The sequence below is a fragment of the Bidens hawaiensis genome, unplaced genomic scaffold (genome assembly GCF_021521415.1).
Source record: "Bidens hawaiensis isolate Kalapana, Puna unplaced genomic scaffold, B.hawaiensis_p1.1 tig00012956_1, whole genome shotgun sequence".
In the NCBI taxonomy this organism is placed as follows: Eukaryota; Viridiplantae; Streptophyta; class Magnoliopsida; order Asterales; family Asteraceae; genus Bidens; species Bidens hawaiensis.
This window is the reverse complement of record NW_027492084.1, coordinates 538,752-610,840: the sequence shown is the minus strand read 5'-3', so window position 1 is coordinate 610,840 and position 72,089 is coordinate 538,752. Positions and strand designations below refer to the sequence as shown.

General features: G+C 37.3%; 1 non-coding gene and 3 pseudogenes across 3 annotated transcripts; 2 read left to right on the top strand and 2 right to left on the bottom strand.

Moving 5' to 3' along the window:
- Nucleotides 1-21,011: 21,011 nt before the first annotated feature.
- LOC143542767 (seipin-2-like) lies at nt 21,012-23,745 on the top strand (annotated as a pseudogene). Its single transcript, XR_013136949.1, has 2 exons — nt 21,012-22,166; nt 23,103-23,745. The product of XR_013136949.1 is annotated as a seipin-2-like (transcript).
- Nucleotides 23,746-39,958: 16,213 nt separating this feature from the next.
- On the bottom strand, nt 39,959-46,326 carry LOC143542766 (aquaporin NIP1-1-like; annotated as a pseudogene).
- A 1,297-nt stretch (nt 46,327-47,623) lies between these two features.
- Nucleotides 47,624-47,697, top strand: TRNAI-AAU (transfer RNA isoleucine (anticodon AAU)). The gene has a single exon. It is a non-coding gene; the product is annotated as a tRNA-Ile (tRNA).
- Nucleotides 47,698-48,617: 920 nt separating this feature from the next.
- LOC143542765 (BES1/BZR1 homolog protein 4-like) lies at nt 48,618-51,995 on the bottom strand (annotated as a pseudogene). Its single transcript, XR_013136948.1, has 4 exons — nt 51,975-51,995; nt 51,592-51,736; nt 49,570-50,253; nt 48,618-48,803 (listed from the first exon to the last, which is right to left on the bottom strand). The product of XR_013136948.1 is annotated as a BES1/BZR1 homolog protein 4-like (transcript).
- Nucleotides 51,996-72,089: the final 20,094 nt, after the last annotated feature.

Below are 72,089 nucleotides of genomic sequence, written 5' to 3'. Positions count from 1 at the left end.
AAAGTGTGCCGACTTAGTCAACCGGTCAACGATCACCCAGATGGTATCGCATCACGTCGGTGTCTTAGGTAAACCCGTGATAAAATCCATTGAGATGTGTTCCCATTTCCACATTGGAAGTTCCGGTTGCTGTAGCAGGCCAGACGGCTTCTGATATTCTATTTTGACTCTGGCACAAGTCAAGCATTTGCTCACGTAGGTGGCAATGTCGGCTTTCATATTTGGCCACCAGTAGAGTGCCTTTAAGTCATGATACATTTTATCTGAGCCAGGGTGGATAGAATATCGGGACTTGTGTGCTTCGTCCATCACCAGAGTTCTCAACTCTCCGTACCGTGGAATCCAAATCCGGTTCTCAAAATATCGGACCCCGTCCGATTTGGTTTCAAGTTGCTTGTTCATGCCCCGCATGAGTTCCGATGGAAGATTATCATCTTTCAAAGCTTCGAGTTGGGCAACGCGAATCTGGTCAGGTAAGTTGGTATGAATCGTGAGTTGCATTGCTCGCACTCGTCTGGGTTTATCTGTTTCTTTTCTGCTGAGAGCGTCGGCCACTACATTGGCCTTGCCAGGGTGGTACTTGATGGCACAATCATAATCCTTAAGCAGCTTGACCCAACGACGCTGTCGCATGTTCAGCTCCTTCTGATCGTAGATATGTTGGAGACTCTTGTGGTCGCTGTAAATGGTAAACTTGGTACCGTACAAGTAATGCCTCCATATCTTAAGGGCAAACACCACAGCTCCGAGTTCCAAATCATGGGTCGTGTAGTTCTTCTCGTGAACCCGTAGTTGTCGAGAGGCATAAGCTATAACCTTCTCGAGTTGCATCAGCACACAACCGAGACCTTGTATCGATGCGTCACAATGCACCTCGAAATTCTCTGTTCCCTCGGGGAGGGCTAAAATAGGGGCGCTACAGAGTTTGGTTTTCAATAGTTGAAAAGCGGATTCTTGCGCGTCTCCCCAATTGTACTTCTTACCCTTGTGAGTCAAAGCGGTGAGGGGTTGGGCAATCTTTGAAAATCCTTCGATGAAACGCCGGTAGTAGCCGGCTAGCCCTAGGAATTGCCGCACCTCAGTCGGAGTCTTAGGTGCTTCCCAGTTTTTGATGGCCTCTACCTTACCGGGGTCGACATGGATACCATTCTCGTTGATCACATGTCCTAAAAAGTGAACCTCGCGAAGCCAAAATTCGCATTTCGAGAGTTTAGCGTACAGTTGTTCCTTCTTTAATAATTCTAGAATTATCCTCAAGTGTTCTTCATGGTCTGCCTTGTCCTTGGAATAGACCAGGATATCGTCCATAAACACAATCACAAACTTGTCGAGGTACGCCTTGCATACTCGATTCATGAGATCCATGAATACGGCTAGTGCGTTGGTTAAGCCAAAAGGCATAACCGAAAACTCGTAGTGATCATACCGTGTTCTGAAAGCCGTCTTTGAAATATCTTCTTCCCGCACTCTTAGTTGATGGTAACCAGATCACAGATCGATCTTCGAGTAGTAACTCGATCCTTGAAGCTGATCAAACAGATCGTCAATTCGGGGTAAAGGATAACGGTTCTTGACCGTCACCTTGTTCAACTCCCGGTAGTCGATGCACATGCGGAAAGTCCCGTCCTTCTTTCTGACAAATAAGACAGGGGCTCCCCATGGCGATGAGCTAGGTCGGATAAAACCCTTATCCAACAAATCTTGCAACTGGGTGGACAACTCCTGAAGTTCCGCCGGTGCGAGCCGATACGGGGCTCGGGCTATGGGTGCTGCACCGGGGGTCAATTCGATTTGGAATTTGACTTGTCGTATAAGAGGGAGTCCAGGCAAATCCTCCGGGAAAACTTCCGGAAAATCTCGCACAATCGGTATATCTTCGATTCGTTTCTCCTCCGCTGGTTTCTCGACAATATGCGCTAAAATTGCCGGATGACCCTTTCGTAGATACTTCTGCGCCTTCATGAGGGTGATAACGCTGGTGGTCATGCCGCTTCTCTCGCCCTGAATCGAAATGATCTCGCCGGAAGGGGTAGTAATGTGGACTATCTTGTCGTGACAAATAATCTCCGCTCGGTTCTCGGATAACCAGTCCATGCCGACAACGACATCGAAACTACTAAGCGTAAAAGAAATAAGGTCAATATCAAAAACATGACCTGACAGTTTTAACTTACATTCCGCAAGTACATGAGTCGTTACTATAGTCTTACCGTCAGCTAATTCAACAGGAAATTTAGCATCTAACGGGGTTGGAGTTAGGTCTAAGAGTTGACTAAAGGCTTTCGACACAAAACTCTTATCAGCTCCAGTGTCAAACAATACAGAAGCAAAACAATCGTTCACAGGGAACTTACCAGTCACCACGTACGGATCATTGCGGGCTTGACCCGACCCAATAACAAAAGCTCTTCCTTTACCATTGTTTCCACCACCACTGCCACTTCCATTACCTCCATTGTTGTCGTTCTGTTTCAGCTTAGGGCAGTCTTTCTTATAATGGCCCTCTTGACCACACTCAATACATCCCTTAGTCGTCATAGGTGGTTTAGGAGCACCCTTTGCCGCAAGGTCTCCTCTACATTCCTTTGCCTGGTGACCCATCTTTCCGCATCTCTGACACTTGACACGGTCACACGGCCCAGCATGATGATAGTTGTACCTGTTGCACTTCGGATATTTCCCAGCATAGCCGCTCGAACCCTGCCCGCTGCCGTTGTTATTGTTGTTGTGACCCTGATTGTTGAAGCTCCAGGTGAATTCGGGCTTTCGGTAGTGTTGTTGCTGTGGGGGGGTTCGAGGATGAGGATCTGGTATTCTCAAACTTTCTCTTTCCGCTGCTCGGGTTGTTGTTGCTGTTGTTGTCAGTGCTCGGGTTGTCACAGGCTTTGATGGTTGAACCCCTAGGTGGTAGCGCACCTTGGGTCACTGCTTGATCCGTTAGTTTGTGAGCTAACCGAATCGCTTGTTGAATCGTGGCTGATCTGGAAGACGTCACCATGCCCTGAATTTGCGGTGCTAACCCATCAATATACATTTCAATCCTCTTACTCGGTGGGTCTACCATCCGTGGACACATCACGGCCAACTCGTGAGAACGGGTAATGTAGGCCTCGATTTCTGAACACACCATCTTCAATGACCAAAACTCTGACTCCAACTTTGCAATCTCCTCTCTCGGACAGTACTCTTCTCGCATCATGTTCATGAACTCCTCCCAGTTCATCGCGTTAGCCAGTTCCAATCCAAGAATTTGTACGTTCGAATTCCACCAAGTGAGAGCAGAATCTTCAAGTGTTCCAGCAGCAAATTTGACTCTACTGGCAGGGGGACAATTACACATTTCAAATGCCGATTCGGCCTTCTCAGCCCAACGCAGGAAGCCTATAGCTCCCTCGGTGCCCTTAAACGAACTGGGCTTGCAGTCAAGGTAATTCTTGAAGGTACACGTTCCTATTGGACCTCCAGCTTGGTTCTGGACATGTGCGGCTAGAGCGGCCGCCGCGTGGTCATTCAGCAGAGTTTGGAGTTGATGTTACCACGTCCGTGTCCCGCGTTTCTTCCTGCCATTTCCTAGAATCACAGCATAAAATGTTAAACATGAATTTTTCTTTCATATGAAACACACCATACATGTAATAAAAGATAGGTAAGAAAGAAATAAGAAACAAACATCACACCACAACCATATATTAATCCAAATAATAATTCATGATTAAAACCATTTTATTCGCTACAAAGTATTTAAAACCAATCATTAAAATCATAGAAAATAATAGTTTAGATGGAGACAACCCCTCCATCTAGGTGTTATCATCACTGGATGTCATCATCTGAGGACACCTCTGAGTGTGCCTCCTCCTCAGCCGGTTCTTCCTCCGGTTCTTCTTCAGGTTCCTCCTCGGGATCTTCCTCGGGATCCTCCTCAGGCTCCTCTTCGGGATCTTCTTCGGGTTCCTCTTCAGGCTCTGCCTCAGGTTCTGCCTCAGGCTCTGCCTCAGGTTCGGCTGCGTTCTGAGCAATTTGCATTTGTAAGACATCGCAACGCTCTACAGCTATCTCGGTTCGAGTCCTTGCTACTTGGAGTTGCTCTTGAAAGTCTATCATCTCGGCTTGCATCTTTCTCATAATCTTCATCTGTTGATCACTAGCCTCTTGCATTTCCTTCATGGCCGCTGTCATGCGGGCAATTTCCTCCTTAGTCTCGGTTCCATCTTTTAACAGTCCGGAAACGTTCGCTCTCGTATAGCGCATGTAACCAACATCACGCTCTAAGCAAGAAACAACAGCTGCAAGCACACGCTCTACAGGTTCGGTTATGGGTGGTAGGGTGTTGGGGTAAGCAGGATGGTTCGGGTGAGGTAGCGGGGAAACTTGTTCACGGTAGACCATACGTCTGATCATATTAGGGTACCAATCCCAGCTAACTTCGTTTTCGTACATGCCTCCGGATAAGCGATACCTCTTCGGCGCAGGATCTTCGAGTTCCGGGACTACACGGGGTGGCGATGAGGTAGGTAACTGCGGTTCCTTCCCATGCGCATGAGTCATCGGATCAGATGATGATGATGGTGGCGTCGACATCCCTACAGTTAAGCCGTGTATGCGCGCGGATGAGTGAAAGAGGTAAAGAGATAAGATAACAAAGACTACACAAACATATGACGTGCGTATCATTATAACTAATGGGTCGTCGTGGTTATAGTCTAGTATGCATGCAATTTCTAGTTCGCTATAACCAATGGCTCTGATACCAATCTGTCGCACACTCAAAATCCACTAACGGAGTTTTACCGTCAGAGGGTGTGAACTAACAAGATCGGAATCATTAGTTATAATCAAACCATAAAAACGTTTAAATGAAAATAAGTGCGGAAGCGTAAAAAAAACCAAAAGATAAAAGTTGCGTCACGCAGGACGACTCAAAACCCCATAATAACAGTTTAAAATCAGGTTGCATAAACAAAAGCATTTCAAACAATGCATGATCCTATACCGCGCGCCCGCCTCGGCTACCTGAGAATAACATACTAAAAGTGTCAACACGAGGTTGGTGAGTTCACAAGTTTATATAAAATAAAGCGTTTAGCGTTTGCGTTCAGCGTTTTGTGTTCAGCGTTTTGCGTTACCAGATAGTGTTATGTCAATTATATATCTATAGGTAGCTAGCCTATAAAACAAGTATTACTAAATGTTCGACACCGAAGCGGACTGTTTATCATTTGCCTTGCCACCAGGTCTATCCTGACCATGGTATGTGTTTAGCCAAGATTACACCCACTCGACCTCCAGTCGAGTTTAGCGTTGGGTGTGGTTTGTCAAACCCAGTAGTACTACTCAACAATGACTCGCTATTATCCAATACTAAACGGTTCGATGTGAATGAAGGACTTTAGTTATTGCGTTTGCCACATAGTCTTTACAATTGATATATAATTTATATTAACAAAATCTTAAATGCGTTTTCGGAGCAAGTTATCTCCCCAAGTGAAAAGCGTTTGAAAATAGTTTAGAGGGGTAAGTGAACTCACTGTTTGCGAAGAATTCCCAAAATAAATCACCAAAGGATGCGCGTCACAGAAAAACTCTCTCTAGCGTTCTAAAACAACAAAGAGATTTTTCTAAGTGTCGTAACTATTATCGAGTCTCTAGACTCGGCACATAATACCTATGCACACAATATGTTTCGTGTTTCGTTTGTGAATCGTGTGTGACATTAACAGGTACATTTGTGATACATTACATGTGTGAGCAATTATTTACGTGTCATGTATTAATAATGTACATCACTAGCAATTACTCCCCGCAAGAGCAATTTGGTCAAAACACGACAATTAATTAGCAATTACCATGTTTCATGCAACTTTTACAAAATTCAGCAACTAGTTTCTTAATGACAGAATTCTACTTGTAAAACTAGTCTATTCCACCAATCATAGCATCTCAATTAATTTACCAAAAATCATCACAAAAGCATACATGTATTAGGTTTCCAGAACATATTTTATTTTATTTTTATTCCACATATGTTTCTCACAATGATCAAAACATTACAGCAAACTCATAACAGTCAAATTCATGCGCAACAGAATGTTATTTGAAATTCCCGTTAAACGAAAAATCCAACAAATGCAAGACCACTTGGGTTAGGTTCCTAACTCAACAAGTCAACTTCCAGAAGTGGAACCAACCCAATTGGTCTCGTAGTTCATGAGATATAACATTTACAATACAACCTAACAGCAGGTCTAACAACTCAGCTTTGCACAACGTTTTTGTAAAATCATAAAGGTTAACTTTTACACGTCCAAAAATTGCAAATTTACATTCTTTAGAAACTAGACTCATCCTAGTTTACTTTAGTATTAATAATCTCAACCAATTTTTACATTTACACCCCGTTACAGTCAATTGAACATCAGCAACACAATCTGTCCAGAAACTGTTTGCATCCAAACTCAATATATTAACCCTCTATAGACCACAATTCATTCATATGACATTATAGACACCATAATCACTATCCATGCACATCAATTACACATTACATACTTGATTAGGGTTTTACTTGAACTCAAAATCAAGAAACAAACGATTAACATGCAATAACACCAATACTAGCTATCAATTCAACAATCAATACATCTTTCAATCAAAACAAGACACATGAACACAATCACCTATAAAAATCGGACCTAGGGTTTATAATTAACCCATTAAAAATCGAAATTAAGCATAGAGAATACATAGGATAGTTGTTTATACCTTCCTAGCACCTTAATCTTCAATCAAACTTGAACAATCTTGATTGTATGTGTGTGTATGAGGGCCGATCGCAAGAGGGGGGGGGGGGCTCTAGAGGCTGCCGTCGGGTTTGGGAGGAAGAGAGGAGAGAGTTTAGGGTTTAGGTTAATATTAATAATAATAATATAATACACTTTGGTCCCTTAACTTTCAAATGTTACTTTTCTAGCTTAATTAACTAGTTCTAGCACATTGAGTTAACGTTTATAACAATGTTATCACATAACACTTAAGTCTGACACATAATTATCACATAATTATTGTTTTGACGTTTTTCGTTTATTCACCAATTGTTTGCGTCAACTCGTTTGCGTTTCGTTGCAAATTCCCGAAAATACTACACATGTAGTAATTGTCAAGCGCCATTTAAACCCTGGTTTAAATGTAATGAGGTGTGCGTTATAGATTCAATGATCTTAAGTTTGAACTGACGGAGTTGAGTTAACGAAGTTAACCTTAAATTGACGATTGTCACATTAAGTGTCAAGTATTAACATCGTTCATACTAGAAAATATCCCCCACAAGGGCAATTTAGTCAAAACATTGCAAACATCGATCAGTTATGCACTTTTCATGATAATTCAAGTAATTCAGTAGCTAAATTGTCCAGGCAGATTTTCACTCGACAAGATTACTCTATTTAATAAATACTAACATGTCAAATAAATCACCAAAAATCATCACAGAAGTACACGTGAGTTAGGTTTCTAGAAATAATTTTATTATATTTTTATCGTATACGATTTTATCACAATGATCAAAACATCACAGCAAACACACAGCAATCATTATCATGCGCAATAAAATGTTATTTGTTATTCCCGTTAAATGATAAATCCAATTAATGCAAGACCAATTGGGTTAGATTCCTAACTCAAAATATTAACTTCCAGAAGTGGAACCAACCCTATTGGTCTTGTCGTTTATGAGATATCTTAATCTCAAAACAGCCTAACAGCAGGTCTCCCGAATCAGCCTTACACAACAGTTTTGTAAAATAATAAAAACAAACTTTTACACGTCCAAAATTTAAAAACTCGGACTTTTCAGAAACTAGACTCGACCTTGTATATTATAGAATCAACAATCACTCCAAAACATGTAATTAACATCGAGTTACAGTCATCTAAACACGAATTCAATAATCTGTCCAGCATCAGTTTTCATCAAAACTCAACAAACTATCAATCTATGAACAATTAACCATGCAAGCAACCCTCTAGATTCATAATTTATCAACAATCAATGATTTTTAACATCTAGGGTTTATGTATATTAAGCTAATTCATGAAATTAAATCAATAACTAGAGTAGAGAGAGTGTAAACTACCTAGCTAGCACCTTCAATTCTTCACCACAAGCTTGAAAATTATTTTGTATGTGTGTGTGTGTGGGTTTACGATCGCCAAAGGGAGAGAGGGGAGGGAGAGCAGCCGTGAGAGGGGGGGGGGGAATTAGGGTTAGGATAATTAACTTGTTTAAGTATTTGATATGTTACACTTTACCCCTTGCACTTCTAGTTACTCAATTTCTAGCACAATTTAGCTAATACCATTCATGATTTATTTTATACACGTAAAATTCCAAGTAACACATAATTATCAAATACTTGTTCATGATATTTATTGTTTGTTTGTTCACCAACGGTTTGAGTCGACTCGTGTGTGTTTCGGTGAAATTCTGAAAGACTACTTGTGTAGTGATTGTCATGCGTCATCTAAACCCTAGTTTAAATGTAATGAGATATGCGTTATAGTTCGTGTGATCTTAAGTCTGAATTAACGGAGTTCGGATTAACGGAGTTAACCTGAAATTGACGAGTGTCACATCATTCCCATGTTGAAAGAATTTTCGTCCCGAAAATTTGAGTCAAGTTGCGATGGTTGTCTGAAAAAGGCAAAAATTTTTAGTTTGTCATATCATCCCCTAGTAGAAAGAAATTTCGTCCCGAAATTTAATTCATAACTCTGGTGATTTCTGACGGTTTGTCGGCTTTCGCGGTTTTCGGTGCTTGGTTGGCTCTTCAAAAAGGTGAGGATACTTCTCCATCATTTGATCCTCGCGTTCCCACATGAACTCTGGTCCACGTCTCGAGTTCCAATGAACTTTAACGATTGGAATTTTGCTGTGCTTGAGTGGTTTGATTTCCCAATCCAAAACTTCGACTGGTTCTTCGATGAAGCGTAACTGTTCATCAACTTGCAACTCGCCCAAAGGAACTGCTTGGGTTTCGTCAGAAAGGCATTTCTTCAAGTTGGATACATGGAAAACGTTATGTACGCCACTGAGTTCTGTTGGTAAATCCAATCGGTATGCTACCGGACCAACATGTTCCATTATCCGGTATGGGCCAACGTATCGTGGGTTGAGTTTGTTTCGCTTTCCAAATCGGACTACACCTTTCCAAGGTGAGACTTTGAGTAAAACTTGGTCGTTCATTTGGAATTCCAGAAGTTTTTCGGCGCTTGTTGGCGTAACTCTTTTGGCGATCCGTGCTGCTGTCATGCGATTTTCTGAGGTTTCGAGCACTAGTTCGGGACCAGTGATTTGGCTATCACCCACTTCTGCCCAGCAAAGAGGTGATCGACACTTTCGTCCGTACAACGCTTCAAACGACGCTGCTTTAATGCCTGCGTGGTAGCTGTTATGATACGAGAACTCTACCAAAGGCAAGTGAGGTTCCCAACTTTTTTCGAAATCCAACACGCATGCACGCAACATGTCTTCCAAGGTCTGAATGGTGTGTTCACTTCGCCCATCCGTTGAGGATGGTATGCTGTACTCATATTATTATTAAACTAGCATCAATAGTATTATTATTAAACTAATCTTTCATTTGTTTGTTTGGATTTTCTTATGGTGTTGTAGTTTAGCAAACGGTAATTTTGCAATAAGTGCTTCACCTCATGAAGGTTCTGTTGAACTCTTAATCATGCACCCAAATTGGTCAATTTATTGATGGCTATAAGGGAAGGTCTATTGATAAAACATAATGTGGAAAATAATAAATTAGGTGCAGGCTAGATATTAACCCAGTTTCTAATGTGGATGGCCCTGCTATTAAAGAAGTAGAAGGTCTTAAAAAATTAGCTGTTGATTCTATCTTTAGTAATGGTCAAAATGACCGCGCAGCGTTTGGTTGAGCGCTTTTTTACTCTACTTAAAATCAATATTAAATTTTTTTTCTTTGTTATTGTTGTAAATTTTATGTTCTTTTATTTAAACAGAAAGGATGGAAGTAAAGGATATAAATGTAAGGCAGGCAAAATTAGAGCTAACAAATCTAATGGAAAATTGAATTGTTGTGATACCATTGCTTCTTGACTAGGATTGACTTTGATGGAGAAGATGTTGATTTTTTGGTCCAGTTTGTCCAAAAACGCAAGTAAAAAAAAAAGCTAAATACAATATCATGATAATGGTTTTGAGTTATATATTTTTTAAGCATCCCGTGTGACACACGGGTTTTAAAGCTAGTTATATAATAGTGGTTTCGATCTACAAGATAACTGAAACATAACTAGTTTTATACCCGTCCAGTGGACCGGTAATTTAATATCTTAATGGTAAACTGATTTTCTATGAAGTCTATTCGAAAACAGTAATTATTTAAATTAAAAGTACAACTCGGTCGTTTCACTTATGAGCAAAAGGAAGACCGGCTTGTTATAATATTAATAATAATAATAATAATAGTAATAATTTATCTTAATAGTTCCCAAAACTCGGTTTACTAAGCTTTGACTCGAAACCAAGGCTTGTCTGAAGCCAAAATTTAGATTTAGGGGTATAGTGTATGTTAACAATATGTTGGCTTTGACTTTGTTTGATGAACTTCTGCTGTGAGCTAGGGGGTTTTTCAAAAGAGCTAGGGGGTTTTCAAGTGTTCGGGAAGACGACGATTATGAACATGGATGTAGCTAGGGGGGACATATATATCTAAAGTTCCAAAGGTAGCTAGTTGGAGACATATATCTGAAGTTTCGATAGTATTTGGTGAACCCATAAATCTAAAGTTCCAAACTTCCAATATAGAATTTGGTGGACCCATAGATCTAAAATTAATATAAATTTGGTGGACCCATAAATCTAAAGTTCCGATACAGAATGTTGGTAATTTACCCTAAATATTGGTATCAATTTAGGGTACTCGTTCTTGAATTGATTATAATAAAACGTGAGTTTACCCTAAATATTGTGTACTCGTTTGTGTACACGTTTCGTACCGACCGAGGTGGTCAGTTTACCTCACATGAGTTCAACCAGTTTTCTAACATGGAAGGCATTCAAAGACATCTAACGGCACCATGCACACCTCAACAAAACGGGGTGGTTGAAAGACGGAACCGAACCTTATTGGAGATGACACGGAGTATGTTAAAAGCAATGGGTGTTCCGAATTACTTATGGGGTGAGGCAATCCGACATGCAACGTACATTGAGAATCGGATTCCTACTCGTGCCCTAAAAGAGAAAACGCCATACGGGATGTTAAAAGAAAATAAACCGAATATTGTTCATCTAAGAGTATTCGGTAGTGTGGCGTATGCAAAGATAGTGGGCACTCACTTGAAAAACTCGATGATCGTTCGAGGATTTTAGTGCATATCGGAGTCGAGACCGGGTCCAAAGCTTACCGGTTGTTCGATCCGAAGACCTAGAAGGTTGTGATAGCTCGTGATGTGGTTTTTGACGAGAAAAAGACGTGGGTTTGGTCTAATTCGGGTCAAACCAATGAAGAAACAGAGCTAGCACCGGGTTTATTTTGGGTTGATTGGAATGGGGTTATTGATACCGGAGTTGGGCAAGTTGTAACTAAGCCTATTGGAAGCAACAACATTAGCGACGACTATTCAGCTTTGTCGCTAAATTCAGCAACAGCATCAGCGACAGCTTCTGTCGCTAATTCAGACAGCCCCTCAGCACCTTTAGCGACAGATTATGACAATCTGGTCGCTAATTCCAACAACTCAGCATCCAGTTTAGCGACACCAGCAGCAAATGGTATAGCGACAGCATCACATAATGAACCAGAAAGTAACCTGAGAAGATCTACACGTGTTCCGATCGCACCGGTTAAGTTCAATGATTATGTCCTATGTTCGGAAATGGAGGACATTGAACTTATTTTGTTAGAAGAAGGTGAACCGAGGAATTTTGGTGAAGCAAAATCCAAACCGGAATGGATAAAGGCTATGCAAGCGGAACTCGAATCCATTAAACGAAATGACACATGGAAGTTGACTGAGTTACCGAGAGGGGCTAAAGCTATCGGATTGAAGTGGGTTTTCAAAGTGAAAAGAAATACAAATGGTTCGATTAATAAATATAAAGCAAGACTCGTGGCAAAGGGTTATGTGCAACAACCCGGAGTTGATTTTGACGAGGTCTTTGCTCCGGTGGCGAGACTTGAAACCGTACGTATGCTCATTGCCATTGCAGCTACTGAAGGATGGCAATTACATCATTTGGATGTAAAGTCGGCATTTTTACATGGGGAGCTACAAGAAGGGGTCTTTGTTTCTCAACTAGATGGGTTTATTAAACCTGGGGAGGAAAACAAGGTCTACAAGCTAACCAAGGCTTTATACGGTTTGAGGCAAGCACCTCGGGCGTGGAATACCAAGCTTGACGGTATTCTCATGGGTTTGAAATTTGTGAGGTGTTCGAACGAACAACCGGTGTATCGGAGATTGATTGGAACCGATATTATTATTGTCGGCGTGTATGTCGATGATTTGGTTGTTACGGGTTCGAACAACGATCACATTAATCAGTTCTAACTTGCGATGTCCAAGAAGTTTGAAATGTCTGATTTGGGAATGCTCACTTACTATCTCGGAATCGAAGTCTTACAGTTGGAGAATGAGATTCAAATCCATCAAAGTGCTTATGCTCGAAGGTTATTGAAAGAAGCCGGGATGGAGGATTGTTATCCTATAAGTGTACCCATGGATCCTAATGTTAAATTGTCTAAAGCCGAGGATGATGTTGATGCAGATGCAACGGAGTACCGATAGTTGGTTGGGTGTCTTCGTTACTTGTTAAACACTCGACCTGATTTGGCATTTTCGGTTGGCATGGTTAGTAGATATATGCAAACTCCAAAGAAGTATCACTTGGCGGTAATTAACAAATTCTTCAGTTTATTTAAGCTACGAGTTGAAATATCTTAAACATAACTTTTACCTTAAAATGAGTATGATGCTTAAGGACGAGCGTGCAGTACTTCAACTATACGTAAGGTGTCGGGGTATAGAACATCGAAACTCTAGAGTGGCGTCAGGACTCCAACTCGATGGCACGAACTTCGAGAAAGTGGAAGTGATTAGGTGTTCGGGATGCCAAAAATGAAGAACCCATGCCCGCAATTTATAGCCATCCCCGGTCGGACCGTCAATCACCACCATTCGCCACATGTCACTCTTATGATGAGTTGTGCTTTATGGTGTTGACATGTGGCATGATAACCTGATTAGTCACTAGCCACATGTCACTTCAAGATGATACATGACATTAGATGTTGACATGTGTCCTTCCGTGTCGCCACCATGTGACATGTGTCGTTTCATAGCGATAAGTCATCAGACAGGTGTCGCTCCCATATTTCTTTAGCTAAATGACTAACTAGTCCCTTAACTTCCTAAATTGTCCAAATTGGTATGGAAATTTGTAGGATGTTACAACTTAGGGCATCAAGCCTTGAGAGGGAGAGAACAAAAATAAAGAAAAAAGATGTTAACCTTACCACCCTACACTAGCCTTACTTACATGATACATCCGCCTCTGCCACAAGCCCAACTCAGGTAAGATTACTTATTATAAGGCCCAACCGATTCTTTGATTTTTGTAATTATGCAAACTCGTAATTTAGAATTTTAGATGGGCACTCCGGAATCACGACCACGATTAAAAGGTTGAGCAGTTTTCTTCTCTTGGTCAAACATAGGGTGGGATGTCACGGAGTTTGTTTTCGAGCGCCACATATGTCAATAGACCAAGTACTCAATCGTATGCATTATTGCAGCCTTTACAAATGTTGACACGTTTAGTAGGAAATCTCACTTGCCAAAATCTGTTAATCTCAATAACCGATTTTGGTTTCTTACCGGTTTTGAAGAGAATTGCTGTAACTGATTAGGTTGTTAACCAAGCCGGTTAACCTATAATTGTAACAAAAAATAATTTAATAATTACAAAAATGAAAGTAGTAAAATGTAAAATAAACTCTATTAACTAACATATAATGGGAATTAGACGACCTACATTATTAATGTTAACATTAACAACCGATTTCCAATGGTTATATAGTCGTTGGAAAACAATCAAAAAGTTAATTTTAATGTTAACAACCGGTTAGCAACATGCTAAAGAAAACCGGTTTATAATCACTGCCTTAAAAATTCCAAACTGGTTTGTAACTAACACATGATTATTGTAAGGGAAATTGAATTTTATTAAAATTAACTTTCACACTTTACCAGTAATAATCTCAACTTAAAAAATTGCCTCTAATAGCTCCAACTTGTAAACTATTTTCCTTCACCAATCATTATCTAATTGGGGTCTAATGGCGTTAGTTTTTAGTGACATGGCAGATAATGTGGATGCCTACGTGTAAAATAACTATAAGTTACATTATATATAAAATTACAATTGAATAAAATGTAAAAAAAGTAATTAAGAAATAGTAAAATAGCTTGATTATAAGATTGATTTTATTTGAGATGACGGAGACAAGAAAAAAAAAACGAATATTATATCTTAAACATCATTCAAATTGTGTGGATGACAATATAGATTTTGTTTGAGATATTGGATGCGAGAAAACAAAAATTACATTGTAATAATATGATTCAACTTCAAAAGCAAATCGTGTTGATAACTTGTTGTAAAACAACTATAGCATGTTAGCAATATGGAGAGAATGGGGAAATAATTTCTTATTAGTATTTTAATATGAAGTACAAGCCTCTATTTATAAGCTCAATACATTAATCACATAAGGTTGGCCGGTATACACCCCTCACACGAGTGATGGGTCCAACTTGGAAGGTGAGGTGGCAACCCTCGCGCGAGGGGTCACGCGGGAACACTACCCCCCCCCCCCTAAATTGGTCACGCGTCACCGGAGGCCACTGACCACACTCAGTCGAGTCACGCAACCATTGTTGATCCTTTTCTTTTCATTTTTGTAAAGTTTTTAAGGTTGAATATTGGGTTTTAGGTTGGATATAGGTTGATTATCTAAGGAATTTGAAGTGAAGGAGGTGGGTTGAAAACTTAGGGTTTTGGAGATGTGATTTGGGGATTTTGAACTTGGAGAAGATGACGTGCATGTGGGTTTTAGGTTGGATATACTTTTTTTTTCTTTTATTAATAAAATCGTTAGGTTTAATTATATATATATATATATAACAATTGTAAATGTCGGCATGCATTGGCTATTGTACTCTTTGCTTTCTCTTCGGTACCCTTATCCTTTCATTTCATATTGTTGTCTGCTACTCACCTCACCCAGTCACTAACCTTGCCACGTTTGCTAACCACGCGTACTTCCCATCGTCATCTTTTATTCCATGATTTCCGTCACCAACCTGGATATCTCTTCTATTTCCTTCATTTGATTTCAAGTTCATCAAGCTACACATTTTTGTCCCAACAGTAATACAAAACATGGTAGGCTTATCAAGAGACAACATTGTGACATTCGTCATTTTCGGTTTAATTCGTATTTGTATTTGTATCGAAAACCCGACCGTTTTGGTCTTTCGGATCCTTCGTTATTAATAAAATATTGGGTTTTATGTTCATTTATGTTACACAATTGTTGGATCAAGAAATCACCCTTTTCATTTTTTATGAGTTCTATGGCACCTTAAAACACCCTTTTATGGCTAAAAACGACTTAAAACAAACTTCAGGAACCTAAATCATTTTTTGTTTGTTTTGCACCTTGTTTGACCATTTAAACCAATAAAATGCATCCATAACTCATTTGGGTAACCTTTTCTTTTTCCACTATAAAACAAGTCCAATGCACCCATTTTGGTTTGCTCTTTCTCCTCAAAACTCTCCCAATCTAGATCTAAGTATTCATCTTTCAGACTCTTGATAGTTTGACTTCTCAAGGTTAAACTAATGCTAATATTTGTTTCTAACTAATTCTTGTTAATTAAAGCTTGTTATTATAGCTTGTTAAAAACATACTTCCCTTGTTTCCTTGGCTTTCCCTTCTCCGGCCATGGTCGGTTTAGGTGTATTGCTAGGCAATGCTTCATGGAGGACTATTATAGTCCTTGTTAACACTTTAAATTATGTTTAAGCTTACTATTATTGTTTAGTTCCTAGTTATTTTAGTTTCCAAATCATTTTTATAGTTCAATGGTATTTGAGTATGTAGCAACCATCCTCAGTTTAATTCCGAGCCAAGGACTATACCAAAAACGAAACTTTTGTTTAAATACTTTACTATTAACATGTTGTATGTAAAACTTGAGTATTATCATTTCTACGTTTATTTTTATGAGTTCTATGGTATTGTGTATGTGGTAACCACCCTCGGTCTTATTCCGAGTCAAGGACCGAACCAAGACCGAACTAAACAGAGTTCACTCGCTTAAGACACACTAGGTGTGTTTTGGGCCACCGAATCTCATATTTTCTTTAAAACTATATTATAAACTAATTTTAATTGTTTTCTCAAAATATTTGGTATGTCGGATCCAACTTGATCTTATAACAAGTTTGGACTGACAAAGCCAGACACCCGCTTAATGGACGTCGAGGTTCTTCTTAATAGAACTACACACTTTGTTAAGTTTCTTTTGATTTCATTGAGTTATCTCATAACATTTATCACCTTGGAATCTCAGCTTCGGTCTTGACAAATTATCAAGACTCGAACCGACAAATCCGAACACTCGTAAAATCTCGTCTTAGTATCTATTTAACAAAGGAATTTGCAATACCATAATTATACCCAAATATTTACTTAACAAATGTTAAGTAAAACTAATGAATAAAATATCGAGACCCGATTTCGAGTAAACTTACTTTTCAAAAACCATTACTTTAATTTCTTATGTATTTACACTTTAACTCCCAAACTTTAATTATTTATCTTACTTGACATGTTATTTTACTTTAAAGCTTTTAAGATCATCTACTAACTCAAGACCCTTTTAAATCTAGGTCTTGCTTGTTGAACTTACCTTTCCATTTATTCGCAAACTAATCCTTCAAGTTACTTATTTCATGTGAGTACATTTCATCCCCCGTTTTCCTTTTTATACTCTGGGGTAACATGCATACTTAATAAAAACAAGAATGATTTATAATACTCGATCATCAAACCACAAACTCTAGGGGATATGATACTTAGAATACTTGCTCTATTATGTGTTATATGTTTCATATGCTTTACGTGCACGAGTGTTTATTTTGATGTTGTTGTTGAGCCTCAATAAGTATGATCATACGCACCCCTAACTATCTTAGCCTTGTGCTAGTAGAATAGGGCCTCATTATCCGAGTATGTCGGTTGTTACCGATTAGAAAGGATCCTCATTTATTTATGATTTATATACTACAATTGTTGCTTTTTTTTATAGTTTCATATACGAGTTGTGGATTTTGTCACATATTATATATACTCAAAACTATGAAATTGCTCACCAACATTCGTGTTGACAAATTATATTTTATGCATTGTTACAGGTTTGATTATTGATTGATTGGAGTTTGAAGACGCTATTTTATTTGAGACCATTTAGGTAATTAGAAGAATGAACAATTTAAATTCTTGCATTGGTGTTATTTTGTATGAACGATGTTGTGTTACTTTTGATGATTAAATGAAGTGAATGAGTTGTTTAAATATTGTCACTTAAATAGTGTCTTGTGTTCTTGGGCAATCCGTTGCACCCCAGTATGTTCTGCCGCCTTTGGTCGGGGCGTGACAAACATGAATGGTGGCAGTGTTTCATCTTTTCATATGTAAATCGGCGACGACAACCCCTTTGCCATCCCACTGATGAGGGTTGTCACAACTACTTCAGTGGTGGTATCGGTGTTTATTAAAATAATCAGCGGAATATTTTATCAGGACCGTAGTTAGGAAAAATGATCAGAGTTATAAAAGGATCATGATTCTTATTTCATAAACTAGGAATAAAACCCATTTTTATACAAACATAATTTTTATAGGGATAAACCCTAATTTACAAAACAAATTTCTTGATTCTGATGACAAGCCACTTATTTAAGTTGGAAGCCCGCATGGATCTAAGGGTGTTCAGTATTTGAATCGGACTCGAATAATTCGAAATTCGATTCGACTCGCATTCGAATTCGATTTTCAACCCTCTTGATTTTCCTCCAAAAAGCATTAAAGTTGAAAGAAAAAAAATAGATGAAAGGTTTTCTGGCTTCTGCTAATGGCGGCACAGAAGGAAATCCGACGACTTTTATATTTTATTGGTAGTTGCAGTGTAAAATGGAGAAGACAAAGAGTACGATCAGTTATAAATTATGTTCAGTGGTTTAAATAAATGTATTATCTTGTGGGCATTTTAACAAAAGAGAGCTTGGCCCACTATCTAAATTAAAAACCTAGATTTTTATAGGTTGCGTAATACTTGAAAAAAAAAACTCTGAAACCTTCATCAGAAAGTCTTTGCCAAACCCTCAAAAAGTATGAAGTTTATTAATTTTCTTTTGCCCTTCACTAGTCTAGTAATTATTATTTTAACTAATATGCACATATTATGATGTTAATTTGATAGTGTATGATTTTATACCCAACATTCAATTAGATTTTCATATAGATTATTATTGTAAGTAATTTAGTTTCTCGTATTTTATATAATAATAATGTGTATAAATGCATGGATACACAAATATTTTGGCAAAGAAACTAAGATGAGTATCAAGAATTCATTGTTTTGCTAGCATATTCATTGTTGTTTTATATGGAAGGTTTTGTTTTTATTTTTTAAATCTGTTGTGTTAAGTTAAGAAGATGTTTTTTCAAGTGTTGAAATGAAGCCGCTTTACAATGGTTTCAAGCTATGGAGCCTCGTAGATTACAATTACCAGTTTTTAAATCGATGGGTAAAAAAGTGATTAATATATTTTAATGAAAATATAAACATTTCTGTTACGACCCCTGACTAAAATGTTCTGGCTCCGTCACTGAACATAACCCTATTATGAATAATAAATGGAAATCGATCAAGCATTTAACCATGTTACGGTTTCTCCTACACAGCTTAATGAGACTAAGGGTAGTGGGGCGCAGCAGGCCGGGCATGGATGACGTGGCCGCCGCGCACACCACTACATCCTTGCCGTGGATGGGGGCACAGACGACCGCCATGGAGCTGACCGCGGGAGTGAATAGAGCCGTTGGGCTGTGTGGATTGGTCAAAAGAGCCGTTGGGCCGGTGGGTTTTAAATTTTTTTTAAGGCGATTAAAAATTTTTAAGGCAATCGGAATAACGTAAAGTGTGAGTTTGATGTGGATGATACGGAGGTATAGAGAGTGATGTACCTTTCACGGTGAACGAAATTGATCGGCGTATGGATGGTTGAGAGACGTTGGCGGTGGTCCGGTGATCGTTGGCGGTGGTGTGATCGGTGGTTGGTCGTCGTAGGGGAACCACGGCGGAGGGCCGTGGTGGGTTTGTAAGAGGAGTATATTATTATTAGACAAAATAGCAAAAGACGTCCTTTACGTTTGCACGATTTTTCAATATACATCCTTTAACAAACTTAATGACAGATTACATCCTTTATATTTGAAAACTCTATCACGTTTTGTCCTTTGATCATAACCCAGTTAAGTATTTTCGTTAAATTAGGTCATTATCAATGCACTTGAGGGTAGTATTGTAAATTCACATGTTTATTTATTAATTAAAACTAAAAGAAACAAAAAATATATATAATATTATAACCCACCCTCTCTCTTTCTTCCTTCTTCAATCTCAACCATCTTCTCTCACCTACCACCACCATCACCAATCAAACAACCATCGCCATCACCAAATCGGAATTTAAAGAACTCCGGCGACCGCACCTTCAACTGCCGACGCCATATTTTCCGTCGTTTGCTCCGGCGCCATTTGTAACTCTTCAAGACCTCCGGCGACCGCACCATCGCCATATTTTCCATCATCTACTTAAAAATAGTCAAATCCTAACCAGCCTCTTTCTTGGTAGAAAACCCAATTAAAATTAGGGTTTGTTTTCTTAATAGTTCCTGAAGCAAAATCGAAACAAATCGGAGATGCTAGCATATTGGCTGTATAAATCAGAACCAAAACGACTGACTACTGGAAAAGCCCTATGCTTTTGTTAGTTTTCATTTTTTTTTTCCGGCAAGAACCCGAACGGCACACAGGAAGTCGTTGGTGTGGTTGCTGATGTATATGGTTTTGGGTTTTCAAGTTGTGGTTGCTGTCATATATAGTTTTGGGTGGTCTTTGGTGGTCGTTGGTTCCGAGATGTTTGCCGGAATTGATGATCGTTATGGTGGTGAAGTGGTATTTGGGGATATGATGAAAGTAAGCCAGTGAGAGAGAAGAGAGATGGATAACAGTGAAAAAAGTTTTTTATTTATTTCAAGCCCAAAATTTTAAGTCAATTACACAAATAATTCCTGAGAGGGTAAAAAGACTAAATTGCCCTCACATGAGGTGCACATGACTGGATTTAACGAGAAAAACTAACCATTGTTAGTGAAAAGGACGAACCATGCAACGTTTTTTGAACATAAAGGATGTTTTCTGTCATTAAGTTTAACAAAGAACGTTTATTAAAAAACCGTGTAAACGTAAAGGGCGTCTTTTACCATTTTGTCTTATTATTATGAGATATTATTAATATTATAGAAGTTTGGGGGTGATATTTAGACTATGTAATATTTAAAATAAATAAATAATTGAATAAAACCCCGGTTTATCTGGACTATTACACTCTTTAAGACTTGATCATGTGTCATGTTAGCGCGTATGTGGCATAAGTGTACCCATAGTGTAGTTTAGAATGGATTATTAGTAAGTAAACCTGTCGAAAAGATCCGACTGTCTTTACGTGGCGTTCCGTACACTCAATTCTCTTTTCAAACCCCTTTCTTCTTCTTCTTCTTAACGAAATCAGCAAACCCTAAACCCTAGATGATTATTGTTATTCCAGTTCCACTTCAATGGAACACCAATCAACCTCCCATAACATCAACATCAACATCAACACCAACGAAATCGAACTCCTAGACTCCGAATTCCACGACGCACTCGACCACTTCCCCTTCGTCGACGCCTCAAATTCCTTCGATGAATCCATTTCTACTTCCAACGAAGATAATTCCACAGTTACCCTCATACCTAATCACTCGCCTGACTCCACGTCATCATCTTCTTCCTCCGCCCTCCGCCGCCGCCATGTTTTCCCGCCATTTCCCAACAAACCCTTGATAGAGAGTTTAAAGAATCATGAGAAATTGGATGTGGTTTTGAAGAATAATGAGAAATTGGATGTGGGTTTGCATAATAATGAGAAATTGGATGTGGGTTTGCAGAATATTGAGAAATTGGAGGTGGGTTTGAATAAAAATGAGAAATTGGATGTGGGTTTGGAGAATAATGAGAAATTGGAAGTGGGTTTGAAGCATAATGTGAAATTGGATGAGAATTTGAACTCTACGACGGTTAATCGGAGTTCAATTACGAGTATTAGTGACGATGAGTCTGTTACCGTTGACTCGCCAAATCCTACTCCAAATCTTCTTATTATCATAACCCAACTGATAATTAATGTTATCAGTTTTCAAACAAAGCTATTATTAAGCATCATTAACTTCTCGGTTCGGGTAATTTATTCGTCATATAAGTTATTCAACAACCCGTATAATATTATAAGACTTGGAAGATCTGGAATTTGGGGGATTTGTTATAACACAGGTGTTCAGCTAATTAACTATCTCGGGTTTCAAAACAACAAGTCTGCATTTAAGTTATGCGTTCGAATCGGATGGGTGTTGTTGTGGATGGTTTACTGTGTGTTAATTTTAGTTTGTTTGTTTGTTTCGGCTTTGGTTATTAGTGGTGTAATTGTTAAACGGGTCGTTGAGGAACCGGTGCAGATAACCGAGCAGTTGGTTTTTGATTATACGAAAGATGCTCCCGTGGCTTTTGCGCCTGTGGTTTCTTGTGCAGAGTCGGCTTTGTTGGTGCGTAAGGAAAAGAGTAAGATTGGAAGGTTTGTTGGAACGAGAGTTGTAACGGTTGGTCATGAACTGAAGGCTACTGTCTCTTTGGTGTTGCCGGAATCCGATTATAATAGAAAGCTTGGGATTTTTCAGGTATGTAATAATGTAACGAGCCTGGCTTTAAAATGCGTGTATTAGGAAAGCATAATGCACGCATCACATGATGCGGTCTGATGCGATCTTATGCGTGATGTGGTGTCTTATGCATTGGTCGGTTTTGGCTAAGAGCTAACCAAAATAAGTTTTTGAAAACCGTTCGGTTTTTTACATTGGTTTGATTTTGATTTTTTTTGTTTTACCATTTGGGCTTGAAAATTTGAGCCGAAAAGAGTGGCACAAAATAATGAATTCGGGTATGAAACTTTGTATCTAAGTTTCTTTTTTGTTAATTGGTTTATTACACATTTGACTTTTAAGATTTTTGGGCTACACTATTTTGTTAAATTTTTATGAAGTACTTAGATTTAGTTTTTCGCTTATGGTTCGGTTAATTCAGCTCGGATTATTTTGTTTTTTTGGTCATGGCAAAACCGAAACTGAACCAAGAAATTGGTTAGAAAAAACGTGAAACAAAGCGTCTGTTTTTATTCGGTTTGGTTACGCCGGTTATTTCAGTTTTGTGCACACCCTTATTTTGAACAAATTGGACCGTCGATTAAATGGGCTCAAGTTTTTCAAATCTTATTGAACAAATCCGACCATGAGCAATGGGTTTTGAGTATTTGAACAAAATAGACCATCAATTGTACAAATTTTATCAGAGATGATGGGGATATCTTATATTTTAGCCTTTATCACCAAGTTAAATGTGATTGACAGAGTCGTTTGGCGTGCACCTCAAACATTTTAGTTCTGTAAATAATTTTTTTAGTAACGAACATGCTTTTTTAAAACCAAGGTAGCAAGAATTTGTAATAGATAATCTTTTTCCTACAAGATAATAGTATTAATATCTATTTATCTGATTTGATACTTGATTTTATTCACTTTGAAGTCTTGAACTCATTGTTAATCACCTTATTATTGAAGGTTAGGGTTGACTTTCTCTCTAGTGATAATAAAGTCCTTACAACTACAAGAAAGCCATCTATGTTGCAATTCAAAAGCGACCCGATTCGCCTTCTTTCAACTTTTCTCAAATTACCTTCTCTTCTCACCGGCTATCCATCAGAAACGCAAACTTTGGACATAAATATCAACGGGTATACTGAAAAAGATATCCCCTTGTCATGCTTACGCGTTGTCGTTGAACAACGAGCCGAATTTGCAAAAGGGGCCGGTGTTCCTGAAATATACTCGGCAGTTATAAAACTGGAGTCGCGGTTTTCGTTCTTGAAGAGGATGTTGTGGTATTGGAAGTGGTTGATATATATGTGGATTAGTATGATGATGCTTGCAATGGAGTTGCTATTCACCGTGCTATGTTGTACGCCCGTTATATTTCCATGGCTACGGCGTGCGGGGTGGTTATTTGGTTAATATCGCATCTCACAGTCATAACAACCCTCCTGGATAAAAATGGTTGAAGCTAGTAAATACTGTCAAGGTTAAACATTTCATGTGGTTTTTGTATTTATTTCCATATTTGTTATGTATATATATATATATAGGCAAAGTTTTTATTTTGGTTTATGTAAATTGATTTGTAAATTACTCAATTAGTTTATGTAATTATCAATGTAACAGATTCATCTTGTAATGTATTGGTTTCCAGTATATGTATATATTTTTGTGTGTACATGCACATATAGTAGGCCGAGGAAGGTTCCGCTACAAGGTGGTTTCTCTTAAAAGTGATTGTGGTGGACCATTGATTAAAGAAATCAATAGTTGAGATCAAAGTGTAACGTAAAAAAAGGTAGCGAATTTTTTTTAGAATTCTCCTAACTTTTTTATATGATATAGTTTTTCCAAAAGAAACTACACTATGCTCGTGTTAAAACTATAAAATGTTTGATTTTAGTTTGTAAATGCATAAAAATTACACTCTACTCATGTTAGTGATGTTACCACAAAATTGCTTTTTAGGCTTCTTAAACCATCTCCACTTTGTATATGAATCTCCCTTTATATATGATTCTCTCAGCGTTACATGTCACACACACGATTCCTTCTTTCCATGTCAACCTTGATTCTACTCGTTTCTATATAATTCAACTCTTTGTAACTTTTTACATGCATCGTTCACTTCTATACAAAGTGTGAAATGGAATTAAAAATCAAATCCAAAAAACAATCATGTGGGAATTAACATTTATACATGAGATATTACTATGTTTATAGAGGGGAGGAGGGGTAGAGGACGACCTAAATTGACTTGGACGAGAGGATTAGGCGTGATTTGATAGACCTAAACCTCTCCGAAGATATGGTGGAGGATAGAAATTTTCGGAGAAGTAGAAATAAAGTTAAGAATTTTTAGGGAGAAAACAATACCTTAGGGCTTTTCCCTTATTTTGGTCACACACCAGAATGGTATTCTCTTTACATATGTAAATATTATTTGAATTATTATTATTTCTATTATTATTATTAGTATTATTAATATTTATATATTATTGTTGCACTTTGATTTCCTTTATATTGTTTCAAAAACATATGTACTTTAGAGCTGAGGGTCTCTCTGGAAGCCACCTCTTTATCCCTTTGGATAGAGGTACGGTGTGCCTACATTTCATCCTCCCCAGACACTACTTATAGCTTTGCTGTTGGTGGGACTTCACTGGGTATGATTGATTGATTGATTGATATATATTACTATGTTTAAAGAGAACGCTTCGGGTTAGCTTTGTGTTTTTGTGCTAAATCCGAAGAGAGAAGGTTAAATCTAGGCATCCAATTTATGGAGGAAACACGAACTCTTGATAATCTCACGTACAAGCTTATCAGTGTATCTTCTTGACTTGATACACAGGAAATTGAACAGAGAATTGTGGAAGTAAATTGATTATGTTTTTTTTATTCTTTTGATATGTATTACAAGGGTCATGTATTGAATATAAATAAATTGATGCTACAAGTTGAAAAGGAAATACAATCATGTAATAAAAATTGGAATTTCTTCCAATTTGACCAGTGGCAACGGTCCTCTATGAGAATAGGAAATACTGAAATTTGATCCTTCATTTTTTTCTCACAAAGTATTTATGTTTTCTAACATTCCCCCTCAAGTTGAGTAGTGGAATCACCAATACTCAACTTGTCAAGACAGTCATTGAAGATTCTTCCAGTAACGGCTTTCGTGAATATACCCACTAATTGGTCTTCTGATCGAACAAATAGCAGCTCTATAATCCCTCCTTCAATTTTTTCTCTGATGATGTTCTTATTAATCTCCACATGCTTGGTGCGGTCGTGTTGAACCAGATTTTTTAAAATTTGTATTGCAACTTTATTATCACACATGATCCTGCTAGCTTCGGTATGAGGAAACCCAATCTCTGTCAAAAGTTTTCGTATCTATAATGCCTTCGCCATGCCCCGTGCGATTTCTCGAAATTCTGCTTCGGCACTGGATAATGCTACAACCTTTTGTTTTTTGCTTCTCCATACAACAAGATTTCCACCAACAAGAGTAAAGTATCCTGATGTTGATCTTCGGTCTTCTATATCTCCAGCCCAATCTGCATCTATGTACACTTGGATCTTTAGACGTTTATTTGGTTGAAAGAGGACCCCATGACCTGTTGTTCCTTATTTGATAATCCTCCATACTGCTTTTATGTGGGTCATTTGAGGTTGATGCATAAATTTACTAACAACCCCAATCGCATATACAATATCTGGACGAGTATGCGAGAGGTAAATCAGTTTTCCTACCAGGTGTTAGTACATTTATTTATTTGCCAATTCCTTCTCTCATATGGAGTTTATGATTCACCACTATTGGAGTATCGGTAGGCTTGCAACCGATCATTCTAGTCTTAGCTAAAAGGTCAAGAATATAATTCTTTTGACATATAAAGATGTATTGTTTAGACTTTAGTACCTTAATTCCAAGAAAATACTTGAGTCTTCCTAAATCCTTCATTTCAAATTATGTAAACAAATTTGCTTTCAACTTCTTCATTTCTTTCTCATCGTTTCCTGTAATGATCATATCATCATATATAATTAAACAAGTCATGAGTGTTTGCCTCTTTGTTTAAGGAAGAACGTATGATCAGATTCACTTTGTCGAAATCCGTATTCTTTCATTGCTAGTGTAAATTTGCCAAACCAAGCTCGGAGAGATTGTTTAAGCCCATATAGATATTTTTTCAATCGACATACTTCCTTTTCTTTGAAATTCCCCATGAATCCCGGTGGAGCTTCGATATATACTTCTTTAAGCAATGGGTTGCAAGCTAATTTAAGCAAAAAAAGTAAAGTCGCAATTGGGGGGGGGGGGGGGAGGGTGAATCTTATCGGGAATCTAAGAAAACTCATGGATGGGTAGTGAGCTTTGATGTATATACATCACACATGTGGTTAAGAGTTTAAGTCTAATGATTTATACACATGTAAATTTAGAAATAAGAGTAGGGCTTGTATGTTAGTTGTTAAAAACAGTTTGAATGAGTTTATTATGAATCGACAACATATAATTCACATAAACAAAACAATAATAAATCACATATCAATAATAATAAGAATATTCAAAAAGAATTTCAATCTCAACATTACATAAGCAGATCCACTTTTTATAAAAACAAAAAAAGTGGTGTAAATATAGACGTTATGTATGTATACATATCTTACATCCCACTAGCTAGAAGGTTTATCCGTGAACCTTATAGTATTATACGTCCATGCGCCACCTATAGCACCAACAGTTGGTCCCAAAATATAGACCCATAGCCCCTTGTACTCATTCCACACGAGCGCTGGTCCTATGCTTCTTGCTGGGTTCATTGACGCACCTGATACTGGCCTGTCATTAAAATATATGTCTCAAAACATAACTTTAATGGTTACTAGTTATGTACGTAATAAATCAATATTGACATTTGGAATATTGTACCCTGCGAATATGGAGTTAAGTAGAATAGTTGATCCAATGGCGACCCCTGCTAATTGTCCCATCTAGATCAAAGATCATGATGTATCGTTACATCGATTAGTAATGCTTGTAATTAAATTATCATAAAAAATAATAAATTTTGAAAAAATTGTACTCACGGCCCGATCATCTGTGGCGACTGCGCTAATGACAAACATGAGATAGAATGTGATAATAATTTCCATCACCAATGATTGAAAACTCGACCCGGGAGGGGTGTTTCCAATAAAAAGGTAGTGGGTATCGTCAAATATTAACCGTAGGGTTCCACTCGCTACTATTGATGCAAGGATTTGAGCTATCATGTATCCGGGTACCTAAACAAATATTAATAAATCATTAAAGATCAAGATACGCTATTAGATAACCAAGTCGTTTTCGACAGCTGAATTTGTCAGAGATGCATAGGAAAGAGTCGCTAGCGACTGTTTACAAACATATGGACTTTGGACTTAAGACACATTTCCAACACAACTTGTTCGTAAAAGGGTGACTCATCAGTCGTCACCAAGAGTTTTAGTTTTGCCATTAGAGCATCCACAACGCTACATTGTGGATGCTCGTTTGTGATGTGGCATGCGACAAACAAAGGGCGTTAAACGAGCCTGCTGTAACACTCTTGGCAAACACAACATCGTCCCACTCTTAGGCTATCCCACATCGGCCGTGGACAAGAAAGATCCTTGGTTCATAAGTAAATGTCCTGCCTCTTCAATCACCAACGCGTTTTGGCAACCAAAAACAAATCCGTGAGCTCTTCGTGGACAGAGCGGACAATATTGGTGGTGCGAGGGACCGGATGTTACACCTGCATTGTGGCCATTGATTCGTTTGTGATGGTGGGTTTGGGACTTCAAACAAGCATACCGACGGGAGTGGTGGGCCTGGTGTCACATAACCCTACATATTTGTTATATATATACATATTTAATATATTTTAATAGGGTTTGTGAAGGTTTAGTACGTGTTGTGAAAGAAAGTTATTGGTTTTTTAGAAAAATTTTGAATCTTATGTAACGGTTTGTATAGGTTTGGCATTATGGATGCTCTTATATTATAGCCGATTAGGGTTTTCTGCCGTGTTGTAATTAATTAATATATTATACTATTATTATGTCATAGTTGAAATACATACATCTAAATTAAATGAACATCAAATTGATGATCATAATTCATAAGTAATCACCTCTTTCCAAGGGAACCTTCCGAAAGTGGCCAAAGCAATGGTGACAGCAGGGTTCATATGTGCACCGGAGACATGCCCAACGGCGTACACCATCACCATCACTGCCGCCCCCCATACTACCGCGATTCCAGGGTGACCCACCACATTGTTCTTTTCAATGTTCACCATGATCGCCCCACATCATGCAAATACCAAGAAGAACGAAGCGAACAACTCCGTTAGCAACTGCCCAGAAAATCAATCATGAAATAGTGTTAGTATAATTTTTGCAATGATTTAAAGATTGGATTATGGAATAAAAGAAAGAACCTTATGGGAGAAGTGAATATTAGAGAATATTATAGAATATAATGTCAGCGTTTTGTGAAGCCTAATCATATAAAAAGAAGGTGGTGTGATATCTTTAGTGTCATCTTTTGGTATGACCACATGATGCTCATTAATAATATTAATGGCAGCTCCATCACTCTCCACCATGGCCATTGCACCTCAGAAGTTACTCTGTGTGTGAGAGAGAAAGGAGCTGAAAATAGAGATGGATTTTGGAGAAGAAAAAAACAGTGTATTTATAGGTGTTTATAGGAGTGTCAATGAACAGTATAGAATAAAAAATATTTATGTAATAGTGGTTCTTTCCGAATGATGTATGAAGTAGTTGTGCTATTAAAAGTAGAAAAAATATGAGGATGAAAGCTAGAGGTAAAATGAGAGGAGGTGCCGACTGACAGGTGGATCCGAGTAAGTTTTAATTTGCAACATATTGAACATGGTTGAGCCATTACTATATTCTATTAATATTCATAATATAAAATTTTATATATAATTTTTCTTACAACAAACATAAATTATTTCACACCGTGTTGGGATAGGAGATGCTAACCAATCAATAATAAATGGGATTACATGAAAAGAGTAAGGTTTTGAATCCAACTGGTTGACGGTATTTTTGTATTTTTATTTCTAGTAATAATCCAAAGAAATAAGAAATGTAAGAATCTGATATGTAATTAGTTTACAAATTTATTTACAAAATGTCAAAATGTATATGAGGGATTTAGAAGTTTTGTCAATAGGCATCACTAATTTCCGGCCTTCGCCTTCGGATATATATTGTATCGATTATACATAACTTTCAATTAAGTCTGAGCCGGGACAGGTTATTTTAGAAACTTGAAACTAACACTTTAGTAGTATTATTTAAATTAAAACCTTTTAACCAATGGTTCCATGATTTCAACTCTGGAAGTGAGTTTAATTTATAGTATCATAATTTTGTGTGGACCAATTCTTTGTTTGCCTTCGTATTTATTTGAAGTTTCTTTTAATAAATATGAAAAATATGGCTTTTTTTTACAATATAATAAATTGAATTTACAAAATCATAGATAAATAATATTAAAAACCATTATCAGTTATAAACTCAATAAATTAAATAATAAAAAAATAAATGAGTATGTAACAAAACAAATAAACTAGTGGGCTATATCACTTAAGTATATTTTTTTTTATCTTCTAATTCTTTTTATGGATGCCGCTGAAAAGAAATCTGGGGTGTACGTTGCTTGAATTTTGGTACTATATATTATTGTATATAAATAAACTTTTTTTCTTATTGGTGTTGATTGACACCATAAATGGTCTTTATAAGTCCGCCAATATGTACTTGAATTACTAAAAATGTAATTTATTCTAGTATTTTCACATGCAAGAATAAACCTCAAATTTTTTGAAAATGACGTCAAAGTTAAAAGAAAACTGTGCTGAAACTTGAAAGGGTTTACTGCAAACAGGACTATAACGTAAAACAAGATTAAAGAGTACAATACTATCATAGTCCCAAAAAACCTCACAGGGCCAAATAAACTTGTATCGGTTTCAAATTAATAGACATTAATGTTATTTACAATAACGTTTAATACAAGATCACGATTAATTAAACAAATCTAAAAATCATATAAAGTTAGGAACCTATTATTATACATAAGTCGGTTATATAACCGTGTAACAAGATACATACTCTCTTTCTCTCTCACATATTAACTTATCATCACTTACAAGTGAATTATTGGATTCTTAGATTCATATATTAATGTTTAAAGACGTCCATTTATATATCATGTATTCTGGTTACGTTTTGTACATTGTTAATAGAGCTGTGTCTTTAGTTAGAATAGACTTACATGTGGTAAAAATTAAAAATAATAAAACTTGTATTATCTTTTATTTTATATATATTTTATTTGTTATATAGAAGTCGCGAAACTCACATGACTTTTAGTTTACCAAAACCGACCTGCCGGCCGACCACGGGTTTAGAACTGTATTTTTGACTTTCTTGGCCTCATGTTGCTCGATAATGTTGAAAAAAGGACATACATCAACACTAATTCTTTGAATTAACGGAATTTTGAAATAGCTTGAAAGCATCAAGGTCTATTAGCTCAGTTGGTTAGAGCGTCGTGTTAATAATGCGAAGGTCGGCAGGTTCGAGACCTTCATGGGACATTTATTTTTCTATCATTTAGAGTAGTTTATTTATTTTTTAGGAAAATTTTGATTATAACTAAAATAACATAAATGTAAGCTCTAAGTACCAACACCTTTATCATCATCATGTTGACCAATGTATGTAATTGTATCTTGTTAAAACTTGTAAACACTTTACTATACTAGTATTAAAACTGTCTAATTAAGTTAAACTGAAATTCATGCAATTGTTTAGTACTGTTATCTTGATCAAAGACAAGACCACAGTTAACGAGCAGCAGGAACCTTGGACTCTTGGTGAACACCAGGATCTGTATATCTTGTTCATGACCAACAAACATCTTCGAGTATCACCCACATGGCCACCATTGCCCACTAGACCTGATTTGTACTTGTGTAGCATCACTATGACACAATCCCTCACTTTTTTCTTACCACCCCAAATATGAGTACCTTCTTCCATGTATGATGTATGTTCTTTAAAACTCCTCATTGATGAACCTTTAATGTAAAAGTTAGGGTCTATAAGTACTAGTATTGTATAAATTACTATGAAAATAAGTTTAATAGCCATCTGGCCATGCTACTTAAAGAGGTCTTTAAGTCTTTTGCATGCATGTGTTCATGGTCTATGAATGGTTACGTATAGACGTAAATTACTTAAATCAAAGTAAAAATTAAGCAGGTATAATTAATTAATAAAATTGGGGAAAACCGTTGAGTTTGAAAATGGAGAGCTCCATACAATGGAATTCAGGTCTAGCACTTAGGTCAAACCGCCTATGAATGCTTATCAGTCTACCCGGCTCATTAATACATTTACATACGGGCAGGGAAGGGATTTCTGCTTAAAAGGAGGCCCCTGTTAACTTTCTCACGGATCCTCTTGAAGGGAGGTCTACTTTATGACCAGCTGATATTCCTCTTGTTGGGCTCAGAGACCGTGGGTTTGTTGTGGGTCAGGCTGCGTTGAAGGCTAAATCGGACAAAGTTGTTAAACACGAGAAAACTTGTTTAGATAATCAACATGTCTTTCTACCATTTGCCTTTGATACAAGTGGTTTTCTGGCCCCAAAGGCTGTGAAATTTTTGAGTAGGATTCAGCGCGTCGTACACGGAACCTCTTCAGCTTCTAGGTCCCAAAGCTTCGTTTTTAGCAGGATTGGCTTTGCTATTCAAAAGGGGTTGCGGCGCAGCTTGTTGCCTGTTTGCCTGCCACTTTATTGTAATCGTTTTATAGTAAATTATATATAAAAAAGAATGAATACAAAAAAAAAATTTACATACAGTAGTACTGATAAGACCGTAACTTTAAACGTGGCGAGAGATTTGCGCTTTGTAGTTAAGTTAGAAGATTTCCTAACTCATTTGCTTTTATGTCAATTCAAGTATCAGTCCACTTTCTCTTGATAGCATGTTATCTTCATGCCAAAATGCGTTTAACTCAATTGCCTAAATTTGATTGGATATTGTGTTCTGATTAATGTTACTTATTCGGTTGCTTTTGAGTTGCTGATCGACTATTAATAGCTAAGTTCGGGGGCATAAAATAGCCACTCTTTTCATGACCGAACTAAGAGTTTTACAAGGCCCAGCTTAGGTTACACCAACCCAACATAAGCCCTACGTTCATTGGTCAGCGTAGCCCCCCTGTAGGCTACGATGGTGCTACTGTAGGCTTTAAGCATATGATCCTACACACTTATTCAAACAATCTATTATTATAAACAAACTGGTCAAAATCAACAAATATGATCATATGTTATATAGCTAGGCAACTCTTTGGCAATTCATGGGTCGATCATAATAGTACACAACTAGTAACATCTACATCATGATTGTTGTTATCAATTTATGAACACTTTTCCATAACATACACTAATGATCCTCAACCCTTGACGCAAGTTTACCATAAGAACTTGGTGATTCTTTTCACTTCTATGATACCGCCTTCAATTTAGTTGTTTATCATGACTAGTCGCTACCGCATATTCTAACCACAAGATCACTCCAGCCAACAAATGCGATTTCTTATATCAACAAGAATTAATGAATCTTTAATTAATCAGACATGTATAATCAATGATGGAAGTTCAGACGTTGAAACATCAACAAATTATGATTGCAACTAAATTTACTCATTACTACAAGCATTTTCACATTGATTCGCCACCTATTACCCCATAAACCCATACCCATACCCATACAGCCATACCCATACCCATACCCATACCCATCAGCATTTAAAGATTTTCTACTGTTTTATTGTCTACAAGGAAGAATATAACATTAGATTCTTATTTGAATCACCTAATTCCACCCAAGTTATTATTGTTCCACATTTTTATATAATATAACATCCATTATATATTGATATCCATATTTAGTATTGTTGTATAATTACGTACCTGGAGGATGAATTCGATCAATGATGCAAACCTGTAATCATGATTTCAATCTTGGTTTATCGAACAATTGCCTGAATTAATATCTGAATCGTGAATTACTTTCAAATAAACATATTTGCGGGTTACACGCAATGATTTATCGGATAAGACAGAGATTTTCTGTAGTTGAAATTAGATTTTGATTGTTTATGTGAATTGAAGAACCAGAAAGAACCCAGTATCCGTCTGTTCTTCTCTGTTTAATTGATCGAGATTTATCAAATCCCCTGGGATTATAACATCAGTGTGTTTAAACTATAAAACCCATATGAGCCCAAATCAATAATTAGAAGCCCACTTTACATTATACTTAAGCCCAAATATAAATACAAAGCCCAAATAACATTTTAGAATTAAATCGAGCCCGCACTCCCGCGTCACCTAACTCGTTTAATCGCTAACGTTATTTCCTCGATCAACAAGTTAATCTGATATGGTCCAAATTATATATATCTTTATATAAATTTTCCCTCATTTTAATTACTTTTGAGTTAGTTTTTGTTAAGATACTAGTTATAAGTGGCTTAAATGTAATTCTAATGGTTTCATTAGACAACGAGCTAAAAATAAGGCCTTTTACATAACTAACTATATGTTATTATTATTATTATTATTATTGTAACGTAAACTGAATAACCTAGCAAAATTACATGATTTAAGTTTTAATGCTAGACGAAAGGAATTAATTAAATTTAGGTCTATATATGACAAATACATTACTGTTACGATTTCTTTCTTTGCTAGGGACATCAAGGCTTAAGGCTAGAGATTAAAAGAATTAAATAAAAGTCACCAGCAACATTGATAACTTGTGTAGTTGTGGTCCTCGTTTGAAAAAGAATGGACATGGACATTAACCAACTAATTATAGATGGGCTTTCATAACAACTGAGTTAGGGACGTGACTTTTTTAAGTATTGACGTGACATATAAAAAGAGGCTGATTGGTGCAGAACCCGACGCGGGGGGGGGGGGGGGGGGGGGGGCACAGGAGGTTAGACGCAAGTTAGTGGGGAGCCACCCCTGTTTCGAGTAGAGGAGATCAAAGAAATCAAGAAATAGAGAAGCATGCAATAAGGTCAACTATTATTATTATTCTTTTACGATGAACCATATTAATTGTTTTATCCTTGTTTCATCAATAATTATGAGTAGCTAAACTGTCATACTGCCTGAGTTTGGATGAATACTTTTTAGACTCGTTTTATTTTCAGTTTTGGATTATATATTAATTGGTTCATGCTTTGGTAAAGTTTTAATTTTATTTGGTTGTGATGCACGTGCGTATTTTGTATTAATTTATGATCAATTTATTGTCCTATATGTGTCTTTGTGAATGTCTTTCATGTATGGATGCATATTAGGTTACTTACTGTGTGTTTGTAACTAGTTTATGGTATATAGTTAACGTATTCCATAGGAGCGGTATTGAGAGTTTAGAGATTCCTTATATTCTGCCACTTGAGAGACCGGGAGGTAATTAAGTGTCGTCTGTTATGGTCTTTTGCGGGTTTTGGTAGTGATTGCACGGGAGTGAGTTACCCTAGATTCCTTTAGATTCTTACAGATCCGAATTATAACCGAATTCAATAAAAATACCCCTTTACGCCTTAGGGTGTATTGTGATTAGAGAGACCGGGAGGTGATTTAATCTTTGGGTACCTTAGCATAGTTAGGTAAGGTGAGACCGGGAGGTGATCCGAACCATTAAACCGTTGAGCTTACATGATATTTAGGGTTCTTAGGTATTGTTGGTGAGACCGGGAGGGGATCTAGCATACTTTAGTTATTCCTTAAGTTTCATATTTTTTTAGAACGGTTACCAATCATAAATCCAATTCCTAGAGTTTACGAGTTTACTAGTAGAATTCCTTACCTAGGTAGTTGTTTCCCCTATTTGAGTTCTAGTTCTATTTTTCCGTGTCAGTTTTAGAGTAACTATTATTTATTTTATATTATTTAATATTTAATAATAAAAAACACAAAAATCAATTAAATCTATTTATTTAAGTTATTAGTCAGAGTCTAGTTTAGGTGTCGCTAGTGTCCTTTGGGTTCGATATCCGAACTTCGTTAGGCTTTACTATAGTTGATAGGTACACTTGCCTGTCTAGTGGTCTAGCATTAGGATAGTCTAGATTTATAAATTTAAAACTAGAGTGTCTAGGTTAGGTTAAGTTTTTTATAGACCGTTTCGCACATTATAATCTAATAACACTAAAATAACCAACAATCCTCCCCTATTTTAGTGATATCCATGATAACTTAACCATCGTCACAGAAACACAAACGTATGCATAAATGAAATGTCCTACGGATTGAATTTTCATCTTAGTAAATTACACGATCAAAATATTCGAATATCGGGGTGTCCTATGGATTGAACCCTTGCTATCCATTTGAATACTTCAAGGCAAAATACACATACGTTTATAAATCCAAATTCCACTCGACACAATATTTTACTAGCATGTGTCCTCATCCTTCAAAGAATATATCAAAGCTCAAGTCCAAAGCTTCTTGAAGCGGCTAAATTTCATATTCTTATAGGTAGCTCATTATTCTCGCACCCGCACTCCAATTTATCAATGAACTATTAAGAAGCTATACTTCAACCTACTTTATCTCGCGGTCCGAACATAAACCTTGTTATGTTTATGATATTGTGTTCCAATATCTATATGACAAGCTTTCCGCATTGAATTTAGCATCTAACGTTGTATTAGATGGGAATTGGGTGTCTTGACATATGATATTAATGTATGGACTTTAACCCATCCCCATGACTGATATGTTCATGAGATCTCTTCCTAACCTTTTAGTTAGATCATCAGCCAAATTATACTCATATATTACACACCAACTGATATCACACATTGTATTGTATAACATATAACCGTCTAGACTTTCCATTATACATTTGACATAGTCATCACTATCATACCTGATAGATTTTTGGTGATATCGATTCGACCATAATAGAATTTTGTAATCACAGTTTCTTACACATTCAACCACTTTTATCAATTGTTGCAAATGCTAGAAACTTGATTTCCATTGTTAAGTGATGCAAATTAATTCCTTAATTACCTAAAAAATGAAACATTCTCCAAAAGAGAATACACATCCATAATTAAGCAGTTTGTTTTCTACTTGCGTGTTGAGCACTAGGATTACTAGTATTTCTGCTCAAATTGCCCATGACATACACTATGTAAGTCTTTGTGCTAATCATAGCATACATCAAATATCCAATTAACTTTGAATACTCTAATTATGAAATAGAATCACGTTGATTAGACAAAACTTGATATTATGATCTATATGTAGGAGTGCTAACCGAAGAACAATCAAACGGATTGAATTTCTTCAATGCTTTCTCAATATATTGAAATCGAATCATCTATACCATTGTTACTCCCTTTTATTATTATATGTAGGATAACATCAACCTCCCCCAGATCCTTTATATCAAAACTTGAAAATAATAATTTCTTTGTCTAATCAATCACTCAAACCCGAGTAAGAAAACAAGGAATCAATCATTTCCTTCAAGATTCTATATTTCTTTTCACTCCAAAATAATTCACATGACCTAACCTGGTATGTCACAATATATACATATTGTCTATCCTGCTTTGAAATGATTATGACATGCAAGCAGATTAAATAACAAATATAACATTAATATTTACTTTAAATACTCCAATACATGAATATCCGAATCCAACAAAGGTTCCAAGTCGAGATAAAACAAATTTATCTGACTCAATAACCTGCTTAAAACCAAAAATTATTTTTAAACAACCCAGACAAGAGGTTCTTTTTAATCCATGAAACATACAACACATAATCCAAAACAAAGGTTTTCCACAAGTAAATACAAGTCTTCAACCGGTTCAAATTCTTCAAACCATTTCAGATCCTTGCATATATTACTCGTATCACCCGTGTCTACCCATCATGCAAGCATGTCATCCTGTACATATTAGGAATAAGAAATAAACCACAAATAATTCTTCACCGAATTATTTATAAAACCATTAAACTTTTCGAGTCTAATAACAAACCCGAAGATTCGAGTTTCGTTTATTTCACATCTCAAAGGGTTTTCCAACTTGTATACTTCTAATGATAATTATTACCCGGGCCTGGCCCATTAACCCTATGTGTGCACCATCTGGACAAATATTTTTAATAATATTTTATTTCATCCAAATTATAAAATAAATTTTGTTTATTTGAATCAAATCCAATTTTGTGTTTTACAAAATTAACATGTTCCGAATGAATCATTGAATCAATTACAAAACTTAAAGGTTTTGTCAAATTTAAAATATAGCTAATAAACGTACCTTATGATGGGAGGAGTGGATTTAATCAACAACAAATTTTTTTCAATAGTTTGATCAACTTGTGTATGGCTTCAACATATTTAAAATCCCTCTCAAAACCAGAACTGGTAATACTATATTTTGATAACTACTACTATCCAAAACTTCCAGAGAGAGAGAATCACAGAATATATATTTTTAATAACTTTTTCTAAATACATACATGCTATCTCACTCTATGCATGATCTAAGCTATATTAGCCCATACCTTGTATAGTTGCTGTATACAAAAGTTAACAAAGCAAATCCATTTCCTTGTCTAGACATATTATGTACTTGCCTTGTTTATTCTTTGACTAAAACTAATAATAAGTGTCATGACACTTTGATGTCAGATTGTCAGTGGCCAAATATATACATATATACATGAATTCATTATACATATATGCATAAATAATACGTAGATATCAGTGAAAAAGATAATTAAAGGTTCCCACCCAATCCTCTTATTCCCTTTGGTTTTACATATATTTCTGATTATGTTGCATATAATTCTTTATTAATCATATCATGTAGATCATCAATGAAATTTGAATGGAACTACTAAAGAACCACTAATCAAACAAGATACTTTTCTTTCTTATTTTCCAGCCACTTGTTTATTAGAACCTTCGTTCATATTTTCTTCTTAAATTGCATTTTAGTATGAAATTATTATAAATGATAAAAAGAAAACAACCACTGAATTTATTTTGTGTTACATACAAAATTGAATCATAACAATTATTGATTCAATTTTAAGAACCATAAATTCTATATATCAACTTTTCTTAACACATATAGTCAATTAACCATCATCTTTTGTTGAAAAACGTTGATTCAGTTATGCTTTCATACCCATATTAATTTATTATATGATGAGATTCATATATGGATTCATATATCCGGTCTGTTTCTTTTGATTTTGATTACTGCAACCAAAACAGTATGTTTTTAAATAAATAATCGAATTAGGGTTTCCACTATATTTTCAGGAGACATCCAAATTAAGGATTCTGGTAATTTGAAAATCAATAACCAAATCAAACCCTAATAGGTTTATCTTTGTTGTATAATTACGTACATGGAGGATGAATTCGATCGATGATGCAAACCTGTAATCATGATTTTAATCTTGGTTTATTGAACAATTGCCTGGATTAATCTCTGAATCGTGAATCACTTTCAGATAAACCTATTTGCGGGTTACAAGCAATGATTTATCGGATAAGACAAAGATTTTCTGTAGTTGGAATTGGATTTTGATTGTTTCTGTGAATTGAAGAACCAGAGAGAACCCAGTAACGTTCTTCTCTGTTTATTATCAAATCCCCTGAGATTATAAACAGTTTGTTTAAACCAAAAACCCATATGAGCCCAAATCAATAATTAGAAGCCCACTTTACAATATACTTAAGCCCAAATATAAATACAAAGCCCAAATAACATTTTAGAATTAAATCGAGCTCGCACTCCCGCGTCACCTAACTCGTTTAATCTCTAACGTTATTTTCTCGATCGACAAGTTAATCCAATAACACTAAAATAACCAATAAGTACTTCAACATGTGGTTTATAAAAATGATATTTCAGATAATAATTAAAAATACAATCATAAAACCTGGGATGTTATATCTTGACTCTTTTATTTACTAAACTATCATTCAACTTTCTTGTCAATTTAAGAAAACGGCTTCAGATGGAAATCTAGGGCACCATGTTAAATCTACTACGTCAAAGTGATCCAATATGTTGCTTCATATTAGAAAACAACACATGTTTCACAATGATTGATAGGTACAACTTTGTAAGCTAAGGCTATTTTGTTAATTATCTTGAATAAAATGGCTATTTTGATAATTTTATCTTATAATCCAATACACGTTATTGAACCCCCAATATACTGATTCTCACCTCTATGAACGATGTTCTCAGTGTTTGGTTCTCATCTTCACCAACACTGCATCGACTTCTAAGCATAATTGTTAGCATCTCTTGGTGTGTTTGTAAATCAAGTGGACTTTGTTTATAACTTAGGGATATATGTTTTTAAAGAATTATGACACTTGCTGTGACCTTGTTTGTGTACATGAAGACCATCTCACAAAACAACAGAAAAGTAAGTACATATAGAAAATGATAAAAACCGGATTCATTCCTTTCTTTTATAATACCTTGAAAGCTACATCTGCAATTTGAAAACTAAGTTTGTTGGAATTCTGTATATGTAGAATATTAATGAATATTTCTTGCACTATATAGCCAAATTAACCACACGTTCTTTTTTATAAAAAAAAATGTAAATAAATCCATAGATTTAAACATATTAAGATATACAACTCCATAAATCATTAATGAGACGCAACCTTGGTTGTCTCACTCAAAGGCTTATCGACGAACCTAATAGTGTTGTATGCCCATGCACCGCCTATGGCACCAACTGTCGGTCCCAAGATGTAGACCCATAACCCTTTGTACTCGTTCCACACGAGTGCTGGTCCTATGCTTCTTGCCGGGTTCATTGACGCGCTTGATATTGGCCTGCCATCAAAATGTACGCCTCAAAACACTACTTTAATGGTTGTTATAATGTAGAGTTATATGGATTAATTAGTAGGTGATTAGGGATCAGGTAAGTATTGTTAGGATTAAACGCACACACGAAACTGAACACACACACGAAAGCAGTAAACGAACACGAGGATTTAACGTGGTTCGGTCTAAACTGACCTACGTCCACGGGTGGCAACTAGGTATATCTTTATTGAGTGACCAAATATTACAAGTATATAATGTTGTTTATATAGAGACTGAACTAGGGTTAGTAAATTATTATGCAAGAAATCTAAACCTGGTCGGGCTTGGGCCCGACCGCCCACACCCGTCTCCTCTTTTGACTTCATATAATAAACCGGGCCAACAAGGCCTACGAACCCAACAATCTCCCACTCGAAGGCCTTGAGTACTCTCGTCTGCACTCCTGATTGTACTTCTGTAATCTGAACATTAAACTTCTTCTAGTTGCCACCGCCTTCTCATCAATTAACCTGAAGGCCCGTTGAAGCTCCCCGGAGCTCCAACACGTCAGTCATGGCTGAAACTGCCCCAGACCCGTTCTCTGTCCCTACCGGCTCCCACTGTAACGAACTACCGGATCCTGAGATAACCTGAGAACAAACACTCTCCATATTCAGCAAGTAATTCATTGGAGAGACTTTTACAGCTGGAATACTGGTTTTCTTAATCCACTGTCGACCTGGAACTGTAACTGAAACACGACCTGTGCTCCCACTGTCACGATGTCCCCCAACTGATTTAACCTTCCTAGCTCGTTCATCCTGAATCTTCACTTTGGCTCTAGGTTTGTTACTTGCAAAACGAACCTTCTTCTGCCCACGAGATTCTGTGAACCGGACTTTGTCTTTCACCAAAACTGGATCCACTCCTTTCGGTGACATATCGACCATATACAACGAACCCATTTTCTTGCCACGAGCAACCACGAGATTCCCTTTGACTACTTTCCACTGCCCATTCCCGAACTTAACATCGTGCCCCTGGTCATCCAACTGCCCAACTGAAATCAAACGTTTCTTCAAACTTGGAATAACCCTCACGTCTTTCAAAGTCCAAGAAGTACCGGCTGAAGTTATCAAATCAACGTCTCCCATACCCGTAACCTCTAAAATATCATCATTCGCTAGTCGAACCTTTCCAAAATCCCCAAATTTAAAATTCTTCATCGTTTCACTACAGTGAGTGGCATGAAACGATGCACCAGAATCCATCACCCAAGCATCAACGCTACTCTCAACACTACAAACCAAAGCCTCATCACTACTGACCCCGTCATCTGTGTCGTCTTCTGTAACGTTCACCTCTTTCTTACCATTCGGACACTGATTCCTGAAGTGTCCTTTCTCTTTACAACCCCAACATTCAATATCCTTACGAGTCTTAGACTGACTCCTCTTCCTGCTCCCACTGCCTCGCTGTTTTCCCCTACCTCTACCTTCTGTGACTAGCATATTGCCTGATGATTCACCTGAACTTCTGCGTCTTGAATCTTCTCCCAGAATTAGATCTCGAATCGCATCGAAAGTAATATTTGTAGACGAACTACAAACTGCAGTCACTGTTTGCGACCAACTGTCGGGCAAAGAGGATAATAACAAGAGGCCTTGAACTTCATCATCAAACTTAATGTCAACTGACACTAAGCGGGACAAGATCGAATTAAGATTATTGATATGAGTTGTAATTGACCCACCCTCTTTCATTCTTGTTGTCACTAGCTCTCGGATAAGATAGACTTTATTCGCTGCCGAAGGCTTTTCATACATGTTGGATAGCGCCTCCATCATACCACGTGCTGTGGTTTCTTTCATGATGTTAAACGCCACATCTTCCGACAACGACAAAGTAATACAAGCCCTAGCTTTCTTGTCTAACTTCTTCCAATCTGCTTCTGACATCTTTTCTGGTTTTTCATCCTCAAACACTATATCCAAGTCTTTCTGACAAAGTAGTGCCTCAATCTGCATCTTCCACCAACCGAACTTCTGTCCGTCAAACTTCTGTATCGAAACCTTTCCGTCTTCTGCCATAACAATGACTAAAACGAAAAACTGGATAAAAACAGAGACAGACACAGCAACACGAACCTGAACTTAACGACTGTTCTACTGAACTCTGTTAAAAAATCAACCTATTTTAAACGTGCAGCGGAATAACGAACTAAAAATCAGAAAACTGAAACTTTAAACTGAAACGATAAAACCTGACAAACTCGGTTGGTACTGGTTCTAAGTTTCTTTAACGCTTCTTCTGACTTAACAACTGTTCTTCAAAAATAGGATCTTGATTCGCTCGTTCTTGACTCGACCTTTGCTTAAATGGATCTCGGGCCCAACAAAATAAACAAGCTAGATCTACTAGCCCAAAATTGATGGTCCAAAGCTTAAAAAAATGAATTCTTGGTTTGGGACTTTGATCACGTGCTTCTCCACAAAAGAAAAAAATAATTCCCAAAGCCTTTACCCACAAAATTCACTCTCTTCTTCTGCTCAAATAATTACCGAAATCAAATCGGAACTCCTCAACCTTCTTCTTCTAAACTAACACCCTGACCATACTATCACAACAAGTTCTAATCTTCTTTGGTCAGTGATTGAACTGCCGAAAACGAACTGATCGACGGCGTGAATAACTACGGTGGTTACTGCTGGTGTATGGCGGTGGACTGAACCCTAGTCGCGATCGTCGGGCTGGGTTTAGTGGCGGCGAAACAGCGGCGACGTATACCCTAACGACAATCGAAAAAACCGTAGGCGGCGGCGGAACCCTAGCGCAGTAGGGTGGCGGCAGCTGGATGGTTTGGCGGCGACTTGGCTGGTTCAACGTGTTCTTCGCGTGATCTGAACCTAAGCTCTAGATACCACTTGTTAGGATTAAACGCACACACAAAACTGAACACACACACGAAAGCAGTAAACGAACACGAGGATTTAACGTGGTTCGGTCTAAACTGACCTACGTCCACGGGTGGCAACTAGGTATATCTTTATTGAGTGACCAAATATTACAAGTACATAATGTTGTTTATATAGAGACTGAACTAGGGTTAGTAAATTATTATGCAAGAAATCTAAACCGGGCCGGGCTTGGCTTGGGCCCAACCGCCCACACCCGTCTCCTCTTTTGACTTCATATAATAAACCGGGCCAACAAGGCCTACGAACCCAACAAGTATTTGTAGGCGTCATCTAAAACTCAGGTAGTTCGTTTAGGTAACAAGCGAACTCTATAAAGTTTGGAGAAAAGTAGTAGTCATTGGGTTAAATTAAGTAAAGATAAAATAGCAAAAGACGTTCTTTGTGTTCGATTTATTTTCAATGTTTGTCCTTTAGCAAAAGAATTGGCAGAATTCATACTTTATGTTTCAAAATCCTATCACATTATGTCCATTGACACTAATCAGTTAATTTTTTTCGTTAAATCTGATCATGTGCTTTGTAGTTTGTAATTTTACATATTTATTTAATATTAAAACTAAAAGAATAAATATGCCGCATGGATTTTACCGTTTGTTTCCAGACTCGTTCTGGTTAACTCGACTGTCATGCCTTCGGGCGGGTTGGGCTGTCGGGTTTTACCAGGAACGATCAAGCCAAACTCGGATGCCAGCGTGGATCCGGCTAAGACAACATAATCTGGCCTGAGTGGGGTAGTGGGGCTCCTCTTGTAGGAGTTGTGATTACCTTTAACTGAGAAAGTCACCGCTCAAAAAAAAATATCTCTCTCTCTCTTTCTCTTTCTCTCTCTCTCTCTATCTGCAATCCACCCACCAACTAAACATCCACTACAACTTGTTGTCCGACCATCACCGGTTCTCTCTCTCTATCTATCTCTCTACAATCCATCGACCAACAAAACAACCACCACTATGTTCTATCTCTCACTCACTCACTTCTCAACCTAGCCCAACACTAATGATCACCAGTTCCAGCCAGCACCACGGAACCGATGGCTACCAAACACCACCCCACCACCACACAAGACAGCAGCCACCACTCACTTCAACCACTAGAAGCTTTGTAACGGAGGATTTCAAGTTGTACGAGCACGATTAGATGAGACCGTAGCCAAAATTGCAGCTCTTCTGTTCAGCGCCATCCCTGACGGCTCTCTCTGGGGACCACAAATAACGATCTACTCATTGTTCAGAACAATCCCCGACGCCTCTCTCTATTTTGAAAAGCACTAAATTGCAGGTCTTGTGTTTGCCTCCAACCCTAGGGTTTTGAAATCTTGGGTTTATGAACCAAATCGGCTTTTCTTTGGCTTATCTTGTGGGTATTGACCAACTGGCAGGTACTGGGAGGTCAGTCGGTTATTAGGTGGAGATGGTGCCCGATTGAGTTGTTGACATTTTATAGATTTTGGTTATGGTATGAGTTAATTGACCATTTTCTTCCCCAGATTCAGATGTTGGTAGCGAATAGAGGAGCGGCGGCTGTCGGAAACAGGTGGTGGCGGGGTGATGGTGGTTCTGGACGATACAAAGATAGAAGGAATATAGGGTGGGTGGTGATGGTGGATTCTTATATATATGGATTGCAGAGAGAGAGAGAGTTCTTTTAAATATATTTATTCTTTTTGTTTTAATATTATATAAATATGTAACATTACTAAACTACCCTTCTATGCTTCACATGATCAGATTACACGAAAAAAATTAACTGAGTTAGTGTCAAAGGACATAATGTGATAGAGTTTTGAAACATAAAATACGAATTCTGCCATTTATTTTACTAAAGGACGACAATTGAAAAAACAGTCAAACATAAAGGGTGTATTTTGCTATTTTGTCTTAGGTAAGATACATCTTGGAGTTTGCTTGTAACCCAAACGAACATGCCGAGTTCGCTTGTCCCATCAACAAACTCCGAAAAAAAAAAATTGTATGAGTTATCATATTAAGTAGGGTATGTATCATGTCTAGAGGTACAAAACTAGAAAAAAAAAAGTCGAAAAGTGGTTAGCGAAATCATAAGCCGTGCACCTACCAAACTAAATTTTTTTTAATACAACTAAAATTGATAAGTAGATTGTACCCTGCGAATATGGCGTTAAGTAAAACGATTGATCCAATGGCGACCTCGGCTAGTTGTCCACTCTAGATTAAGTGAATATGTATAAAAAGTTACTATCAAATTCATGAAATCATGTTGTTAGCAATAAGCAAAAGTGAATAAAAATGTACTGACGGCTCAGTCATCTGTGATAACAGCCATGATTACGAACATAAGGTAGAACGTGATAATAATTTCCATCACCAAGGATTCAAGATCGGACCTCGGAGGGACATTCCCAACAAAATGAACATGTGTCCTGTTAAATATTAATCGTACGGTTTCACTCGCTAACGTTGCTGCAAGGATTTGAGTTATCACGTATCCGGGTACCTAAAAAGCATAAGTCATCATTCAATGTTCAAGAAAAGATCTTGATTTTGAAACATTCAAATGAAATTGTTTAGTTGTTATTATAACTATAACTTGTTAGTTAATTTATATCTTTAGTTTGAAATATTGTGATAGTTACTGAAGTTTATGCATCATTATTAGGTTTTCAGGTTTATTAATTATATTATTTGATTACTTTTATCATTCTTTTTTTCATTTTAATCTTTATGTATAAAGAGAGATTGTTAATATGAAAAAAAATACTATTCACCGATATCGGTTTGTTTTGTCATGTTAAACATCAAAACAAGAATCACCTCTTTCCAGGGTAACCTTCCACAAGACGCAAAAGCAATGGTGACTGCAGGGTTGATATGTGCACCAGATACATGTCCAATTGTGTAAACCATCACCATCCTCGCGACTCCAGGCAAACTACCTACCGAACATTTCTTGTCAATATCTGCCATGATCGCGCCACATCCAGCAAATACCAAGAAGTACGTACCAAACAACTCCGCTAGCAACTGCCAAAAATAAAGCATGAAATGGTAAATGGGTATATTGTAATATCATTATTATATTTAGAATATATAATGTGATTATAACTTTTTTAATTATTTTCATTATATCGTTTTTGATTAATAATATATAACACGTTACAAGATCTTATTGGATTTAAATATGAAACAATGGGTAAAAGAAAGAACCTTTTTGGAAAACTGAAGATTGATGCTCTCCACTATGGCCATCACCGGTTTTTAGAGAGAGATACTAATTAAATGAAGATGGTTGGTTGTAAGGGAATACGAATAGAAGTAAAAAACAGAAAACGTATACATAAGCGGAAATGCATATGGTAGAGTATTATAATATTATCTTTGTTCGTATATTGTTGTTAACCTAGTCTATGTTGTTCAAAGAGGTGACTTCGAGAACTCAAAACGATTAAACAAATTAAATTTAAAAAGGAGTTATTATTCTATAATTTATGAAAACTTTTATTCAAAATACAAAAATAAATATTAGGTAAAGAAAATGGTTTTACCTTTATATTTTAGAAAATTAAAGGTATTTTTTTGAGTTAGCTTGTTAGAGCATTCTTATCGTTAAGTTCGTTGTCAAAATGAAGGTAGACGGACAAGAGGCAACTTAACCTTTAGTTTTTGGGTTTGAAAGTTTGGGCTGCAAATGAGGAGCGGACTAGCATAGGTCCCTCTCTCTCTCTCTCTCTCTCTCTCTCTCTCACACACACACACTCACATAAACAATATATATATATATATATAATTTTAATAGTTCATTAATAAGGTTTATTTGTGTTTGTTGTTGTAGAAAAATTGGGTGAGTTTGGTAAAAATAAATTAGAACTTCATTTGGTTTGCTAAGGTTTGTGGTGAATAGCTTTGAAGGTGCTCTTAGTCATAGAATTTCTTTACATATTCTTAACATTTAATGAAACTTGTTATTAACTAAAAATGTTATATGTAATTTGTTTTTTATATATATTACTACCTCAAATTACAATAAAAGCAAAATGATAGTTAAAAAAATTGTGAGTTGTTACATACTGACTTTTTTAACGGCTAAATGTTATAATATACGAGATTGAACCATTGACTTTTTATTCTACACCCTAACCACCTAACAAAGTGGAAATCAAATACAAACTTTAACTTTCTAAAATACGTATGCTACATATTTTATAAAAAAACTATTTAAATTACATATAAATATCGCCGCGTAAGTTTATATCTGGTTTGAGATCTTTTAGACATTGTTCTGTAACGCTAACATATTTTTATATTATGTTATAAAAAGAAAATGTCATTATAAATACAGCTGTATCTTTTAGAATATACAAATGTATCTTTGAATACAACAAAATAAAACAATTTTCTCTTTTGTTTTTAATATCAAATTTAAAATACTATTTTTGTTGGTTATATAGAAGTCGCTAAAGCCACATTACTTCAGTTTACAAAACGTTAAAAACTTGTCTTTTTTACGTCCTAATAGGAAGCTATCCAAATACTAATTAAACATCAAGGCCTATTAGCTCAGTTGGTTAGAGCGTCGTGCTAATAACGCGAAGGTCGCAGGTTCGAGACCTGCATGGGCCATTTAATTGTTACTTTCCATTTTTGTTTTTTTTTGTGTATCTTCCGCTTGTTTTATACATGGAGTTCCAGCTCCTCCATCATATAATTTTTCATACCATGATGAGTCTATGCTACATGAACAGTAATAATTCGAAGAAGTTCTTTTTCGAATTATCAAAAGTATTGGTTTCAGCTTCGTGTTACTGATTTGATTATGGAATTACCATCTTACAATCATTTGGCGACTTGGCGTTGGATATATATTTATATAAACATGATTTCCGTTGAATGGTCATAATATGAAGTTAAGTATTAACAAACTAGAGAACCCGTTAAAGACACTATATAGTTAAACAAGGGGAGAACAACACATAACTTGCTGATCGCTGTAGGCAATGTTGGAGGTAAATCCTAAAAAGAAAGAGACAGAGATTTCAAACAATTAAGGAGATAAATCATAGTATCAAAAGAGAATCCATGTGACTAGTTCTTTTTAGAGCATTTACAATGAAGTCTTCATCTACATGTATTTTTCGTTTTTTTTGAAAGTCGTTAATCTCTATCTTTAAAATTTAGAGTATTTTGACTATTTGCGTTTCTTTACTGGAATCTCCATCTCTAAAATTTGTATCCATAATACTTTGTACAACCTTCGACTATTCAAGTGTCTTGAAGAGTCTCAATTTACAGCACATTTTCAAAGATTTAACTTTAGTAAAAACATATCCTGAGCGCGTAATGGGAGTAGTATCATACTTAAAAAAAAGCTCTTTACCGCTAATGCAAGTTGTGATTTAGTCATCTATTGTATATAGTTTCTACTTTAGCACAAGTCACATTACATCTTATAGATTTACAAAAAATAAAAAGTAGATGAAATAAATATATGTGTTTGGTGTGTCAAACGTCTCAATGATGTAATTTCTTGGAATAAAAATAAATAAATTAGAAAAAATATATATAAATAGAAAAATTCTTGAATAAAGAGATACAGAAGCCATCACACATGAACTATCACCTATAATTTACTATGAATTTCTCTCCTTTTCTTGGAAAAAACAAATATAGTCTCTTTTAAGAAAGAAAATCAGCTGATGATACATTACAGATTCCACCATGTCCTTCATCTACAAAACAAAAGGAAAAAAAATCATTCTAAATTCAAGACATTATTAAGAAAGAAAAAAATTCTCTACTTGATACATAAGTTGATTCAGGTTATATTTTATCTTTAAAATAGTAAAATAAGAAAACCAAATTAAAAAAAGAAACCGATCAATCGAGCCAAAAGGGGCCCAAAATATTCTTTTAGTGCATAAAGGTATCATTTTAAGAGATGTACGGTAAAACACAATCAACGTCGGATTTTGGCCCAAACCTGTTCTGGTTGAAACCGATAAGGGAAAAGAATCGATCTGGTTCCAAACCAGTTCCGGATTAAAATCGGGTTATAACCAGTTCTGTTCAGTTTTAACCTGTTTCAAACTGGCTTCAATAGAGGGCTTCTCAGCCCGATTACAACTCTACGGGTCGGGTCGGCCCAAAAGGTTCGGTCAAACCTGTCAACATTGGTTTCTGGCCCAAACCGGTTTACAATAGAAAAGTATCAGTTCGGGTTTAAAACTGGATTATGACCAACTTGATTCGATTTTAATCCGTTTCAAACAGACTTTAACATAGAGCCATAGAGGTTCCAAACCCAATTAAACCCTACGGTTCGGGGCGGGCCCAAACTAGAATTTCTCAAACCCTGTTTTGGTTCCCAACTCGGTCTTTTTGTTCACTATCATGTAATTTAAAAGTTTTCACTAAAAGTTATTAAGTAAAAGAATGTTTTGGATTGACCCGACCTGACATGCCCGTGTTGCCACGTGTCAAAAAAGTAATAGTTACCTAGTGCTAGGGTTCCCAAGGGTGAGCTCAAGGTCATCAGAAACACATTCTTCATGAATCCTCTCGCCTTCCCACGGTTTCACCAAACCTTTCATATGACTCCCAAATGCAAACTCAGACGAAACCGCATCCGACATAGGAACATCCGCGGTCTGGTCAAACACAACCGGGGAGCACGTCCCGCTTTGACCCGGAGTCCACATCCGGGACCCACTACCCGACATCACTTCCTTAAACCCAAACGGGTTCGACGCCACAAGACTAAAAGTAGGCGACGAAGGCCCGTCTTGGGGCGTTTGGACCCCGGATAACCATCCTGACCCGGTTGGTGTTTGGTGACCTGGACTTTGAGGGGTTGAGGATGGTAAGAACAATGGGTAGTGTTGTGGGACCCACGTGGGGTTCGTGTCGGTCATTCGTGGTGTTTGACACGTGGGTGAGGCTAATGGTGGTGTGACCGGGGCACTTATTGAACCGCCGGGTATGTAAATATGGTGCGGAAAGTTGGATGAAGGATTCGAACCAGATGAAAGATTTTTGAGCCATGGGATAAGAGAATTAGGGTCCGGGTTGCCATTAGTGGTATAGAGAGATGATGGAGCTCGGGAAAGATGTCGGGCTCGGGCTTAAACTGACTGATGCGGATCCACTTGTTAACTCCACGCGTGTTACGGGTTCGCAACCCTGCACAAGTATAAAAAGTTAAACAAAGACATTAGAAAAAAAAGGTAATCATGTTATATATATATATATATATATTCTAGTTCCAATGCTAATGAAGATATTGATGATATGTTATCTAAGACCAAAGTGTAATCACTAATATCTTTTAGGAAAGTATTTTTGAAAGAACACAGCAAGTATTATTGACTCAACAGCTAGAGCACATAAAACATTTTACAAAAGAATTCAATATGAAATTATGAATTACATAGTACATTCATCTTGAAGATAAGATGGTATATATTTCGGATACCCAAATTTTAAAAAAGAACTAGCATCTAAACACCTCTAAGGTTTCTAGTGTTTAAACTAGTTGATGATAATTGCATATCAGGATAACAACATAACAATGTATCAAGATAACAACATATATAGCAGTGAATAACGATAACCATGAATCAGAATAATAGTGTATCTAATATTTGTATCATAAGAATATACCCATTGAGCTAACATTATACAATATTAGTATTATTGCCCGCTTTGCCACTCACTAGTTGCTCAATCTTTATAAAATACTAATGTCTAAACTATATTCATCTGAGGTAAATTTTAAAGACTTTACACAAATTAAATCACCTCGTGTTCATCTTGAATTATTAGATTCCTAAACGTGTATTTACTATGTAATCAAAGAAACAAGTTATGATAAAGACTTTTGTTATAAAGTTAAGATCGGACGCATGTTAACTCTATTCTATTCATAAGGTTTATAAATAATAGCTACGGTTTTCATATGCCACAAGAGCATCCACAACGGTGTCTCTTTTTCTTGTCCGGATCCGAGCGGGAGTATAGGTGGGGGAAAGCGAGAGACTTTCGCGGCGAAGCTGAGGTGGGGTCGTCCGCTGTGGATGACTAAGTAAAATCTAGAAAAGAATCATTTATAACACTACATTTTTCTAAAATAAAGATGGAAAATTGAAATCATTATAAAGGTGACTCATAAATTGAATTCAACACGGAGCGTTACAAAACTAAAAAGTGTGCATTCTAAAAGCAATGAGGAATAAGGATGGAAAATTGACATCTTGCTGAGTTATAAAAAATCAGTATAGTTAAAAGTCATAGAACAACAACTATTGTTGACATGCTAAGAATGTAGAAATTAAAACAAACACAAGGAGGGTCAAATTAATTAAAACAAACAACTATTCTAACGAGTGTTCGTGTTTTACAGATCTGAGACGAGACGGAGAAGACGAGATGTGGTTGTGTTCATCTTCATCATTGATTCACTTGTCCAAATAAAATAAACACAAACTAGAAATAATAAGATCTACAAATTAACAAAATTACCTTGCGATAGGTGGTACCGTCTTCTTCAACCAGCTTCATTACAAAGTGCTTTCAAGACCTCGTTATTGTCACAGTGCTTAGGAAGCTTATAGTTTCCATACACTCTCAGACCGTCGTCTCTCTCTACGCTTGTTGTTCTCTCTCTCTCGTCCCCGACGTCATATATTTATATAAACAATATTAATCCTTCTCCGGATTATAATAAAACTATGATTCTGAATTAATTGTTTTTAATGGGAATCAATTGTTTTTAATGATTTATACGATTCAAGCTTGACTCGTTTACAGAAACCCTCGTGAGATAGGATTTTAACATGAGACCGTAAGACTCAAATATTGACCATTACCGACGTGACATTAGATCTGAAGGTCAACTATTTTACCTTGAAACTAATAAAGAGCATGTTTGCCTTCTGGTAACTCTTTTATAGTTCATGTTTTATTTGTATCAAGAGCTTCAATTTCTTTCTTCATAGCTTCGACCGTGCTACATGTGATGGCCGTCAAGTAAGCTTTATAAGAATTAAAGAATTTATCATAAGATAACTAATTAGACAGAGGATGTATCATAGAAGAATATCGCTTGTTTGTGTAACGTGAATGGTCAATTGACGTTGACTTTATGTCAAAATGTTCAAACCATTTTGGATGAGAAATAATTCTTTTCTCTTTGGTGTGGCTAATGCTTTTGATGTTATCAGAAAATTTTTATGTTACCCATAATTTCATTCTTGGTATATTGGGGTTCTAGGCTCGAAGCATGTGTTTGCTCTTCTAGGCCGGTTCTCGATTTCCTCTTCTTTATTCTCTTGTATTAGGCCTTACTCAGCCAATTGCGAACCATGAACAATCCGACTCTTGTATGGGTTGTCTTCCAAACTCCCATTGTGCTTTTATATGTTTTTTCTTGCAAAAGGATGCTAATCTTCTTCATCAATGAGTTGTTCAAATATTCATGGCTTGTGACTTTTTACGTCAAATGGAAATTCCTCTTCCAGAAAATGAACATCACAAGACTTAACAATTTTTCGATGATCGCCATCATAAATTTATCTGTTCGTGCGTTGAGGATACCCTACAAAAACACCAGGCCTCCCCTTACTTGAAATTTGTCTCATCTTGTCTTTGTGCTCCAATAATAAAACAAGCACTTAAAAGTTTTCATCTTTTTGTAATCTACTTGTTTTCCAAAGACCATCTCATATGGTATTTTATTATGGTAGCTTTTGTTGGTAAGCGGCCTTAGATGTATGTGGCGGCTTGTATATATTATTTTCAAAATTTTCTTGGTAAACTTCCTTGAAACATAAATGAACGGGCTGTTTGAAGGAGATATCAACATTTCCATTCGACCTTCATGTTTTTTGATGGATATGGGCTGGAACTCTTTTAGTACAAAGCATCGATTGTCAATTTGGATTGATGTTCAATTTCCAATCGAATTGGATTGCTTCAATTGAATCAATGTACAATTTCCAATTGAAATGGCTTGTTTCAATTGAATCGATTGAGTTTTCTAACAGTTAGTTCAGTTCAAACCGATCGTAAATTTTCAATTAAAACCGGTTTGCCTATTTTCAAGGAATTGGGCCAGTTTTAACTTATTATCCTTTGTACTATCGTCAGTTTTCAAAAAACAGGGTTAGCATTGAATTATTATGTGTGGAAGTTATTCCCAATTAACTTTTCCTTCGTGAATGAAGAATGCTTCAGAATTTTAGTATTATTATAATAAAGAGCGCATCGGATACGTGATGCACTCCCATTGCGCATCTCGCATCGTATTTTGGGCAAAACGCATCGGAGCGCATTACGCAATTTAAAACCAAGTTTGGTAGTAGAAGCCCATCATTTGGTTCGAGATGAATTTGCCACCATTATCACAACATAACCTTTTAATTCATCTATGACTGTGCGTCTGTTTCCTTAAGCATTTAGGGTTTGTGTTTGAGATACCCGACGTTGATAACATTTGAAATGTTAATATTAGAGGAGATTTTGTTTTCTTTATTGATTATAAACTGTGATTGCAATCAATTGAATAAATGTAATCTTTGTTCTATTTGGTGTTATGTTTTGGTGGCGTAATCTGTACTGGGTCGGTACCTTTTTGCTATTCTGAGCGTTGGTGTTGAATAATAATATTTTTTGGTCGTTAAGAAAACAAATATCAAACCTAAAACAACCAGCCTAGCCTAGAATAAAACAATAATTAGACATAAAACAAGTTTGACTTCTTAAACAAAGAGAGATCATTATAAAGAAAGAAAATGAAACATATCTCCAATAGTAATTCAAAATACTATATGAACTGGCTTGAACTGAATACAAGCTTAGTTTCAGATCGTATTGAAGTTTACTCTCCAAACCAATTCACCTATATTATAGTAAGTTCGAATGTTCGATCCCAACTTCGGACTTAAGTCATTTTTTCGGTCTTGACGTAAGTATATGTGTGTGTATGGCTTTAAAGGGTCATTTGGATCATTGACGGGCCACTTACTCACCCGATTATTTTCATTCCATTCCTCAATGAGGAAGCCCACCTTAGATGAGAAAACCCCATAAACCAACCTAGTATTGTTGATCAATTCCTCATGATCATAATGGAAAACATGAATAATATGATAAACCTATAGTTATATGTGTATCTGTTACAACAGGGAGAGTAGAAACCGTATCAGAGAAGGATGTAGACGACATGATTGTCAGCTTGGTCGAGTTCCCTTTAGGATGTATAATTAAGGATGGTGTTAAGGTTCTTGAGAGGAACCCGGTTTAGGAGAGAGGAGGCACATAAAATTGTATGTGTGCAGGATTAGGTTATGGTGTTAATTATTCTCTCTATATATATTGTAACATCACGGAAATTTCGAGCCAAAAATGTCAAACTTTCAAAGTCAAGGGACCAAATCTGCCAAAAATCAAAACCTGAGGGTTTAAAATGAAAAATTTTGTTTTCTTGTCATATCGCGATACGCGACGGGACAAAGGACAAGCCCATTGCGTATCGCGACGGGCTTGGTCAAAAGCATTCTAGAAGAGTCAACAGCGATACGTGATCGCTGATAAACCAACGTCATCGCGTATCGCGATGACGTGGTCTGAAAAGTGATATACATGTATTTATATATCTTGAATACCTTGTAAAGTTTTATGTATTTTATGTTTTGAGTTCGGTTTAGTTCATGTTTCGTTTATCTTTTATTATTTAAGGTCTTGAGTCAAGTATTTTGTATTTTTAGTGTTTTTAAATCTTTTGGTGTCTTGCACGTTAGATCTAATTCTTTCTATCATTTCATAAAGAAGTTTAAGTTCGTTTTGTTCGTTAATGGTTACATGATTATTCCACTTAATGTTTTGATTTGTTTTTCATGTAGATGGTGGTTTGAAAGTCAAGAAAAGAAGGTCTTGAAGGTTCTAAACATTACTTGGAGTTCAAGAAAGAGATTTAAGATGATTAAGTAACAAATAAAAAGCAAAAATCCGAAATTCCCTTTAGATGGCGCCGCGCCGCGCTAAGGCTAGGGGCTAAGGCGGCCGCGGGGCGCCTAGGCCTTCTGGGCTGCCAAATTTTGCAAGTGAAGCCCGATTCTCGTTATATAAGCATCTCTTGTCAAACCTAGCCTTCTTGAGGTATGTACATTAATCCACTTGGTTATTATAATTGTATTAAGATTTCATCACACTTTGATGCTTTGCATTAACCCATACATGGATTTTATTGACTTACAGACTAAGTATTCTTAGACTTTCAGTTTAATACTTTCAGGTTGTTTTATGAACATGTAAATATGTAACTCAGTTGTTAGGGAAAATTGTTTTAATGTTCATCTAACGTAGCTGATGTGTGCTGCGCGTGATAGTATAAAATGATAACTGATTGGGGTTTTAGCTTTTGCACAATATCGTGTTTTAAATTTATAAAAGTGATTTCTACTAAGACTAAACACACACAAAATAGGCAAGTGTACCTATCGTATATGTAGAATAGTACTGGTAAGAATCAAGTATCGATCCGTGAATATAAATGTTTCTAATAATGAATCTTTGTTTTAGTTTAATCGGAGGGTTTTAATTATTTTGGGGTTGATTTTTAACTTTTATAAAATTATATATATATATATATATATATATATATATATATATATATATATATATATATATATATAATATAGGTGACTAAGACTAGAAATTCTAAATGAGTAATTTAATTATATGAAGGTTACCATCTAAATCCGAGAATCCACTCCATTTGTCCTTGGTGATTATAAAGTGAACATTTGATAAACTTGTCATAATAATGTATGATATAATAGCTCATCATTTCTAAGTGAGAATATCCTATGACATGAAAGAAAGTAGCATGCGAATTTTAAAGTCAACCCTTTTCTAATGTCATGCTACCACGAGAATGTCAATTTGAGTTGGCAAGTTTTAGTAAAGTAGAAAGATTAGGATTGACTTCGATTTATCAAATACCAATTCTAACAACTTCGGGTGGTTATAGTTTAGTCACACAAACTCCCATGGGTTGATTTAAGTAGGTTATAACTACACATTCCATTAGCATATGATTTCTTTAACTAGCATGATAACCTAAGCAATCGTGTTAACGATGTTATTTCAGAATTATCAAAACTAGAGAAATAGATCGTAGCTTATATCTCATCATTTCTAAGTACAATATAAGGATCCATGTTTTATATTAAATAAGTTATCAAAGTATTCCTTTTACCATTTCTAGTCTCCAAGAATATGAGTAATTCATGAATGATTGTTAATCATCAACTTTGATTTATTGAGTTAAAGTGATAAAATATTTTTCATTAAAGGATAATTGCAAAATAACCATGTACTTTACTAAACTAAACCACATGTGTAATATAATAATAATGTAAAACAAAGCTTTTTCATAGAATTTAGATGGTGAATGGAGTTTAGCTCATAATGAGCATGGTTAATGTGACAATCGTCAATTTCAGGTTAACTCCGTTAACTCAACTCCGTCAATTCAAACTTAAGATCATTGAATCTATAACGCACACCTCATTACATTTAAACTAGGGTTTAAATAACGCTTAACACTTACTACATGTGTAGTCTTTCGGGAATTACACCGAAACGCAAACGAGTTGACGCAAACGATTGGTGAATAAACGAAAAACGTCAAAACAGTAATTATGTGTTAGACTTATGTGTTATGTGATAACGTTGTTATAAACGTTAACTCAATGTACTAGAACTAGTTAATTAGGCTAGAAAAACAACAATTGAAAGTTGAGGGACTTGAGTGTAACATATATTATTATAAATAATACTAAACCTAAAACCCTAACTCACTTTTCTTTTCTTTTTCCCCTACCCCGATCGGCAGCCTCTCTCTCCCTCATCCTTGCGATCGGCAGCTCACACACACCCACATATCACCTCGTTTTGATATTGTTCGTCATAATCGGAGCATCCTACACTCGTTTCTAAGCACCCCTCACGTTTCCCTTGGTTTATTTCTGCGTTTTAAGGTATAAATATGAAACCCTAACTAGTGAATATCATATTAAGTGTTCTTATGATTGATTTTGTATTGGTTGTTGATATTGAGGATCATATGTGATTTTGAACGGTGAAAGATTGATGAATCGTTGATTGTTTGTAAACCCTAGAGGGTTGCTACTGATTTTCTATGATTAATTATGTGTATTACATGTTTTGGGTTATGTCGTATGCTTAGGATGCATGTTAGATGATTGTTTAGGCTTGCTGAGTTTTTGACAGCAGTGATTGTTAAGATTGAATGATGTGTAACTTGTTGAATATAAAAGCAAACTGAGCAAATTATGAGTCTACAAAGTACTACTCTGAGTCTAGTTTTCAGAAAGTCCAACCACGCCAAATTTGGAGGTGTTTTGGTTAGTTAAACGATTTAATTGTGATTAAAGGTCAAAACTGGTACTGGACAGATTGTAAGTTATGTTTAGACGACTCTAAATAAATGTTAATGTGGAAATTGGTTGAGGTTGTTAACACTACAGGGTATTTTGTTGAGTCTAGTTTTCATAAAGTCCAAACTTGTAATTTTTGGACGTGTAAAAGTTAACTTTTATGATTTTACAAAAACGTTGTGCAAAGCTGAGCTGTTAGACCTGCTGTTAGGTTGTTTTGTAAATGTTATATCTCATGAACTACGAGACCAATTGGGTTGGTTCCACTTCTGGAAGTTTACTCATTGAGTTAGGAACCTAACCCAAGTGGTCTTGCATTTATTGGATTTTTCGTTTAACGGGAATTGCAAATAACATTCTGTTGCGCATGAATTTGACTGTTATGAGTTTGCTGTAATGATTTGATGATTGTGAGAAACCTATGTGGAATAAAAATATAATGAAATATGTTCTGGAAACCTAAGACATATGTGCTTTTGTGATGATTTTTGGTAAATTAATTGTGATGCTGTGATCGGTGAGATAGTACAATCTATCAAGTAGAATTTCTGTCTCGGTGAAACTAGCTGCTGAGTTTTGTGAAAATGCATGAAACATGATACTTGCTATATAATTGTTATGTTTTGACCAAATTGCCCTTGCGGGGAATAATTGCTAATTGATTGTCATGATTTGACCAAATTGCCCTCGTGGGGAATAATGGCTAGTTAATTGTTATGTGTTGACCAAATTGCCCTTACGGGGAGTAATTGCTAGTGATTTACTTTATGAATACGTGACACGTAAATAATTGCTTACACATGTAACGTGTCACAAATAAACTTGTTAAAGTCACACACGATCCACAAACGAAACACGAAACATGTTATGTGCGTAGGTATTATGTGCCGGGTCTAGAGACTCGATAATATTCCGACACTTAGAAAAAAATCTCTTTGTTGTTTTAGAACGCTAGAGAGAGTTTTTCTGTGACGCGCATCTTGGTGATTTAATTTGGGAATTTCTTAGCAAACAGTGAGTTTCACTTTCCCCTTTTAAACTTTTTAAACGCTTTTCTCTTGGTGGAGATAACATACTCCGAAAACGCATTTAAGATTTTGTTAATATAGATTATATATCACTTGTAAAGACTAAGTGGCAAACGCGTTAACTAAAGTCCTTCATTCACATCGAACCGTTTAATATTGGATAATAGCGAGTCATTGTTGAGTAGTACTACTGGGTTTGACAAACCCCACCCAACGCTAAACTCGACTGGAGGTCGAGTGGGTGTAATCTTGGCTAAACACATACCATGGTCTGGATGACCTGGTGGCAAGGCAAATGATAAACAGTCAGCTTCGGTGTCGAACACTTAGTGATACTTGTTTTATAGGCTAGCTACCTATAGATATATAATTGACATAACATTATCTGGTAACGCAAAACGCTGTAACGCAAAACGCTGCAACGCAAAACGCTGTAACGCAAAACGCTGTAACGCAAAACGCTGAACGCAAAACGCTGAACGCAAACGCTAAACGCTTTATTTTTATTTAAACTTGTGAACTCACCAACCTTGTGTTGACACTTTTAATATGTTATTCTCAGGTAGCCGAGGCGATTGCGCGGTTTAGGAACATGCATTGCTTGAAACACTTTTAATTATGCAAACTTATTTTAAACTGTGATCATTGGGTTTTAAGTCGTCCTGCGTGACGCAACATTGGTATCTATGGTTTTACGCTTCCGCATTTAATTACTCGTAAACGTTTTCATGGTTTTGAAACTTTGTTTTATGGTTTGATTATAACTAATGATTCCAATCCTGTTAGTTCACACCCTCTGACGGTAAAACTTCGTTAGTGGATTTTGAGGGTGTGACAGATTGGTATCAGATCCATTGGTTATAGCGAACTAGAAGCTGCATGCATACTAGACTATAACCGCGACGACCCATTAGTTATAATGATACGCACTGCATATGTTTGTGTAGTCTTTGTTTTTCTTATCTCCTTACCTCATTCACTCATATGCGCGCATACACGGCTTACCTGTAGAGATGTCGACGCCGCCACCCTCATCATCATCTGATCCGATGACTCATGCTCACGGGAAGGAACCGCAGTTACCCACTGCATCGCCACCCCGTGTAGTCCCGGAACTCGAAGCTCCCGCACCGAAGAGGTATCGCTTATCCGGAGGCATGTACGAAAACGAAGTTAGCTGGGATTGGTACCCTAATATGATCAGACGTATGGTCTATCGCGAACAAGTTCCCCCGCTACCCCACCCGAACCATCCTGCTTATCCCAACACCTTACCACCCATAACCGAACCTGTAGAGCGAGTTCTCGCAGCTGTTGTTTCATGCTTGGAGCGTGACGTGGGTTACATGCGCTATACGAGGGCTAACGTTTCCGTACTGTTAAAAGACGGAACCGAGACTAAAGAGGAAATTTCCCGCCTGACAGCGGCGATGAAGGAAATGCAAGAGGCTAGTGATCAACAGATGAAGATTATGAGAAAAATGCAAGCCGAGATGATAGACTTGCAAGAACAACTCCAAGTAGCAAGGACTCGAACCGAGATAGCTTTAAAGCGTTGCGATGTCTTACAAATGCAAATTGCTCAGAACGCAGCCGAACCTGAGGCAGAGCCTGAGGCAGAACCTGAGGCAAAGCCTGAAGAGGAACCCGAAGAAGATCCCGAAGAGGAACCTGAGGAGGATCCCAAGGAAGTTCCCGAGGAGGAACCCGAAGAAGAACCGGAGGAAGAACCGGCTGAGGAGGAGGCACACTCAGAGGTGTCCTCAGATGATGACATCTAGTGATGATAACACCTAGATGGAAGAAACGCTGGACACGGACGTGGTAACATCAACCTGACTGCAGCAGAACTCCAAACTCTGCTGAATGACCACGCGGTGGCCGCTCTAGCCGCACATGTACAAAACCAAGCTGGAGGTCCAATTGGAACGTGTACCTTCAAGAATTACCTTGACTGCAAGCCCAGTTCGTTTAAGGGCACTGAGGGAGCTATAGGCTTCTTGCGTTGGGCTGAGAAGGCCGAATCGGCGTTTGAGATGTGTAATTGTCCCCCTGCCAGTAAGGTCAAATTCGCTGCTGGAACACTTGAGGATTCTGCCCTCACTTGGTGGAATTCAAACGTGCAGATCCTTGGATTGGAACTGGCTAACGCTATGAACTGGGAGGAGTTCAAGAACATGATGCGAGAAGAGTACTGTCCTAGGGAGGAGATTGCAAATTTGGAATCAGAATTTTGGTCATTGAAGATGGTGGGTTCAGAAATCGAAGCCTACACTACCCGTTCTCACGAGTTAGCTGTGATGTGTCCGCGGATGGTAGACCCGCCGAGTAAGAGGATTGAAATGTATATTGATGGGTTAGCACCGAAAATTCAGGGCATGGTGACGTCTTCCAGACCAGCCACGATTCAACAAGCGATCCGGTTAGCTCACAAACTGACGGATCAAGCAGTGACCCAAGGTGCGTTACCACCTAGGGGTTCAACCACTAAAGCCCGTGATAACCCGAGTAATGACAACAACAACAACAGCAACCCGAGCAGCGGAAAGAGAAAGTTTGACAACACCAGATCCTCATCCTCGAACCTCCCACAGCAACAACACTACCGTAAGCCCGAATTCACTCGAAGCTTTAACAATCAGAGTCACAACAACAATAACAACGGTAGCGGGTAGGGTTCGAGTGGATATGCTGGGAAATATCCGAAGTGCAATAGGTGCAACTATCATCATGCTGGCCCGTGTGACCGTGTCAAGTGTCAGAGATGCGGAAAGATGGGTCACCAGGCAAAGGAATGTAGAGGAGACCTTGCGGCAAAGGGTGCTCCTAAACCACCTATGACAACGAAGGGATGTTTCGAATGTGGGCAGGAAGGTCATTTCAGGAAAGATTGTCCCAAGCTGAAACAGAACGACAACAATGGAAGTAATGGAAGTGGCAGTGGTGGTGGAAGCAATGGCAAGGGAAGAGCTTTTGTAATTGGGTCGGGTCAAGCCCGCAATGATCCGTACGTGGTGACTGGTAAGTTCCCTGTGAACGATTGTTTTGCTTCTGTATTTTTTAACACTGGAGCTGATAGGAGTTTTGTGTCGAAAGCCTTTAGCCAACTCTTAGACTTAACTCCAACTTCGTTAGATGCTAAGTTTCCTGTTGAATTAGCTGACGGTAAGACTATAGTAACGACTCATGTACTTGCGGGATGTAAGTTAAAACTGTCAGGTCATGTCTTTGATATCGACCTTATTCCTTTTACGCTTAGTAGTTTCGATGTCGTTGTCGGCATGGACTGGTTATCCGAGAACCGAGCGGAGATTATATGTCACGACAAGATAGTCCACATTACTACCCCTTCCGGCGAGATCATTTCGATCCGAGGTGAGAGAAGCGGCATGACCACCAGCGTCATTACCCTCATGAAGGCGCAAAAGTATCTACGAAAGGGTCATCCGGAAATTTTGGCGCAGATTGTTGAGAAACCCGCGGAGGAGAAGCGAATTGAAGATATATCGATTGTGCGAGATTTTCTGGAAGTTTTCCCGGAAGATTTGCCTGGACTCCCTCCTATACGACAAGTCGAATTCCAAATCGAGTTGACACCCGGTACAGCACCCATAGCACGAGCCCCGTATCGGCTCGCACCGGCGGAGCTTCAGGAACTGTCCACTCAGTTGCAAGATTTGTTGGATAAGGGTTTTATCCGACCTAGCTCATCGCCATGGGAAGCCCCTGTCTTATTTGTCAGAAAGAAGGACGGGACTTTCCGAATGTGTATCGACTACCGGGAGTTGAACAAGGTGACGGTCAAGAACCGTTATCCTTTACCCCGAATTGATGATCTGTTTGACCCGCTTCAAGGATCGAGTTACTACTCGAAGATCGATTTGCGATCTGGTTACCATCAACTAAGAATGCGCGAAGAAGATATTTCAAAGACGGCTTTCAGAACACGGTATGGTCACTACGAGTGTTCGGTTATGCCTTTTGGTCTAACTAACGCACCAGCCGTATTTATGGATCTCATGAATCGAGTATGCAAGGCGTACCTCGACAAGTTTGTGATTGTTTTCATTGATGATATTCTCGTCTACTCCAAGGACGAAGCTGACCATGAAGAACACTTAAGGGTAATTCTGGAATTATTGAAGAAGGAACAACTGTACGCAAAACTCTCGAAATGCGAATTTTGGCTTCGCGAGGTTCACTTTTTAGGACATGTGATCAACTAGAATGGTATCCATGTCGATCCCGGTAAGGTAGAGGCCATCAAAAAAAAACTGGGAAGCACCTAAGACTCCGACTGAGGTGCGGCAATTCCTAGGACTGGCCGGCTACTACCGACGTTTCATCGAGGGATTTTCAAAGATTGCTCAACCCCTCACCGCTTTGACTCACAAAGGCACTAAGTACAATTGGGGTGACGCGCAAGAATCCGCTTTTGAACTGTTGAAAACCAAACTCTGTAGCGCCCTTATTCTAGCCCTACCCGAGGGAACAGAGAATTTCGAGGTACATTGTGACGCATCGATACAAGGTCTCGGTTGTGTGCTGATGCAACTCGAGAAGGTTATAGCTTATGCCTCTCGACAACTACGGATTCACGAGAAGAACTAAACGACCCATGACTTGGAACTTGGAGCTGTGGTGTTTGCCCTTAAGATATGGAGGCATTACTTGTATGGTACCAAGTTTACCATTTACACCGACCACAAGAGTCTCCAGCATATCTACGATCAGAAGGAGCTGAACATGCGACAGCGTCGTTGGGTCGAGCTGCTTAAGGATTATGATTGTGCCATCAAGTACCACCCTGGCAAGGCCAATGTAGTGGCCGACGCTCTCAGCAGAAAAGAAACAGATAAACCCAGACGAGTGCGAGCATTGCAACTCACGATTCATGCCAGCTTACCCGATCAGATTCGCGATGCGCAACTCGAAGCTTTGAAGGATGAAAATCTTCCATCAGAACTAATGCGGGGCATGAACAAACAACTTGAAACCAAATCGGACGAGGTCTGATATTTTGAGAACCGGATTTGGGTTCCATGATACGGAGAGTTGAGAACTCTAGTGATGGATGAAGCCCACCAATCCCGATATTCTATCCACCCCGGCTCAGATAAAATGTACCATGACTTAAAGGCACTTTACTGGTGGCCGAACATGAAAGCCGACATTGCCACCTACGTGAGCAAATGTTTGACTTGTGCCAGAGTCAAAGTAGAATACCAGAAACCATCTGGCCTGCTACAGCAACCGGAACTCCCAATGTGAAAATGGGAACACATTTCAATAGACTTCATCACGGGATTACCTAAAACACCAACGGGATGCGATACCATCTGGGTGATCGTTGACCGGTTGACTAAGTCGGCACACTTTTTAGCGATTAAGGAATCGGAAAAATGGAAAGATTGACTCGCGTCTACATGAAAGAAGTGGTGTCTAGACACGGAGTGCCTGTCTCAATCATTTCTGATCGAGATTCCCGTTTCACTTCGCACTTTTGGAAGTCACTACAAAGTGCACTAGGCACACGTCTTGATATGAGCACAGCTTACCATCCTCAGACGGATGGGCAAAGTGAACGAACTATTCAGACCCTGGAGGATATGTTGCGTGCATGTGTGTTGGATTTCGGAAAAAGTTGGGAACCTCACTTACCTTTGGTAGAGTTTTCGTATAATAACAGCTACCACGCAAGTATTAAAGCAGCGCCGTTTATAGCACTGTACAGACGGAAGTGTCGATCACCACTCTGCTGGGCAGAGGTGGGTGACAGCCAAATCACTGGTCCAGAACTGGTACTCGAAACTTCGGAAAAGATTGTTCAAATCCGAAATCGCATGGCAGCAGCACGAGATCGCCAAAAGAGTTACGCCGACAAGCGCCGAAAACCTCTCGAATTTCAAGTGAATGACCAAGTGTTACTCAAAGTCTCACCTTGGAAAGGTGTGGTTCGCTTTGGGAAGCGAAACAAACTCAACCCACGATACGTTGGTCCTTACCGGATAACGGAACGCGTTGGTCCAGTGGTGTACCGACTGGACTTACCAGCGGAACTCAGCAGTGTACACAATGTATTCCACGTATCCAATTTAAAGAAATGCCTATCCGATGAAACCCAAGTAGTCCCTTTGAATGAACTGCAAGTTGATGAACAGTTACGTTTCATTGAGGAACCAGTCGAGGTTTTGGATTGGGAAACCAAAACGCTCAAGCACAGCAAAATTCCAATTGTTAAGGTTCGTTGGAACTCGAGACGTGGACCGGAGTTCACTTGGGAACGCGAGGATCAAATGATGAAAAAGTATCCTCACCTTTTTGAAGGGCTGACCAAACACAGAAAACCGCGAAACCCGACAAACCGTCAGGAATCACCGGAGGTATGAATTAAATTTCGGGACGAAATTTCTTTCTACTAGGGGATGATAAGACAAACTGAAAATTTTTCTTACTTTTTCAGACACTCATCACGACTTAACTCAAATTTTCGGGACGAAAATTCTTTAACATGGGAATGATGTGACAATCGTCAATTTCAGGTTAACTTCGTTAACTCAACTCCGTCAATTCAAACTTAAGATCATTGAATCTATAACGCACACCTCATTACATTTAAACTAGGGTTTAAATGACGCTTAACACTTACTACATGTGTAGTCTTTCGGGAATTACGCTGAAACGCAAACGAGTTGACGCAAACGATTGGTGAATAAACGAAAAACGTCAAAACAGTAATTATGTGTTAGGCTTATGTGTTACGTGATAACGTTGTTATAAACGTTAACTCAATGTACTAGAACTAGTTAATTAAGCTAGAAAAACAACAATTGAAAGTTGAGGGACTTGAGTGTAACATATATTATTATAAATAATACTAAACCTAAAACCCTAACTCACTTTTCTTTTCTTTTTCCCCTACACCGATCGGCAGCCTCTCTCTCCCTCATCCTTGCGATCAGCAGCTCACACACACCCACATATCACCTCGTTTTGATATTGTTCGTCATAATCGGAGCATCCTACACTCGTTTCTAAGCACCCCTCACGTTTCCCTTGGTTTATTTCTGCGTTTTAAGGTATGAATATGAAACCCTAACTAGTGAATATCATATTAAGTGTTCTTATGATTGATTTTGTATTGGTTGTTGATATTGAGGATCATATGTGATTTTGAACGGTGAAAGATTGATGAATCGTTGATTGTTTGTAAACCCTAGAGGGTTGCTACTGATTTTCTATGATTAATTATGTGTATTACATGTTTTGGGTTATGTCGCATGCTTAGGATGCATGTTAGATGATTGTTTAGGCTTGCTGAGTTTTTGACAGCAGTGATTGTTAAGATTGAATGATGTGTAACTTGTTGAATATAAAAGCAAACTGAGCAAATTATGAGTCTACAAAGTACTACTCTAAGTCTAGTTTTCAGAAAGTCCAACCACGCCAAATTTGGAGGTGTTTTGGTTAGTCAAACGATTTAATTGTGATTAAAGGTCAAAACTGGTACTGGACAGATTGTAAGTTATGTTTAGACGACTGTAAATAAATGTTAATGTGGAAATTGGTTGAGGTTGTTAACACTAAAGGGTACTTTGTTGAGTCTAGTTTTCATAAAGTCCAAACTTGTAATTTTTGGACGTGTAAAAGTTAACTTTTATGATTTTACAAAAACGTTGTACAAAGCTGAGCTGTTAGACCTGCTGTTAGGTTGTTTTGTAAATGTTATATCTAATGAACTACGAGACCAATTGGGTTGGTTCCACTTCTGGAAGTTTACTCATTGAGTTAGGAACCTAACCCAAGTGGTCTTGCATTTATTGGATTTTTTGTTTAACGGGAACTGCAAATAACATTCTGTTGCGCATGAATTTGACTGTTATGAGTTTGCTGTAATGATTTGATGATTGTGAAAAACCTATGTGGAATAAAAATATAATGAAATATGTTCTGGAAACCTAAGACATATGTGCTTTTGTGATGATTTTTGGTAAATTAATTGTGATGCTGTGATCGGTGAGATAGTACAATCTTTCAAGTAGAATTTCTGTCTCGGTGAAACTAGCTGCTGAGTTTTGTGAAAATGCATGAAACATGATACTTGCTATATAATTGTTATGTTTTGACCAAATTGCCCTTGCGGGGAATAATTGCTAATTGATTGTCATGATTTGACCAAATTGCCCTCGTGGGGAATAATGGCTAGTTAATTGTTATGTGTTGACCAAATTGCCCTTACGGGGAGTAATTGCTAGTGATGTACTTTATGAATACGTGACACGTAAATAATTGCTTACACATGTAACGTGTCACAAATACGCTTGTTAAAGTCACACACGATCCACAAACGAAACACGAAACATGTTATGTGCATAGGTATTATGTGCCGGGTCTAGAGACTCGATAATATTCCGACACTTAGAAAAAAATCTCTTTGTTGTTTTAGAACGCTAGAGAGAGTTTTTCTGTGACGCGCATCTTGGTGATTTAATTTGGGAATTTCTTCGCAAACAGTGAGTTTCACTTTCCCCTTTTAAACTTTTTAAACGCTTTTCTCTTGGAGGAGATAACATACTCCGAAAACGCATTTAAGATTTTGTTAATATAGATTATATATCACTTGTAAAGACTAAGTGGCACATCCGGGTTTTTCTTTTATCTTCCAAAAAAAATAAGGCGGTCCGCGGCGATGCGACCGTGCGAAGTGCAAAATGCGTCATCAAAGCGCCACATTGCGCCCAAAGCCTAAGGCCGCGTCGGGTGTTTCGCACCCTCCGCTAAGACCACTGGGTGCATGCTAGGCATAAAAGATATTACTATGGAATTTTATCTCTTTATAAAGAGTTTCCAAATCTTTCCCACTTTCCATGTGGGATGGATTTTAACTTACTTATTTATACCCATGTGGAATGCTTCCACTTTCTTCCATCTTTCCATGTGGGATGGAATTTCCTTATTTCATATTCTTAACATGAGATAATATTTTTATTTTCTTATAAAATGATTTTATTTTCTTATTACTTAATTTAAAGAATGATTTTGATCCTTCAACTTTACTAAGTTGTAAAATTTGGATCAAAATTTTAGGGATGTTACATGTTCTTAGGGTTTTCTATATTGTTAACAAAATACACTAAGGAGAGAGAAATATGGATGTGCCAACTATCTCTCTATGCCACCACCGTTAACACCTGGAATAAAAAACTAACACATGTAAGTGACCTCCGATCTTCTGTTTTGGCACCCTCTTACATTTGTATTTGCTTCGTCTTTCGAAGTTGATTCACCATTTGAGCCCTAATTCTACATATACACCTTGAGTAGCAGTTCATCTCCCGAATCATGACATGCCTTCGGAACAACTAAGTATTTCTTCTGTTGACTGATGATCGGGTATTTTGTATATATATTAGTGTATTAATTATGTAGTTTTATTGAGTATATTGTTAGAACTTTGGTACTTCATACGTGCTTTTGTATTTCTGGTAATTGATCGTTAAAGATGCTAAATGGGAGACCTGTACGAGCATGGAATGATATCTCGGGAAGACCGAAGCATGGTTTGATGTCTTGGAAAGTGTTACAAGGAATCGGGAAGAGCATGGATGAGAAATCATAAGCCGATGCTAAAACTGAACAAGATTGGTTAACAAAATGCGACCATGAAGTAAAACGAGCATATCCTGAGCTAGAAAATGAGTTACGGGACCTATAATATATGAATTTTGGGTTTCTCGACGAGAGGAATCCAAATATGAGGTTATCTTTGGTCGAGATACGCGACGGGTAGGGTATATGGCCATCGCAATACGCGATGGTCTTAAAAAACGTGAAAAAACAGATTTTGACCTACATCTTCTATTTTCCAAACCCTAATCAGTGTTGACGACCAACAGCAGCTACTAGGCGATTTCGGGTGAATTCCAGGGCTACCAATCATCTCTTGATCAATCCTAATGACCTTCCTCATCATAATTGAAGATCTATCGATGACGATGCTCAGTTAGTCTTCTCCGAATCACACCTGGGATGTAAAGTTTGTAACAATTTCAATTTCCTCATGTGACTAAGAACATTTATGTATAATTGTTTATGGTTAATCTATGATTATTGATGTTTAGTATTTCTGTGTGTTCAATCGGTTTAGGTTTACGTTGATCTGAACGATTAGTTACCAGTTGCTATAATAATTGATCATAGGGTTGTTTTATTAGGTTGAATACAACAAAGCATATAATTACCCTTAACTGAGTCACACTGGCAGGGACCGTTTGATAACTAGTACCGTGTGTAAAGCAATTATTGTTGCCTAAGGTTTTGTCTAGTTGATCAGTCTGTAGTTAACCATTAATGATTAATCTGTTAGGTTGCATGAGATTACTGTAAGTTACCTACTTGAAGTCCCGGGTGTGATTTGCTTTGTTAATTGATTGAAAATCGTTTACTTGATTGTTTGCTTAATTCTCTAAATTCAACTTAATTGCTTGTGTGACCAACACTAAATCTGTTACTTCATGATATTATAAATATGTTACACGATTACATTGACCACATACTCTTGGTGGATACGATACTTTATTTACCCTATCTACTTAGGTTATTTAGGTTTTTGCATGACTCAAACGACGGTCATCATTGACCTACTATTTCAGTTAGATATACAACAATCATGCTATAGTTTGAATATGTATCAGGTTACCAGTACAAATTAGGGATGAGCAAATTCGGTACAAGTACCGATTGGTACCGGTACCGAAATCGATACCGATTTGGTACCGTCGAACTGAATCAGTACAGAAGTTTTGAGTTTCGGGATCGGTACGGTACAGTACCGGTATTTCCCTAATTTTTACCTTCGGTATCGGTACTATCCTGGTACCGTACCGGTACCGACCCTAATATTTCGGTACTAGTAACAAGAATTTACGATTTTCAGGATCAGTAGTTTCGATATCGGTACGGTACCGAGCTCATCCCTAGTACAAGTTAACATTAATACAATATAACTAGACCACTTTGGTGAATACCACCGCTTTTCTAAGGTAATTCAACGTTTTATATTAATTAAATATCATAATTTTAACCAAATTAAGGTCACATTTCGTATTTTATGTTTTACATTTAAGTAATAATATGATGAATTGGAGGTTATTTGCTTATATAGCAAGCAAATATAGAGCTTCCACCCATCTGATCAATTGCAAGTCAGAAAGTGTACCGACAGTATGATAGAGGAACCAAAAGGGGTAAGAGTCCCGTCTTTATACTTTATTTGTTATAAATTTTTCGGCTTTAGAAATAGACGAACCGAAAGGGGTAAGAGTCCCAATTTTATAGTTTATTTATTATAATTTTTTAGCTTTACGTTCGACTTATGGCCGAATATAATTATTTGTGCGGTAGACAACAAAAATTGGGGAAAGATGAAAAATGTAAGCTGGGATTACATTTGCTCCAGTTTCCCTAGGTAAATATGTTTCCACTTTACACAAGAATAACTGTTTTTCAAATAGAGTTTTTTTGCTCTCTTTTGTAAGGTCGTGTAACTAGGTTAAAATGGTAAACCAGTTTAATGTGTTAAATTCCCTTTTAAATTTTAGGCTGTGGAAGAGACTTGCACAACTGTCTTACCAAATTCCTATCTTTTCTTAGGCAAAGGGTAATGAGGCTTGGTTGAGCCCCAAGTGATTCAATCAAAACCCGACACGTAGGCGATGACATGGCCCTGGATCAAGCCCCTCAACCAAGCCCTAGAGGGTGTAGTGGTCCAGGTGATCCGGGGCTTGATTGAATTTTTTATTTATTTTTTATTTTTTGTTATGCACACAATTATAAATTAAAATACTTCATTAAAACATAAATAAAAGGAAAATAAAAACATAAATTTAAACTACATAACAAGCGTTTTTATTTTTTTCCGCCAATTTCTTCCGAATAAGATATTTTTCTTGCTCCATTATCGCTTGGTCGGATAGCGGTAGGTGGCTAAAGTTTTTAGCTAGAAATGCCAAACTCTTGAACCGATTTTTTGTATGTCGAGCTTCACCAATCGAGCGGAGGGTACTTGACAATTCGTTAAATTTTATCTCGAGCGTCACCAATCCTGCTTCTCCGGTTTTCTTCTCCTTACCTTTTTGGGATTGTTATGCGGGTTTAGCCGGCTCCGGTTGTGTGTTGATATTACTGTAACCCGAGCCTGACATGGTTTTAAATTTGAGAAACTTAGAGAGGTTTTTAAATTATTAAAGAGAAATGTAGTGAGAATGGTATGTTATTGTTAAAAAATGGGGTAGTTATTTATAGTGGGTTTGTAAAAAAAAAGCATTTAAATAGCCAACCGGCTATTTTTTTAAACCTCTGGCTAGCCAACGGCTAGTTTTGCCCCGCGGTCCCGGCCACAGGACTCATCCGCGCCCCTGATCAGTTGAGGGGTGTAGTGGTGTTCGCGAGCCACCTCACCCGCCACCTGGACCGCGCCCTCCCTTCACCCCTATTACCCACGGCCTTAAGCTGCTTAAGGTATGTATTTTGAGACATGTTGTATTTATCTTTTTTTTTAGTTCATTTTTTTTTCTTCTCCTTTTCTTTTTAGTAGCTCGCCTGTTGTGTATGGGGCAAAATCAAGAATCACCCATGTTGGCCAATCCAGATATATGATCCAATAACGCATCAAGACATACGGGTCAAATCTATGTTGCACAACCCTTTCTCAACGTTTTTGTTTAGACAAAAACTCCTTTTTGAGACAGGTCGTTCTCTTGGTGCACCCCATCACAGTTAAAACCCTTTATCATCATCATCATCATCATCATCATCATCGTACTCAGTATATCCTACCAATAGCAAAGCTATGATAGGGTCTGAGTAGGGTAAGATGTAGACAACCTTACCCCTACCCTTTAGGAATAGAGAGGCTGCCTCCGGTGAGACCCCCGGCTCGATAGTAGTTTTGTATTAAGCCTTGGACATAAGTCACATAACACTCAACCATCGGGACACCGCCGATTAGTGCATGCACCCTTATCTTTCGGCTATCAACGCCACCACATGATTCCTGATTAACCTTCCGCCACTTTTAACTTTATTTTCACGAGATTAATGAAATAACGTTAAAATTAGTGCAATTACTTTTGCTCACCCGAGGGTTCATACATATATATACATTATATGTGCGCACCGCAAACAAGGCGAAAGTTAAGACCCTTTATCAACCTCAAAGAATGCCAAAATAGTGTAACTCCAAGAGGTTAATGAATGCGGTTGAAAAGGTTCCGTGAAACTTTAAATATGACATTTTTTTGGGTTGTTATCATCAGTGGTCGAACTTAACGAGGACCACCGGGATGCGACGTCACTGATGCCTTTGGTACTATGCTGGTATAAAAGATGTTACTGTTATTTACATAAATTGTTTTTAGGAACAGCTACAACTATATTTAACTAATTGTTTTTAGGCGACAAGTGTTCGAATAAATATTGAGTGGGGATTGCTTATAGAAAGGTTGTCAAGCTTCATGATATTGGACAG